At 41.3% G+C, this 72,089-nt stretch overlaps 3 protein-coding genes and 1 non-coding gene across 5 annotated transcripts; 2 read left to right on the forward strand and 2 right to left on the reverse strand.

Annotated features, from left to right (window-relative positions):
* The first annotated feature begins 16,198 nt into the window (after window positions 1–16,198).
* TRNAR-UCG (transfer RNA arginine (anticodon UCG)) lies at window positions 16,199–16,272 on the forward strand. Its single transcript has one exon. It is a non-coding gene; the product is annotated as a tRNA-Arg (tRNA).
* A 515-nt stretch (window positions 16,273–16,787) lies between these two features.
* LOC133884584 (uncharacterized) lies at window positions 16,788–26,960 on the reverse strand. The gene is made up of 18 exons (XM_062324045.1): window positions 26,649–26,960; window positions 25,794–26,000; window positions 25,538–25,633; window positions 25,391–25,443; window positions 24,180–24,276; window positions 23,302–23,375; window positions 22,841–22,958; window positions 21,698–21,808; window positions 20,839–20,915; window positions 20,189–20,255; window positions 19,385–19,450; window positions 18,699–18,806; window positions 18,387–18,517; window positions 18,175–18,241; window positions 18,011–18,078; window positions 17,836–17,929; window positions 17,503–17,573; window positions 16,788–17,413 (listed from the first exon to the last, which is right to left on the reverse strand). The coding sequence occupies exons 1-18, from the start codon at window positions 26,790–26,792 to the stop codon at window positions 17,071–17,073; spliced, it is 1,992 nt and encodes a 663-aa protein (XP_062180029.1). The 5' UTR covers window positions 26,793–26,960; the 3' UTR covers window positions 16,788–17,070.
* Window positions 26,961–45,556: 18,596 nt separating this feature from the next.
* On the forward strand, window positions 45,557–49,046 carry LOC133884753 (receptor-like protein kinase HERK 1). 2 transcript variants are annotated; one of them, XM_062324297.1, is made up of 2 exons: window positions 45,557–45,808; window positions 45,931–49,046. In XM_062324297.1, exon 2 carries the CDS (start codon window positions 46,314–46,316, stop codon window positions 48,819–48,821), a length of 2,508 nt encoding a protein of 835 aa, XP_062180281.1. In that variant the 5' UTR covers window positions 45,557–45,808; window positions 45,931–46,313; the 3' UTR covers window positions 48,822–49,046. The 2 variants fall into 2 exon arrangements, with proteins under 2 accessions (XP_062180281.1, XP_062180280.1); XM_062324296.1 differs by having other exon boundaries at window positions 45,983–49,046.
* A 140-nt stretch (window positions 49,047–49,186) lies between these two features.
* LOC133885282 (serine/arginine-rich splicing factor RS2Z33-like) lies at window positions 49,187–53,729 on the reverse strand. The gene is made up of 7 exons (XM_062324974.1): window positions 53,645–53,729; window positions 52,431–52,582; window positions 51,229–51,268; window positions 50,941–51,036; window positions 50,530–50,714; window positions 50,325–50,447; window positions 49,187–49,861 (listed from the first exon to the last, which is right to left on the reverse strand). The coding sequence occupies exons 2-7, from the start codon at window positions 52,574–52,576 to the stop codon at window positions 49,678–49,680; spliced, it is 774 nt and encodes a 257-aa protein (XP_062180958.1). The 5' UTR covers window positions 52,577–52,582; window positions 53,645–53,729; the 3' UTR covers window positions 49,187–49,677.
* Window positions 53,730–72,089: the final 18,360 nt, after the last annotated feature.

Below are 72,089 nucleotides of genomic sequence, written 5' to 3' on the forward strand. Positions count from 1 at the left end.
AATCTGATCTCATTCTCTCATCGAAGTATAGGTGTAAAAGAATTAACCTTCCCGGATAAGTTTGATATGAACCTTCTCAAGTAATAAACCTTACCCAAAAAAATTTGTATATCTCTTTTGCATGTAGGGGGCTAAACTTTTTTGTATAGCTTCTATTTTATTAGGATCTATCTCTGTGCCATTCTCATGTATTATAAAGCCTAAAAACTTCCCAGTTGACACGCCAAAAGCACATTGAGTGGATTCATTTTTAGACCATACCGACATATTTTTTTCAAAGGCTAAATGTAAATCGGCTAAATGAGAATCATCACCATCCGATTTAACAACTATGTCATCAATATATACTTCTAATATGACACCAAGTAGATCATGAAAAATTAAATTCATAGCCATTTGATAAGTAGCACCAGCATTTTTCAAACCAAATATCATCACCACCCACTCAAATAGACCAACGAAATCAGGACAACGAAAAGCCATTTTAGACATATCTTCCTCGGCCATAAAAATTTGATTATAACCAGCATTATCATCAAGAAAATTAATTATTCTATGTCCTGAAGTATCATTAATTAACATATCGACTATAGGCATAGGATATTCCTCTTTAGAAATAGCTTTATTCAAATCTCTAAAATCAATGCAAACTCGTAACTTACCGCTACTCTTCTTCTCTACCGGGACGATATCAGAAATCCAATCAGCATACCTGCATGGCCTAATAAATCATGCTTTCAACAATGGACCTATTTGTTCTTTGATCCGATCATACATATTAGGATTAAACATTCTAGATGGCTGTTTATAAGGCCTAAATCCCATTTTAACAACCAATGTTCTACTAATCCTCAGTCAAGTCACAACATATCATGATATTCCCAAGCAAAACAATCAATATACTCTCTAAGCAACCCGATTAATTTAGCCTTGTAGGCATTCATCACCTATATCAACTTCTTCTAATGGATCAGCCGATGAAAAACCTTGACCTACCTTATCTAACTCATCTAAATCTTCAATGACCTCACAAATGCCATTCTTATCTGACTGATATTGCTTCATACGCTTGTGCAACCATTCTAAATTCTATCTCTACTCATTGATACATCATATCATTGAGCCGATTATCACAAGTCGGCTTTACAACCACATGTACAAATCTGTCCTTGGAGACACTAAGAAAATCATAATATGAAAAAATAAGGCTCAACAAGCACTCAGCATTGCCCTATCTCCAATCGGCTGAAGCATTAGCCAAAGAAACATAAGCCGAAGTATCCACATGAATTATTTCTACCTCATCATCCACCCATTGAATTAAAAATTGATGCAAGGTGGAAGGCAAACAACCATTCGCATGAATAGAATCACGCCCAAGAATAACACTATAGTTACCTTGCACCTCGACAACGAAGAAGGCGGTGGATAATGTCTTGCTTCCAATAGTGTGCTCCATAGAGATAACCCCTTTGGCCTCATTAGAGTCACCCTTAAATCTATTGAGCACCAAATTAGTTTTCAATAACTCGTTGTCATATCTACCAAGATTCTTGAAAGTTGAGTATGACATCAAATTTACAGTAGCTCCACCATCAACAAGCATCCTAGAGATCGGCTTTCCATTAATATGATCCTTCACATATAATATCTTCAAATACCGATATGTCTCCTTTGGCTTCTCAAAAATAGCCTCCTTTGGCCCCAAGCTACTTCACCTTCCTTGTCACGTCCCAAATTCAGTAATCGCGTGATTAAGCTTAATCATGTGTCATTAGCATCATAATTAAATTTGAGAGAAATTAATTGGCACATTAGAACAATTTGTTTAGAATCATTTGGATAAGAGAAAGAAAATTGGAGGAGAAAAGAATAGAAATTGCATTGAAAATACCCATTTCTCTAACATGTGGGCCCCACAAATAGCCCCACTATCCCACCCACCAAATGGGGCAGCCCCACCTGCTCTCTCTCTCCTCCCTCACTCCCCACGTCTTCACTCTGCAGCTCGGCTGCAGCAGCTCTCCCTCTCTCCCTCTCCCACTTAAGCACCCTCTCTTTTCTTCCAAAATCTGAGCTCAAGTGGAGGATTCAAGATGTGCATGTGGTACCATTGCATTCTCTAGCTCATGAGCTACTCATCTATCCAATACTTTTTTAGTTTCATGGAGGAATCAAGTAGTTCTTGAAGTTCTTGGCGTTCTTGAGCTTTTTGAGCAAAAATGGGGTTTTGGTCGAAAATGAGCTCTAGAGTCGTGTTGATAGTGATGAGTAAGTTCCATGACCCTTAGACTACCCCTAACATGTTCCCTTTAGACTTGAAAAAGATCGCAACTCGAATCAACCAAAAATCCACTCAGAACAGCTTTTCTGGGCTGGCCCGGATATTCCGGACTCACCCGGAGACTTCGGGTTCAGCAGAAATAGTCTGTTGAATTGTGTTCAAGTTTGGTTAGGGTTTAGGGTGCGAGTTTAGTTTAGGATCTCTTGGATAAGGCATATTCACATTTGTGTAGCACAGATTTGTAAAATGAGTCAAATCACCCGAAGGAAAAGTCGTGAACAACACAAGTCTGTATCACTCGGATAATCCGATCAAACCCGGAGACTCCGGGTAGTCATGTGATCGTGTAGCCAAGAGCTTCGTTCGAAACCTCACTCGGAGTGTTCGGTACATCTCAGATAGTCCGGACCAACCCGAAGGCTCTCGGTTAAGTTAGAATAGTGGCTAACCGAGAGCCTTCATTGTAGGATGGTCCGGATACTCCGGAACCCGGATATTCTGGATTCACCCGGATACTCCAGGCCAGTCAAATAAAAAGCAGTAACCGAGCGCCTCTTCCAGAGGTTCACCGGAGGGTCCGAGCCCGGATACTCCGAACCAATCCAAATACTCTGAATGGCTGTTATTTTCTAGTTTTCATTTAGATCATTTAGTATTGCATTGATTCGCATATCTTATGATTCTAGCATGTTGTTAAGCTTTGTGGCATACCTTTTTGCACTTCATTCTTACTCATTTGCATTGTACGCGTTGATTCTTTTTAGAGATCGCCGATCCGTTGATCTCGGAGGCCGAGGGCGATCCCGAGGCACCCCACCTATTTGAGCCAGTGCATCCAAGCAAGCAACTAAGCATATTGATTCCTCTTGTGAAATTGGATAAGTCTAAAATTGATGAAATATGCTTATGTATGTATGCGTGTTTAGTGAGTCAGTGTCGGGTACCAATGGGTAGAACCTATGCCAATTGCTTTATTCTACTTTGAATACTTGTGTATTTACATTCCTTGTAGCCTTGAGATGTTTTCAATGTCTAGGTATGAGTTCGACTTATATGCTTAGCCATGCTTAGGTCATTCGGTAGAAGTCGAATGATGATGCATCTCGTTGTTCGCAAGCATAGGACCTTCTTATGATTACATACACTTGTTGAGGTTGAGATGGTTGTATGAGTGGCGAGGTGTGGGTGGTGCTAGGAGGTGTGTTGTCTTGCTCGGATGTGGAGTTCCCCTGGGTAGGTCGGTAAAGGAAACCGGACACCGTAGACCGCTTTGCGCCGGTTAAGTACCGATCATCGGTGTTGTTGGCTTTAGCACTTACCTTACTCACCACATACCGATCTAATGGTAAGACGAGCCCAATACCTTCACAGCTGTGGCTTTTTGGGTGTGGACATCGACGGTGTGAGCGGGCGGACTTGTAGCGGTACTAGTTTGCTCCGGAAGTAGTTCTAGTACCGCTACGCTGAGCGATACATGATCCAAACGGTTGGGGTTGGTTGGGAAAGGTTGTCACGAGTACCCCCCTTGTGTGCACTTTGGCCGGTGGCACAAGCCGAATGGTCCTCGTGTCGTGTGGGTCCAGAGTATCTCCTGCAGGGTGTATAAATAGTTTGAACTGTCGCGCTCTCGTTCATGAGTATACTTTTGTCCATCTGCATCGGTTGTAGAGTTTCGAGTATGGTTGGTGGTTCGGTATGTGGGAGATGGTGATATTGGTACTTGTTACTTATTAATATATATGTTGTTTACAGTTACTTTTGTTCAGTTGTTAGTTGCAGGGTAGTTTTCATATGTTTTGGTAAAGTTTCAGTCGCTCACACATATGTCTAGAATGCTTAGTGCATATGTTTTACCTAACCTGTGGCTCATCCTTGCTAATGATCAATGCATAATCCTTAGAGTCGAGCTATGTATATGTGCTCTATATGGTTTAAGTCTTGCGAGTACCTTCGTACTCATGCCTGCGCTTTCAGGTGCTCCTGCTGCTGGAGAAAAGGCTATTTTTGGCTACTTCGTGCCTGCTGATCAGGGTGGCGGGCAAGAGTAGTGCATCCTACTCTGAAGGTTGTGTGTTGAGACGGTGCCTAAGGGTATGTGGCATTGTTCTCTTTTGTTGTTTATAAGTTTAACTTTTCGTTGCGTAGTTCTTTTGTGGTTAGGAGTTGAGGGGTTTTGTCTCCTCCTAGCTCGCTTTTGTTGTAAATTGTTGAAACCAATTGCATGCTTAATACTTGTAATATAAATGTTTATTACTCATTCTTTATTAAGCTATGTTGTGATGTATATGTTGGAAGGCATGTGTTCCGATCCTTAGGCACAAAACACGTGCCGGGACTACCGGAATGATATTCTGGTTAATCATCAAGGTTACGATTATGAATAATGATCCTCCTGGTGATTAATTAAAATATTATTTGGACGGTTCCCCACATTCATCCATAGCATGAAATTTCGAAGGTAACATAAAAACCATATTTATATACATACCTTCAATCAGTGAAGCATAATTAGTATGCACCGGCGAATCATCATAATCAATCAAATTCTTATCTTCCTTGTCTTCTTGCATAAGCACCGGTGTTGTTGCTGACAAAGAGAGTGTTGTAGGAGCTATCATTGCATTTACCTTTGGTCTCTACACTTGCTTCGCGGGTTGCATTAGCTTAACTTCATTGAAAGTATCATCCCACAACTTTTCAGCTTGCTGCTCCATTAATTCTTGCTTGCATAGCCGCTGCAATCTTCTCTTTTTCGTGTGAGATAAGTCGGAGGGACATCACCTCACCTTAGATACTTAGAAAGCGGCTTGCTGCTACTTGCCTCATGATTATCGTCCTTTGGAATAGCATAAACAACAGTAGATATATTTTCATATTTGACTAATTTATTGGTAATAACAATCGGTCCCTAGCCAAGCTCTTCGGCAACCACTCTCATCGAACCAATTTTAATAATATCAATAGCAGTGGTCCTTGTTTCAGCAACATTAAAATCTGAAATTTGAGTAGAAACTCCACTCTCCTTGACCCGGTATATTTTCTTTACACTCTTAGCTTGTCTAACATCACTAAACCAATTTGTATGCCCTAATCGGTCGTGGATAGGATGTGATATCTATCAAAAACTGGCCTATGTGGTGCCGTCCAACCCGGATAAAAATAATTTAATTGCGTAGGAGGAGGATGCATCCACATACCATTGTAACCCCACGTTGGGCAAGGAGGAAAACACATCGGAGGAGACATCCATGGTCATGGCGTCGGCCCAAGTGGTGGGTGAGTAGCAGCAACACAATCCTCCTTTGGTTGATGATGATCATGCACTTCTTGCTTCAAAGGCGATCATGGTTGCTTGAGATTATTTGACCGATTCACATGAGTTTGGACGGCCTTATCCTTTTCATACTTGGATAGAAGTTGCTTGAAAGTGGGTTTGAATTTCACAACCTTATCATGTCTCTTCGCTTTATTTATCTTCCACCTACCAACCTCTGGATTTTTGGGTTTGATCATCCTAGCACTGCCATGCCCCCCGGGGGTCAAAGTGTTCAACACAACTTTGATCAATTCCTTTCCTTCAGGAGTCTTCTGAAGTAGTACTTCTCTTAGCAAATTATTATTCTCTCCCAAAGGTTTTGGCCTATCTTCACCAACGATTACATTTTTACATTTAGCTGTTTTGGCTTGAGTTGGCCGAATTAGAACACTCCTGTCTAGGATATCAATAACATTAACCGGGAACGGTTGCTTGTCAACTTACATCTCCGAGAATTTTAATCGTTCTTCCCTAATGGCCGATTGAATCTTTCGACAAAAAATATTGCAATCATTAGTTGCATGAAAATAAGAGTTATGACATTTACAATAAGCTCGTTTCCTCAATACTTATAATGGTGGAATCACATGACCATGAGGAAGCCGAATATGTCCTTGTAGCAAATAATCAATAATTCTTTCACACTTTGCTACATCACAAGTAAGCTTAATTTACTCTCACCGATTCTTGGGAGGAATCGACTTAAGAGCGTAGCAAACAAATGGTTTAGACTTAGAAGACCAAGCCCATTCGGCTACATACTTATCAACATCATCATCATTCGAATTTTCAGACTCATACTCAAGCATATGAACATTAGGACGATCAACTCTAAATTTATCATTTGATTTCTAAAAATTTCTAGACTCTTTAGTCTGGCTTTCTAATGACAGAGCTCTTTGCTTTTCCTTAAGATGAGACAACAAACCCGAATAAGCTAATTCGGCTAAGTCTTTTTCGGAAAGTGTCAAGTTAAAACATCGGTTCTTTGTATCTCTAAACCTCCTGATATTATCAGCAACAGATTCATTATATTTTTGCTTAACTGATGTCAAATGTGAGAGTCTCAAATCGGTATCAGCACTATAAAAATATTTATAGAATTTCTCTTCTAATTGAGACCACACATATATGGAATTAGGAGCAAGAGATGTAAACTAAGTAAAAGGGGTTCCAGGCAATGATAAAGGAAATAATCTAATTTTTAGCACATCATTAGAACTAGCTTCACCTAATTGTGCAAGAAATTAGCCTACATGCTCCCTAGTTGTCCTATTATCTTCCATGGTAAACTTCACAAAATCAGGAACTTTAAAACCACGAGGATATGAGATTGTGTCATAGTGCTCAAGATATGACTTTTGATATGCATGAGCTTTTCTCCTAACATCTAAGCCAAATTATTCTCTCAAAACAGTAGCTACTTGCTCTCACATGATTTCGGTATAATCGGCCACAAGTCAATCAAGATTAGCTATTGGTTCAAGCGGTGGTGTAGGTACGTTTGGCGCATAAGAAGTGATAGGAGGTGGTATGGTGAAGTTTTGTTCAAATACCAATCCTTGTAGTGATATAGGTGGAACACTATATGCTACGGTCTGGTAATAGGGTGTTTGCACATTGGAATAACTTTCGGCTCTATGAGTTTGAGCCGAAGATGAAGCATAAAGCTTAGCATATGGTATTTGATATGGGTTTTGTGTCACATCAGTTTTAATTGCATAGAATGAATATGATTAGGTGCAACGCTACCCGGGTTAGTTCAGCCATCATGAGGATTATTTAAATGCGCATAAGAAACACTAGTTAATGCATCAACAACAATAGGTAAAATTGGAGCACTAACATTACTAGTGGCAGGTTTTTTAAGATTGTGTTCCTCGTGAATTTGCAAAACTGAAGGCCTAATTTTCTCAATCAATGTATCATCAACCATCCTTTTGACACTATTATCATGGTTGCACCAACACATTGATTGATCATAATAGCAACCTCTTGATGAGAAGGAGAGGGCAGAACTCACATTGGCTTGTACCTTACAGCTTTGGTCGGCAGGTAGTGGAGAATCTTCTTTCTTGAATACGCCTTGTTGAGTCTTTACATAGCGCGAGAGCAACTGTTGCCGACGTTGCTCAAAACCGGCTTCGATTGCCAAACACGCCTCTTCCGGCAACTCATCGTACGACGCCAAAATGATGTTTTCTTTATCAATCTCCAAAGTAGACATGGCTAGGGATTTAGAATTCGGCTAGGAGAAAGCCGAACAACTCGGTCCCCAGTGGAGTTGCCAAAAACTGTGTTGACGTGAGAAGATGTACGCCAAACACTGAGCATCTCGTGTGCACAATCCGGCAAGCAGCACCCAGGATACCCCGGTCGTGATACTGCGTTGTCGAACCTTCATTGTCACCCATGCTCAGGAGGGACCCCGTTGGAGCGTGGATGGCTGGCTGCTTGCCCTTGGTCGTTGAGATTAAGAACAGATAGCAATGTAGATTGGAAGAAAGAACATGACTACAGAAGCTAGGCAAAAAGAGATAAAAAACGAAAGATAATTGTGTTTTGATCGATTGTTTCATTTTTTTCATTCGGCCATTGCCCTCTCGTATTTAAAGGGTGGTAGGTCTTAGCCGTAAGAGATCAGGACTCCTAATTAAAACTAAACAAGACTTACAGATATGATTCGACTATAACACATGAGTCCAAACTTTCTATAACTAACATATCTTTCCTATTCAACCACGTAAATTCTTATATATCTACCCGAGTATCATTTATTGAAGTTTAGCCTTCTTCGATTTGACTACGTTTTTGACTCAAACATCTATCCGTAGCACCTGGTTGTGGTCGCGGCTACTGTTCACTGGTCGAGGGTTATTGTTCACTGGTCGGGGGAGGGGGTGCTATTGATCTGGTCGGAGGTACTGCTTATCTGGTAGGAGGCACTGTCCATATGATCAAGTACTGTTTATTGTGGTTGGAGTACTGTTCACATTGGTCAGAACACTGTTCATTATAGTTAAAGCACTATTCATACTGGTTGGAGCACTGTTCATCGGTGGATGCAGTGATCGCTAGTGGCCCATTAAGCCCGTCATTGTTGCAATGACCACTATAAATACCAAATCTTGTCATCAACACGAGCTACAGTCAAATTTTTAAACCGTATTTCAATTATGTTCGTGTATGCTTACACTACGTGAAAAATAGACAAAGAAGACACGATTTAGTGACAGGCCCTTCTATGACTCGTAATTCATATAGCTTCGGATCGGGACTGGATCATGAACCGTCACTGATGATATTAGTGATAGACCTCTCTACACTAGTTATAAGTGACGAGTCATGTTACGACCCATCACTTATCACGTAGTGATGGGTTTCCCTAGGCTAATCATCAGTGACTAGTCGTAACATCACCCGCCACTTATGCTAGAGCATTAGTGATGGGTGATGTTATGACCAGTCACTGATTACTCAGCTTTGTTATTAGAGCTGTCTAGCTACTACGGGCTTATTACAAAGCTAGGTCTTGGTGCCAACTTCTAGTGATTTCTTCGGTTCCGCTAGAGACTCTCTAATATCGTGTTGAATTGAAGTTTAAATTGTTGATAGGTCTTTGAAGGTTTGCATCTCCATATTTCCTCCTCATCTAACCCCTATTTGGTAGATTTTTGCGCTTTGAGTTGAATTCAACTATTTTGCATTTTTATTCAAAATCTTAGTACAAGTGAGTTATATTTATGTTAAATTTGAAACTAGGTTTACCCGATCTACAACGAGATGCCATAGATCTAGTATAATTGTATGGAATTTTTTATCACATAATTAAGGTAATTGTTAATTAAGAATGAATGTTTTTACATTGTAGATGATGGACAGAAGTTGGATGTACCTTAAGACCCGTACTTGTCCAGAGTACTTGAGTGGGGTGAAGTATTTCATGAGTGCTGCATTGACGGATATGAAAAATTAGGGTAAAACGGTAATGTATTGTCCATATCACGATTGCAGGAATGATAAGAAGTTCCCAAAATAAAACAATGTCCAAGCATACTTGGTCATGTGTGGATTTAAAGAGAATTATACATGTTGGAACAAACATGGCGAGGAAGGCCTTAATGAAGGAAAGATGGATTCGGGACTTCATACCGACAGTGTGGATCAAGGACTTACACCTGGTGATATGGATTATGATCTGAGGGATGAGAACATATTAGGTTTCAAAGATAATGGTATCGTGGATTTTGTGGAGAATGTGGACAAATGGTGGGGGATGTCGAGTGGCACGGCGAGTATAATAATGGTGAATTTGCTAAATTCCAAGAATTTGTACGATATTCTAAGACAACACTTTATCCTAACTGTAAAAAGAAGTACACATGGCTATTTAGGGACCTAAAGCCTCTATAGCTGAAGGCAACTCATGGTTGGACTGACAAGAGTTTCGAAGCATTGATGGATCTGCTAAGGGACATACTACCGGAGGAGAACTTGGTGCTCGAGGGCATCTATGACGCGAATAAGATAATTTATCCTTTAGGACTAGAAATAGAAAAAATGCATGCATATAAGTAGGATTGTATCTTGTTTCATGGAGAGTATGCAGAGCTGGATCAATGCTCAGTTTGTGGAACCCATCGATATAAGCTTAGAAACGATGATTGTGACGAGGATGGAGGCAAGAAAAGTAATAGGCATCCTAGAAAGGTGGTGTGATATTTTCCTGTAATTCCCCGTCTAAAGTGATTATTTGCTAACAGAAAGGAGACCTAATTGGTGTGTTCACATAAGGAGGGTCATAAGAACGATGCAATGATATGGCACCCGACGGATTCCACTTAGTGGTGAACCATTGATTCCACATTTGGTTAGTTCATTGAAGAATTGAGAAATAATAGGTTTGCTATGAGCACAGATGACATGAATCCATTCCATAACATGAGCACCTCACATAACACCTAGCATGTTGTATTATCGATCTACAACCTTCTACCTTGGCTTTAAAACGGAAATACATTATGTTATCAATCTTGATATCAGGACTGAAACAACTTGGCAATGATATCGATGTGTACCTCAGGCCTTTAGTCGATGATTTTAAAAAACTCTGGTCGGAAGGCGTCAAGGTTTAAGATCAGTACAAGAAAGAGTACTTTACCTTGCACACCATGTTGTTCGTCACCATCAATGATCTGTCAGCACTTCGTAACTTGTCAAAGCAAAAGAAAAGGTGAAGCTTGACCCCATTGCTTAGATGACACATGCAGTTTGAGGTTGAGCAACTCAAATAAAATAGTGTACATACGGCATCAATGTTTCCTTCCTAAGAAGCACCTATACTAAAACATGAACCAGCAGTTCGATGGCACAAGGGAGAAAGTATTACCTGTAAGGCATTTCAGCGGGGAAGATGTTCACAATTAGGTTAAGAATATCAATGTTGTTCTTAGCAAGCAAAAATGATCCTCCAACGATGATGAATAAAAAAGAATGTGGAACAAGAAATCAATACTATTCGAGCTAGAGTATTAGGAAAAATGAGATGTTCACCACTCTATCGACATCATGCATATAAAGAAGAATATTTACGAGAGTCTGATCAGTACATTGCTCCAAATGAAGTGAAAAGGAAAGGATCATGAGAACGCACAAGCTAACCTTGAAAAAATGGGCTTAAGGCTGGAGCTTCATACACATGATGCGGATAAAGGAAAACACCTACCCCTAGTATCTAGCACTCTCTCCAAGGAGGAGAAAGAATAATTCTATGAGTTATTGCATAGTGTGAAAATTCCCTCTGGTTACTCGTCCAACATCGCAAGACTTGTTTCGGTGAAAGAGATGAAAATGAATTTCTCCATAATGAAGTCACATGATTTCCATGTGATAACGACGTCACAACTTTTGGTAGCTATTAGGAACATTCTCCCAATTATGGTTCGCGAGGCTATCCTGGTCCTGTGCTTTTTGTTCAATGCAATTGAATAAAAGGTGCTCGATCCAGACTCATGGAGGAGCTAGAAAAAGACACTTTGAGACTATGTATTCTTAAGGTGTATTTCTCACCATCCTTTTTCGATATCATGGTCCATCTCACTATTCACCTTGTGAAGGAGATACACTACCTTGGTCCCGTGTTCCTGCATCACATGCTTTTATTTGAGAGATTTATGGGTGTTCTCAAGTCGTACGTAAGGAATCGAGCCTTTCCTGAGGGATGCATCGTGCAGGGTTACGCGATGGAGGAAGCATTATAGTGGTCTGTTGATTACATTGACCAAAATAACCCAATTGGTATGCCTAAGTCTCACCATGAGGGGAGACTCGTAGTTGTAAGGGTTCCAGGGAAGATGGTAATAACTTCTGATCTGAAGTCATGTGACCAAGCTTATTTCCTCTTACTGCAACAAATGAGTGAAGTGTGCCCATATGTCGATGACCACAAGCAAATGATACTTGAAGAGAATCCAGTGCAAACTGAAGCTTGGGTTACGAGGCAATGTATGCAAAGGTTCGGCACTTGGTTCTGAGATCGAATCAAACAATCGAGTACTCCTACAAGTGCTCTGATAAAAAAAAAACCTGGCATCAAGCCCTATATACACAATTGTGACATATCAAGGGTACGATATAAACAAATACATATTTTACATGGTTGTCCAAGATGAGAAGAGCATAGAAAAACAATGGTGTCTGTATAGATTCTTATGACAACAATATGCAGAGGGGCACATACTAGGGTCAAAAAGAGGTGATCTAGGAGCTAAACTACTTGGTATTCAATGTAGCTCTGTTTCGGTGCCGTTGGGTACAGGGACGAAGGGTGTCACTAATGACAAGTATAGATTCACTAGCGCTGATCTCAAACATGTCAGATACAAGTCTGAACCCTTCGTACTCGCTATAGATGTTCGCCAAGTCTTTTATTTGACTGACACAACAAAGAAGAAATGGCATATGATTCTCGCTGGGAAAAGACGCATCATCAGAGTTGCAAGCGTCATTGATGAGGAGGAGTTCAATCAATTCGATGAAATCCTCCCTTTTGCTACTACAATCACGCCACACCTTTCGCCGATTGAGAAAACTCCATACATGCGCTCCGACCATAATGAAGGGATCCATGTCAAGAAAGCATGAAAACAACTAATTTGAATTTGAGTGTCAAATTATAGTATTAATGTCAAATTTGAATTTTAAGTTTCAAGTTATTTGAATTTGTAATATTAATGTCAATTTTGTAATATTAATGTCAAATTTGTAATATTAATGTCAAATTTGTTATATCAATGTCAAATTTGAATTTTAGGTTTCAAAGTTATTTGAATTTGTAATATTAATGTTAAATTTGTAATATTAATGTCAAATTTGAATTTGTATATATTAAACTTGTAATATTAATGTCTAATTTGTAATATTAATGTCAAATTTGAATTTAGGTTTTAGGTTATTTGAATTTGTAATATTACAAATTTGAATTTGTATATATTAAATTTGTAATATTAATGTCAAATTTGAATTTAAAATTCCAATTTATTTGAATTTTAGTTCACCAAAATCTTTTTCTCTTCATCGGATGGTTTGGCACTCTCTTTTTCCTCCTCGGCGGATCATACGGTGTGCTGTCATAGGTGACGGGTGATACTCTTCACCCGTCACCTTTTGCTATCTTCACCTATCATCTATTACAAGTCCGGCGAGTTCAATTTTGTCATCACCAGATTTTTCGACGTTTAGAATTATGTGGTATGTGCAAACTTTCCATCCTCCTAGACTTATGTCCAGCATGATCTCTAACGCTCAATCGTGTTTGCAGCGGATCATCTGTCATTCAGTCATATGTGATGGGTGATACTTTTCACCCATCACCTTTTACTATCTTCACTCGTTATTTATTACAAGTCATAGGTGACTGGTGATACTCTTCACACGTCACCTATAACTTATTATAAGTGACGGATGGTGATTACAGGTGACGAGTGACAGTCTTCACCTGTCACCTATGACCATATAACTGTATATATAGGTTGAGTCCCCGTCCTCCTCTGTGTCATTTTGCATAGCCCTAACTAGCGCCACCAGGCTACACCTCCTCCCCCCCCCCATGCTGCCACCCTCCGTCATCCATCACGTCAAGCCATGCCTCCTCCCGCGTTGCTGCCACACTGAGGAGGAAGACAACCTCTGCCAGCCTCCTCATCCCCAAGCCGCCTCCAAGCACCAGGCCACCGGCCTCCACCCTCCGCCCTCCACCGTGTCAAGCTGCGCCTCCTCCCGCATTACCGCCGCACCAAGGAGGAAGATGACCGCTACCAACCTCCTCATCCCCGAGCCACCTTCGAGCACCGTGCCACCAGCCTCCTCCCCCCACGCCGTCGTAGATTGGAGCCACAAGAGGACGTCGCCACCAAGAGCTCCACCAACCACCATCCACGTCGTCCACCGAGGCGAAGACTATCATCATCGACCACCTCCATGGCATCACCTTTGTCATCGAGGACCACATCCATAGCAGCAACTTCGTCACCAATGACCACTCCGCCTCCACGCATCAGTTCATCCCTACCTTCAATCTCAAGGTCAGTAAGTCCTTGACCCAAAGCTGTTTTTAAAAACATCGCCGATGACCACCCACCCACCGAGTCCTACACCAAACTATATGCATGTGATAGGGATCACACAATTCAAGAGATCAGTCGGGACCTCGCAGGAGGACAAAGTATCTAGCGTGGTTGTTTCTACCATGCTGTCTTAATTGATATAACTAAAATTTGAAATATCATACCAATTGCTAGAGTAAATTTCACAAAACCACACTATAACTATCGTAAGAGAACCAAATTTCTATTTGTGTAACTTGTCGGTCTCACAATTTAACACATTTCTATTTTTATTTGCCAATACAAAGTAATACTTGCACGTAATCATGAACATGCATGATTAGGTGGGTGGTGGGTCCAGATGGGAATGATTATTAGTACACTTAAGTTTCTACCCATGTATTTTGTGATGAATTAATTGGAACTTTGTAGCATTTGCGATTCTGTGATGAAGTGAATTCTTATATAAGTGTGTTTGTCGATATGGATATGGATACATTGTTGTTGTTTGCATGAAGAAGACGGCTGCCAAATTCTGACTATGCACCAGGATGCAGACAAGAAACAGGAGAAACCTACAGAGGTAAGGTCAATAGTAACAGGTGAAGAACATTACCCGTCACTTATGACCTACACATAAGTGACAAGTAACCTCGTCATCTGTCACTGATGTGTTTCTCCCTAACATATGGGAAGTGCACATCTATGATGGGTGAAAACTATTAATCATCACTTATAACCTATACATAAGTGATGGGTGAAGATCATTAACAGTTAATGATGTGTTTTTTTCATGTTGTGTTAGTTGGTAGTTGGTACACCATTGACATGGTGAGATTTTGCCTAACAAGTGATTGGGTCTTTATTTTCTTGTGCTTCTAGTGAGACCTTAATTTATCACCAACAATCCAGAACGAAAAGAAATTGTATGAAAATGATATCATGGTGTTGAAGAAAGATCAGCAAACAGAGCACAAGAGAAGAGAACATTCGGATGCGATACAATCATCATGCATTATTAAGAGCTGCCCTCTTATATGCGATTGGTGCATACACACAAACAGTCAACCCATTGGAAATTTGACAAGAAAACCTTATCGCGATACACGCCACACAATTGATTATCTTTCTCGGTCATTTCATCATGAGATATGTGACCAATTTCCTACCCAGCTACTCTGGGTGACAAGGTTAGCCATATGGGCTTAACTAGAATTCCCTGAGGTGGAAACAGGATAAAATGGGTCGGCTGTTGGAACGATTCTTTAGTACTTCTTGGATTATGACTAATGAATTATTTGTGCAGCGTATAACTATCCTGTATATTTGTTAGACCAAAGAAGTATAACTTTCAACTTACATACCAGTAGGGCGCCAATAATATATAGTCATTTTATAAAGGTAAATATCCGTATCGAGTCTAAGATTCAAACCCGGGTGGGCATGTTTTCCACTACTAGCCTGGTACATGCGATTTGCCTCATTTTATTAGGTAAAAGGCAAGGTGTTGCAATGTCAATTCAAAGCTCACGTAAGGCAGGGAAGGTATCTGGAGGCAATATTAATTCAGCATTTGGTTTCACATGGGAAGGAGCCTGGGAATGGAGGTCAGCTTGGTGTGATAGCTTGGCTGGCTGCTCCTTTTTCTTCTCTATGATTACAGTTATTTGTACATACAAGTGATGGAGTCATGGTAATCTACACAAGGTGCAGTGACCAGAGGTGCCAAAGGCAATGGCTTGCTTATCAATCAAAGGGTCCAAAACATCTAGTTGTAATGGAGTTATACAAATGAGTTATACGTGAAGTATTTCCCAAAATATGTATTTTGTTGTCTGAATTGGTGTTTACAATAAGGTGCATGCAGATTTATCCCGGTTTTGTACGCAATAACCTCACATGAAACAATATAAGTCGTGCAGAAACACATGTGAGAAGCTTTTGTTTCCCAGTTTTACCTTTTTATGAAAATAATCAAAAGCGTTGTACAACAAAGACCGCATAGCGCAGTGGATTAGCGCGTCTGACTTCGGATCAGAAGGTCGTGGGTTCGACTCCCACTGTGGTCGATGTTTTTGTTCTCACTTTTTCTTTTTTTTCTTTACAATCACGTGGCCGGACCTACACAAGGTAAACGCTACAAGTACGTCGGTACAGTAAGATGCAGATCTCTGGCCATCGCACTCCGATAACCAATACCACGTTTAAAAAAACTGGAGTTCAAAAGTTTACCGGATCCTCTCGGATATCTTCGAAATAACCTAGAATTTTTTTTCATTATAGAACAGATAAAAGAGTGCACTAGCTAGCTCAAAACCTCTCTCCACGTACGAACAAGTTATGGGCAGTGTTAACTGAATACCCATATCCAAAAAAAGAAATCTGAATTGGATAACCCGAATCTGACTTGGATTCCGACACGTTGAAACTCAATTTGGATTCGAGTGTCTGGTTCGGCAATAAAAATTTAAACACATGGAATGTAACACTGGTCATGGCAAAGGGAATTTTATCCCTACAGAATTGAAATGTAAATCTCGAACCCAACGAATGCAAAGTTCCAAAGAAAGCAATATTTGTCAAATGTTGGAATTTTCGTTTTCTGCATTTACAACTCTTACAGCAGTATTCAGTATACAAGTAAAATGCAACAAGTTCACGGCAAGAACAAACAAATAGCAAATGCCTTACCCAGGTTACAGTTCAGTATGCATCTCCTAAAACAAACTGATGAAGTGACAATACAATCGAACAGCATTATATACACATCAACCAGGCACATTTCTCGTGTGCGCCAAGACTCGGACTAATACATGTCAGTGAAGGCAAACTAAATTAAATTGTTTTTTGTTGCTCGATTTGGAATGTCAGCCCTTCAGCTCCTCTTCAAGCTCATCAAACTCCCACCCGCTGATCTCCTCACCTGAGTACTCTTTGTCCTCTTTCCCAAGCTCTGATCCCATGGTTGCAAGCTCCGCATCAGAATCGAAATGCTGCTCGGGTTTCATAGGAGATTTTGGTGAGTCAACATGTGCAGCTTTAGGGGTAGCAGGTGCCTGAAGAGGTGAAGGACTCAGTTCAGATCCCGCCAAAGGTAGTGACTTCACTTTCTGGGATTCTATGCTTAGCGTCGGCCTTTCTATAGATTCAAATGATTCCCTCAGTTTTTCAATCTCCTCAATTAAGTTCTTGACCTCCGGGTCATCTCTCCTGAAGAAATATGTGAAGCCTCAAGGAGTTAGATTATGATGATTCAAATTTAAAAAACAATACATCAAAGAGAGAACAGCAGATAGTACCTCGAATAAGCCCCTTGCTCAGAATAAAACAACTTCTTTATGTGGTCGGCAATGCTGAAAGCAATTATAATCTGAAAGATATTGTTAACATCATCAGCAAGTTTGATCTATTTTTCTTAGGAAAAGCTGAATGATGTTCAGTAGATGTAAACTAAAGAATAATATTGAATTATTTCTTTGACAAGAAATCCGTCTCACTTTGGAGCTTACATCATGTTATGTCGAAGTAGTGAGAACTGATTAGTGTGCAATAAATCAACTGTTAAAAGAAATGTAGCATTCGAACTGTAAAACTAAGCTTAAGTTGCTGGCGACTCCGTGGCCCGTGGGTACCTTCTTTTCTGTTTCCAAATATTCCTCTTCAAGGGATTTACGTTGGTTTGTCCTCTCAGATGCTTCATCATCTTCATGTTCTCTTAGCTCTTCCCTACAAGACAAGTAAAAACCATCAATATCAAGCCAATAGGGCATATCAAGTACATGAGAGAATAGAAAGAAATTGAAGTACTTTGAGTTCAAGACTGCCAAGTTATCCACGTATGTTTTGATACTCTCAATCAATGGGCTTAGGACTTCCTGAAAAATACAAAAACACAGATGTGACAACACAAAATGGTACATATCCTACTGCGCAAGTGCCTCTGGCAGAGAGGAATAACTAGTTTCACTTGCCTTGAATGACGAAAGGTGATGTTTTGTCAACTTCAGAAAATTGTTCACACATTTCTCCAGCTCATCACTGAGAAGGCCATAACATTATACAGAGGGTAAAACAAAGTAAGCACATAAATTCATCCACAGTAGTTTTAACAGTGGACAGTTAACTTTAATAAGAGAACTGGTATATAAAACCAACAAGACTGCACAGCTATAACTGCACGTACCATGTTTTCTTTTCCTTCTGTTCATTGTATGAGGACTTGAGCTGCCACGACTCCTCAAGGAAATTGATCCAGGTCTTGACTACATTGGTTTCCACAGTACACAAGGCAATGGACTTCGAGAGGTCATCCTCCTAAGTTGATTGGGACAGAAAATGAGACAAGCACCATCTTGGGTGAAAAAATATGATGGAAAAGAATCAACAGACCACAAGTTGATTAAAAGTATGATTGGGAAAAAGACAGCAATGCACAGTTCTTTAGAATATAATTCAAATAGGACTGGATCGGCTGCAAACAGGTAAACACTGGCACCTTTGTTTTTAAACTAACTATGATTTGATTGTTTGCTTCATCAAATTGGTCCCTCTCTTCCCTAGTTTTCTTGAGCCGGCCAGCAGCAGCATTTAGTGAGATATTGACCTGCAAATGAAGAATATCTTTACAAAGGAACATAATTCAATGGAATTATGGGAGAATAGCATGGAACACTAATTTGTCAAATTTTGCAGAGCATGTTAAAGAGAAACAACAAATTACTCTGGTGTGAAGTTTTTGCAACCTCTTCAGCAAGTGTAATATAATAAAATTAGCATGGGCTAATGCATAAAGCTGGATACTACAAACTGAACTATCATTAGTGTATTCCTGTTTCAAATTTCATGGCTCTTCTGGTCAGACGAGAACAACAAGAAAAGAACTGCCACCAATCAATTATCCCTTGGTACCATAACTCTATTGCAGCTTGCGTATCAGGACAGGAACTTGTCCTAGGGGCCTCATTAGCCACAGTAAAGATTAACGACAAATCATCATAATCACACAAATAGATGGGTGTGTTGTTCAAACAACTTGCTTTTATAGCAAAATATATATCTAATATTCTCAAAGTGGTATTACATACCACAGATGGCAAGGCATGTGAATATAGAACCTATAATGAGACTACACGAAAATATACCATTAATGAATCTTACAATTACAACAAGGAAAAAAGGTACCTTTTTCAACTGCGCCTCAAGCTCATCTCTTTGCTTCTCCAATTCAGTAATCTCAGCAAGCAATTCCTTTATCAGGCCATAAAAAGGAAAGATAAGAATATCTTATTTAATTACACAATATAAGCAGGTTGGGAGAAAGAAATCACTTAAACACATGCATATTTGTTTGTAGCATATATGTGCAATGCATTATACCCCCTCATGTCAAAAATACATGACGTTTTTTACTTTTCATGATCTTCTATGTGCAACTTTGACCACTATTTTTCTATTAGAATATAGTTATAATATCTAGTAAAAATATAATATTATGAAAGTATTTTTCAAGACAAATCTACACGTATGATTTTTACGTTTCCAAACTAAATATTTTGGAAGCTATTGATGGTCGAAGTTTTAAAAGTTTAACCAGATCTTAGTCAAAGCGTCGAGTATTTATGACTAGAGGGAGTACATGACAAGGTATGCAATGCAAAGCTTAAGTAATACGTGTAAAACTTATGTTCTGAGAACCCCAAAGCATAACCGTATTCCTATTACCCTATAGCATACAAATGATGACAAGAAGCTACAGATATAAGTGGACATAAGCACGGCATTCACTATCGATATATCGGTAACTTTACAACTTGGCCATGTTTGGATGGTAAAAATCCATTATCAGTTAATGCGTGGTTTCCTATGAAATTCCTTTGAGAATCCTATGTTCCAAATGGGGCTGTTGTTGATTTCTACCCATTTTTTATGTCCTAGAAGTGCATCAATGCCATCCACACCTATATGTAAGCTGGGTAGCAGTCTTACCTTCTCAACAGCAATGACTTCATTCTCTTTTTTCACACGGAAGTTGAGAGCATCTTCTTTCTGATGCCTGGTACAATAGCAAAATAGCAAATCACACCTAAGTTGCTGGTGCTACGATTTTATTATTTCAGACGTACCACGAAAAATTGGACTGGAAAATTTCAGCGAAGGAAAATGGAACCACACATAGATATATTTCATAACAACGAAATAAAAATGGCGAAGAAATGAGGTACAACAGCGAACTAGCGTAGTGACAACTAATGTTTTCAAGTGCTAGGACCAAGTGTCGAAAAGTCAACTGTTTGGTGCTACCACATGCCAATGAAAAAAGAACATGCCGGTTCTGTGCATCAGGACAGAGCATGCGACATATTACAATGTCACAGAAATTAGAATATGGTAATTTTTTAATCATGCTGGTTGGACTAACATAAAATAATTAACAGAAATTTTCAACTGAATCCTCAATGAGAAAAGGAAATTATATACAAAAGCATGTAATATATGATAATATAGCAAGAATCTCAATAAAACAATAAAACCGCAGCAAGCATCCAAGAATGAACATATATTTTTTCCATACGAGAATGTATAAGTGCCAGAAAAAAACATTTCATACAGCAAACAAATAGTTTCAGAAGCAAAACCTGTGCTCCAAAATACGCTGTTCAGCCTTGGAGGATGAACATACAAGGGAATCTGCCAAGACCTTTAGCTTATCGACCTGATGATTTATAAATGTTGTAAGCGTTGTAGGCCACGGATTTGTTTGTCTAAACAGAGTATATGATATGAAAATACTAGAATAATTACTTTAAGGAAGACCTGAAAGAAATCAACACAATCACCAAAAGAATAGCTAGACACCATTATGAGCCACATAAGTCCTACTTATGTGAAGCTTCCTCAGAGCAGGACTTTTGCCAATCTCTTTTAAGTCTACCGACTATGTCATGAAAGTAGGAGTGCCCACATCACTAATAAAGTATCAGCAAGAAAAGGCATGTTCACATGATTATCAGTTCTAATATGGAGATCTGAAGTCACAATTCTTAACAAGAAAAAAATCGACCACAGGGAGAAGATGTCCCCCTAGATTTGTCTTAAGAGAGGGGAGTACTGAACCCTTTACAGAGCCACGGAGGTACTCACACGACCTGTGAGCACCCAGGTTCGAGCCCGGGTGGGCGGCCTCTCAACTGTAGGCTCTACCAACCGAGCTATTGCTTGGTTAGCTTAACAAGTAAGAATCTAAGAAGATAAGTGAAAATCTATGCAAGAAACTAACAATTCAGAGTCTTGCCACTGAAGGAAGGGGTGCTCTTACACTCTCGGCAACTGCAAATATAGGATAAGCTGAGGAAAGTTTTAAAGATGTACTTTATGTACTCTCTAACCCCCAATTCTAACCAGGATCAATAGCCTGCATTACTCATTACATAATCCAATGATTCAAGGCAGCGCGACTCAAGATTGAAAGCTTATAAAGATAAAATACAAACATGCCTTCTGAGAATAGATCTCCAGGGTGTCCCCAGGAGTAATTGATTTCTTCTTCAGTAGAAGTTCTTCAACTCTAGAGCACAAACGGACTTCACTAAGTGCTTCTTTGAAAGCCTGGAGAAAACAGAGATCATATCTATTTGTTTTTAAGCTTTAAAAATTTAAAACATCACTAGAACAGTAGAACAAGATAAAATAGATTAATAAGCACTTTAATCTCTAATCCAGAATTCCAGATATCAGGCAGTAAGTAGGTGTATTGTACATGCACCGTAAGGAGGGAATATTCAAAATTTTGAGTTAGTGGCTTAGCGCTACTAATTTATAGGTAGGACCTTTCTAGTAAGTAGTAGATGCACGTTACCACAAGAATATATATCTGGTCAGTACAGAAATTACTCCCAATACATGATAATTTAGAACGCATTCAGTCAAACTTTCCTAACTTGTGGTTGACCACTATCATACACAGAACTATTTAGATCAATCATGTGAAAAGGGTACAATTAGATCTTTCACGAAAAATATTCATAATTCAACTTTTTTGCTAACATGTAGCTGTAACAATCGATGGTCAAAGTTGCATACGGATTACATGTCAAAGAAACAAAATATATTTTGCAACAGAGGAAGTAGCCCAAAGCCACATGTAGTCAGATATAAATTTTTATGAAGTATTTCCTTCAAAATATCAACCATGGAACCACTAATGCAACTGATGCAAAATGAATTCCCAGGTAATATAAACAGATGAAAATCCATAGAGCTTTTTCACATATCTGGTAACCGTGCACTGGAGTAGCCAATCAAATATGATAAAAAAGGTAAAATTTATAGTAAATATGACTAGGTATCACTCCCTTCGATGTCCGATCACAAACACTTGTTGTGTTGGACATAGACACAGTTTCTAAAAGGCAACTTTGACCACTAATTTATACTGTAATGCATTTATAAAACCCAATAAAATTATAATATTATGAACGTACTTTTTTAGACAAATTTACACATGAACTTTCATGTTTCCAACTTAAACGTTTAAGAAGATATTTTCCAACCTAAATGTTTAAGAAGATATTGATAATCAAAGTTTAGATGCATGTATGTCCAAAACAAGTATTTGTGACCGGAGGAAGTAGGTAATACCTCAAGATTTGCAGCAGCAATCTTCTCTGATGTTTTATCTCGATCTTCAGTTGACTGAGCTCGTGAATTCTGATTCTCATCTAGTTTCCTCTGCAGCTCTAGGGTTTCAGCATCTATCCTGAAATTAAATACAAGCTGCAAAATAAGCTAAAGTAGACTGAAACCATAGATGAAAGCACTAGATGTCTCTTCAAAAGTATTTTGGAACTTTTAGTCTTGCAGGAAAGCACAAATATTTCTAGTATTGATCCACAATATTCGATATATTAGAGGTTTGGTAGAGGCCTTCAGGTGTAGTTGCTGGTTAGTTTGTACTCTTCGTACTTTAGGTGTGATAAGTTGCCAAAGAAAATAGACATAGTATGACTAAACAAAGTATTAGTAATTATGCTACAAGAAAGAAACTCAAAACAACTACTCGTTATAACATATTGACAGCTAATTAGCAGATTAAATATCACCTCATAATGTCAGCATTTCTCTTTAGTCCTGAAATAACGCTTTGGGCATACTCAAGAAGTTCTTCACGCTTCACCTGTTCACACAGATACAATGAACCATTGGACATATTACAAAATCAGATTTTTAGACTCATCACTATATGTGAATTCGCATCTTAGGAAACATTTCGCAAACAAGAACCACTAGAAAATAGGTACATATTTTAGTGTTAATGTTTTACAAACAGTTTCCCAAATTTCTTCAGTTTTCTTCAGGAATGCTGAAACACATAGGCCCTGCATCTGCTTCCCCACTATCAAAGCCAGGAGTCCACACATGAGGGTGTGAAGCCCAATTATAAGGGTTGAGCAAGGCCAGTTGAAAATCATATTTCCAATCAATTTGGAGGATCCAGAAGAATCTTTTTATGTTAGAAAGTAGAGGCTCGATTGTGTAGGCCAAGGACCAAATATATAGAGTAATTGAGTAAATGAGGGCTCCAAGTCTAGACCAAAACAACCATGGTACTAAATCTAAACTGATAACTAATACCCCTACAACGTGGATGATTTCCACAAAATAAAATTAGGAAGCTGTCTGGAAGAAAAATAAATACCACTAGCTGTGCACTCCCTTAAAATTATCACCATTTCGACAGTCAAAAAGTAGTTGACGGAAATAGACCCCCAAAAAAACACAGGTCTGAGGAGAAAAGCTCCCTATATTGATCATATCCAACTACAGTAAAGTTTGGTGTCAACTGCATAAGTAACAGAAAATTCAAGAATTATCAGTACCATATATATCAAGGACTCCACAACAAATTTAGCCTAAAATTAGTGTCGCAATTTTTCCTCTAAAGAAAACAAATAATGCTGAAAGACAACTGAAAGTGTACCAGGACTTCATCTTTGTAGTCTGAAAACGCCTTGGCCAAGTCTTGCACATTGCTCATGATTGCCTTGTTGACTTCTTTCCCTCCAGTAAGACATAGGCTACAGAAAATAACAGCCATTGCAGTTTCCAATATAAAAAAAAAAATCACTGATCAGAGAAGATCCAACAGAGATGCAAGGGGTGTGAAGTTGCTGCGGTTGTACAAAATGCTCAGAAAGACTATGCATAACAAATGTCATTGAATGTTTTTACTAAACAATTGTTGAGTGCATGTAAGTTTCAGCAGAAACTAAGAGTAGAAGATAAGAAGCGTCATGTAAGCTTATATTTGAATGGTGAACCAATGTTATGATCCTAGATCATAACGGGGGTAAACATCCGTTGAGAGGATAGCCGGATGGCGTCAGCTGCTAGGGATGAGAGATTAGACTATAGATGAGAGACTTAGAATATTAGAGGAGACTAGATTAATTCTTCTTGCTTGATTGATTCCTTGAGGGAGCGGCTGCTCTTTATATAGAGAGCTTGGCCGAATCTAAACCTACTAGGAATAGAGTCATAAACAGACTCCATCTCGAGTCCTCCCTGATTACAACTTATCTCTTTCCATCTATTAACTCTACTTCTCCTAGCCGAATTTAACCATGCTAACATATCTAACCCGACTTCTAACTTTATCTCAATCTTACCTAAACCGAATCCAACTTGCCTATTCAACTTTCCTTTCCTAATACCGCACATAACAACCAAGTTGCTAACTTGGAACAAGAGAATGGAATAACAAATTCAACCACATATCGTGATCCTATCAAACAAGAAGCATGTACTGTTGGTTCCCAGCATTGGCATAGTGCATATCCATATAAAGTAAAGAGCAAAAAAACACATTGACATAGACTTAATATTTTCATCGAGGAAACGCTATTAATCAGGATATGTGAGTTGCTAGCATGGTGCAAATGTAAAGTTTTTACCTTTTCTAATATCATCAAAAGATTAAATTAGTAATAACCAGTTTACCATGTTAATCAGAAAAAAAAATGTGTGAGATATCATAGAATCCAAAATCAGTGAAGCATAGTAACAGTTTCGAATCTTTTATTCAGAAATTCAATTAGTACTGTTGAACAAAGCACTATGTGAATTTTCTCTATTTTGAGAAAAGAAACAACATAAGAACATATATTAGCAGGTGAATCATAAGCAACTCACCCAAATATTTCCAAAAGCAGTGAAACTTCCTCCTCATTGGGAGCTTCAAGAATCTTAGTATGGAAAAGACAATTAATGCTTAGCATCAATCCAAAAAAGAACAAACAATATCAATCTAGCCGGGAGAGCATGGTTCAACTAACTCACCACGGACAGTGTAATACCTTCAAGTGCTTGGCTGTACAAGAATACATCTCGGAAGTTCATAGGTGGTCCATCAATGTCAGCATCATAGAACAAAACCTGCACCAAAAGTTCAGTTTAAGAAGGATATATGTACTTGTGGAAGTCTATAGGAAAACTAAGATATGCCCCCAAAGACTTAACTAAATCACTGTCTTAAAATAACTGGAAGAAATAAACAAACAAACATGAATGTTAAGTTGTGTGAAAGCAAACTCGCCAATGGTGCTTTTGAAGTATCCATTTCACTAGAAGGATCGTGATCTTCAGAAGCCTTTAAATCAGAACCTCCGAGTTCAGCACCAATATCTTGTAATGCTCTCAACCAACGTTTTAACAGTTCAACTCTTTCGCCCCCACGACATGAAACTGCTGCCTCTTCCAATCGTGCTACTGTTTTCTTGAAACTTTTGTAGTTCTGACTGACCTGCAGATCACACAGTAACAAACCCACCATAGAAAACTCAAAGGAGGCAGTAGGATTCAGCAATGGTAATCCATCTATATTACACTAGGACTAGAAGTCTTAACTTTTACTTTCCCTACCTTTGCACGGCAACAATTCAGTGCCTCAGAACAGAAGAACAGGATATTACAGCTGAACCATAAAATCGTCTCATCCTTAACATCTGATCGACCACCCATTTCATGAAACCATAGGCCGGGCTCGGTGTATATAATGGAACTGACTGGAACGTTCGGATGATGGTCATTTTGATGTGAGAGGATTCAAACAGCCACCTCAGCAGCACAAGCAAGAAGAGGCACTCCAGACTAATACCGAAGCAGTCGGCATTCAGTTCGAAGCAAAGCAAACTAGGGAGACTGACCGCAGTAGCCGCATGCGGCACAAATTAAGCATCGATTCGTGGCTGATTTACTCAGCAAATCGCATTTGCGCGCATACGCTACGAATTCATCCCTCGAAAGGTATATCACATGCTCGAATCGCGCCCCACCCCATTGCTCCGGACCTCAGAGTAAGCCGCATCCGGATTTGGGAAAGCCGAAGGGGACGCCTGGGAGGAGCGCTAAGGGAGAAGGGAGGGGTGACCCGAGAGGCTGTTGAGCTCACCACGCGTTCGTGGAGGATGTCGGCGACGGCCTGGCCGGCGTGGTGCGCGACGGCGTCGGCGTAGCCCTTGACCGCGCGGGCGACGCCGCTGCGGCCGCCGGCCTCCACCGCCCGGCTCACCGCGCTGCGCAGCCACGAAGACATCTCCGGCGACCGGGCGGGAGGTTACGGCTAGAGCTAGTGTTTTGGATTTGGACGGCGCCGACCACCACGAGGACGACGGAGGCGAAGACCACTGGAGTGCAGAATGCGGCGAGAGGAGGGAGGTGGAGACCTGCTCGGCTGCTCCTCGGATTTCGATGACGCGTGGGACCCCCCAGCGGTTGGCTGCTGTACCTTTATTTTGAACTAGCTAAATACTTTATAACACATACATAAACATAAATATTAGATACGGTAATATCAATTATATTGTTACAAAGATATAGATATATTACGGGAGCGCAGCCGAATAAATATATCAAGAGTGATACTGTAATTTGATTTCAAATAAAATTCAAAAAAAAGTTTATTTTCATTAGTAAAATGATCTTATATTTGTAGCGGGTAAAGTAGATAAATTATTCGAATTATAAATTTTTTATTAGAGTAAAATACACTAGAAGTTTTTAAACTTACCAAATTATGTCATTTAGGTCCACATGTTCTCAAACTGCAAATTTGAACTATTAATATTATTAAGTATGCATATTCGGTCCCTAACCCTTCACGCATTCCACTGGTGCAGATGTGACGGGTCACCTAGGCGGTGGCGTGTCAAAAATTTTAAAATCAGAAATAATAGAAAAATCAAAATATTTTTAAAAAGGAAAATCAGGAAAAAAAAATATCTATAAAATTAGGGAAAATAGAAAAAAATAGATTTAAAAATAAAAAAAATAGACAAATCAAAATTTAAAAAAAAATAGAAAAAATTAAGACGCATGAATATGTCACATGCTAGAAAGAATAAAAATTTAAACAGTATGTAGGACGTGCCGTATGTGGTTCAGTGACATATTACGCTATACTGCCAATTAGTATTAGACATGCTAAAATTTTCTAATTTTTTAAAAAATAGTATGTACAACACTAAATAATGCAGATATACGTACTAGAAAGAATAAATATTTAAAGAGTATGTAGGACATGCTTTAGTGACATATTACACTATATTGCCAGTTAGTAATAGATTCACTCATTAGTTACTTCCTAAAATAAAATGAGTTATAGAATATGAAGTTTTGCATTATTTAATGTTATATATACTATTTAAAAAATCAAGAATTTCTAGCATGTATATTACTAACTGGCAGTATAGCGTAATATGTCATTAGACCACATTCAACATGTCCTATATAATCTTAAAATTTTTATACTTTGTAGCATATGATATATTCATGCATCTTGGTTTTTTCTATTATTTCTAATTTTTTCTATTGTTTCTTATTTTTAAAACAAATACGATTTTTCTTGATTTTTTAATTTTTCTGATTTTTCTATTATTTCTGTTTTTCTATTTTTCATGATTTTTCTGATTTTTTATTTGTCCTTTTTCCTGATTTTTTCTATTTTCTAGTTTTTTCTATTATTTCTTATTTTAAATTTTTTAGCACCCTACGCATGCACTCAGGTGGCACGCCACGTCTGCACGAGAGGGGACGCGAAGGATAAAAATAAACTTAGGATGCACTACTCAGCAATATTAATGGCCTAAATCTACAGTTTAACAGTGTGGACCTAAATGATATAATTTGGCAAATTTGAGGACATCACATGAGAGGTAAGTAGAGAAATAGATGACATGAAAATTAACTTATGTTTATATAGTAGTGATTATTTTTTAACAAAGGTATACTTGCCTCATTGCCTAGGGGTTTCCTCCTGCTTAAGGTATCAACTTTCAAGTGATTGGGTAGATTAGTGGTGGTGTGGTTGACTCAGGGTGTGTTTGGTTGCCCGAACGTCCTCAGTCTGGCTCGTATGGCTTATGCAGGCTGAGTTGAGACAGACTGAGGAGATGCAGTAGGATCTGTTTGGTTGGCTGCATGTGTTCAGTCTGGCTGAGAAGAGATTGTGTTTGGTTGCCCGCATGAGTATATGTTACATTAGATTGAAATAAAAAACAAGTATTAATATGATGTTTATTTAACATAAATACACTCTATAATAATTAATTTATCATATTAAACTTTAATCTAATTTAAAAAATATGAATATGAGCTAATATTCACTAATTATTCGTCATTAGTGCTAATCTGCTGCATCCCGCCAGCCAGGCCCGGGAGAAACGGCCGAATCCGGTGTTTCCCGCCGGCCTGGCTGGGCGGATGCATTTGCACCGGCGGGTGCAGCTTTTCCCACCAGTGTAGGCATCCAAACGTCAGTCTCTCTCCGTCTGGCTGCATGCCCACGTCCTGCATGAGTGGAGCAGCCGAACCAAACACGTCCTAATGTAGTTGAGTGCATCCAAATAAATTTGAACTTTCAGGCTCAGATTGGAATGTGAGATTCTATGAAGAATTTAATTGTTTTCTCGTGAAAGTTAACGTTTCGTGTTGGTGTGTGCGTGTGCGGGACTTTGTAATCGAAAAAAAAAGTTTGTGTCGGTTTAACTTCTTATTGCTTCACCTCGCGAAGTACAAGAGTGCGAGCAAGAGTTAGCCGGCGTAAAAGCGATTTTAGCATTAGAACTAAATTTGATTCGATGAAATCGTCACTTTCTAACCAGGTACCTAGTCTTAAGAAGTTGTGGTCCTACTAATGAATCCGTCCCTCGCATCAACTTTTTATATAATAACCCAAGCTAGCATGAAATAGCACAGATGAATAGCGTACGTGTACGTGGTAGCAAAAGTCATGCAATCGCATCAATTTTATTATTTTAAGCATATTTATATGAAATAGAAAATACTGCAAAGCAAAAAAGAAAAGCAACGCATTCTAGTGTTTGACCACTACTTTGATGCAAAATTTGAGCTTTACGGATTTCACACAAGGGGGGAAGAAACCATGCAGGTCGTTGTTTTTTCCACGAGCCTGACAATTTGGTCCCACGAGCCCAGAAATCGGCCTATACTATTTCTTTTTTTCAGTTCAGAAACCCGCCCGGCCCATATTAAGTGGGCCCAGTCCGGTCCATTGCAAGCAAAACCACCACCAAAACCGGGGTCATATTAAAAAAAAACTATTCGGGCCGTACATGGCTGGTTGCTGGATCCGCGAGCACTAGGCCCTTCGTTCTAAACTTCCATGTAATACGAGGTTTGATTTTTATGTTGGGTTAAGTCTATCATAAATAATCTCATTTATTCGGGTTTGAGATCGACTATGTTAAAGAAAATAGTTGTTTCTTTTAGATTTCATCTGTTAGATCGCTTAGCCGAACAGAGCCCGTCTCTCTACCGGCTTGAAACCGGCTATGTTAAAGAAAATGATCGCCTCTTTTGAATTTCATAAACATAAGATTGGTTTAACTTTTACGTTGAGCTGCTAAGCCTACCATAACACTTCTTCCTTACCCCAACATCGCCGAAGTTCCAGCTAGTTGAAACAACATAGGCAGAGTTACAAGACAGTGACCATAAAAAAGAAAGAAAAAGAAAAGGAAATGACCTTACCGCTTTGATATTTGCGGACTTTCTCTAGAAGAAACGCCGTTTTTATAATAAAAATAGGACCACCAATAAACCTGCAGGTATTCTACTAGTACTTTAACGAGCTTCTGGAGACAAGTGTGGTAGTTGATCAGTACCAGTCATTTCTCTGTCATTTTTTACTTTCCTGAAAGTGAAAAGGAAAGTACTAAAGTGAAGTTGATATATGGTTTAGCAAATAGAAAGAAAAAGAGAAACAAAGTAGAAAGCAAGAGAGCATCTTGATGGTTCCCGCCTTGGCATCTTTTTACAGTTTTTTTCTTAGGAAACTACGGTGGGGGTTTCCCACCACTGAATTTTCTTGTAGCTTGAAAAGAAGAGTGTACAAAGATCGTCGTTGAGAGACGAAGAAGGAAAAGAAAATAGGGGATGGAGAAAAGGAAAGCTATCTAGTTACATCAACTAGTTGAGTACATGTGAGAAACTATTTAAATTGTATTTTAATTAATCATTAGAGTGATCATTTACACAATTATAACTATGATGATTAACAAGAATTCAATTATAGTCCCAGTATTTGTTTTATGTCTAAGATCGAAATACATATCTTTACAACATGATTCATCATATTAAGATATAATAAAGAGCGAGTAATAAAATTAGATTACGGGTTTTTAAGTGATTACAATTTCACAATAATTTACATAACGAATACTAGGAGGATAAAAGACAGTTTCATCTTCTAGTGGGTTAGAGTCACTACGCAGCGAAAAAACACATGAACGACAAAAGATAGGTAGTGCTATATGCCCATAAGCACCACCTAAAAGACATCCCCCGAGTAGGTAGCACTACTTTTGCCCGTCGCCAACATCAGTGGACGTGAAGTAACCGAACACTAACTCTTTCTCATCTGAAAAAGCAAAGCAGCGTGAGAATGAATGTATTCGCAAGACTTAATTCATAATAGGTACTTAATAATAACCCAACTTCAAGTAGAATGCATTTGAGTATGCGTAGCAAGGAATTAGCCATAAAGATTAAATGAATTTCGTATTCAAATCAGAATTTGACTCAAGGTATGAGTATCTACACCTAACAATAAAAACCTTCTATCATGAGATCATTGACCTAACACATCTATCATTGGAACCATCTCAACTTGTCATCAACATCACCATCCATTTCCAACATACCATGACAATGTTCCAATATCAAAACTCTACGATTGATCAAATAGACAGAAACATGCTCATAACCGAGAGCGTGGTAATTCGAATTGATCTTACACCCTACAAGGGTACTCCTTTTTCCACACGACACAAGGACCATTCGGCTTGTGCGACTTGCTAAAGTCCTCACAAGGGGTACCTGTGACAACATTTTCCAAATAAGTCCCAACCGTTTAAACATGTGTCTCGGCGTGCGAAGGTTATCTAGAACTACTCCCCGAGAAAACTAGATATTCCTTATAAGCCTATTATGCTGACAACATCCGACACTCGCACGCTAAAAGATCATAGTTATATAAGGTATTCGGCTTGTCTTACCATTACATCGATATATGGTTCAAAATTTCAAATGTTCTATTAATTGGTGATGTGCATTGTCTGGTGCTCACTCTTGTCGTCACCGGACTATCTGGTACTCATATTTTCGACGGGACCCACCTGTCATATATCTCTTGTTCGTTCGGCCGGTTATTTTTCGATCTGCCGTCATGCTCCTTGCCTCCGTTGTTATCGCCGCTTCTGCACCAGCCGCGCTGCGCCCTGAGCTCCACGCCTTCGGCTCCGCCTCTCTAGCTCACCGCCAGCTGCCTCATCTGCAGTGCCGCCGTCCACCATAGCCTGCACCGTCGCCCTGCTCACACCGAGCCGCCGCCGTCGCAAATCAAATTCCTCAGTGTCGCCGCCATTCTAGCTCGCCGCCGGCCATAGGAGGACCACCAAGCTCTAGATCATCATCTCTTCGTGGTGAGCTAAAAATCCATCCACTTTCCCCAAATCTTCAAACCCTAGCTCGAATTTCTTCGAATTCATTCAAATTTGTGCAAAATTCAAGTAAAATTGAGTCAAATTGCTTCAATTAAGATCATACCCTATGCAATTGGACTTCAAATAGTGTCGCAATATTGAATCCCTAACATGTTCATCTAAATTCTTCTCAAATTAGGGCTTAGGATTCAAATTTGGGCAAATTTCATTCAAATTCCAAACACCCGAAGCTCTCGCTCATCCATATTGCATCTTTTGATCTTCTAGATGGGTCGTGAGCGCCGTGACAAGGGCAAGGCCATCGAGTAGCCTAAGAAAAAGAAAACAAAAGAGCAGAAGGAGTGGGATCGGGCGATTGCAGCTACCAATGCCCAGTTTCTCAGCGAGGTTTGCAGATCAGAGGCACAGATGTGACACCGCCGCGTTGATCCACCCGCACTCGTTAGGCCGCTGGGTTGGGATTGACTCCGTCCGGCCAGGAGTGCCGAAAGAGGGCTCTTTAGGAGCCTTTGGGAGAGTCTGAGTCAGAGCAGACAGAGGAGCCACAGCCTCAGGGGGAGATCAGATTATTGGACTTGACATCTTACAAGTCCCCTAGGATAAAGAAGCTCATATTTGTGCCGATCGACGAATGGTTTACCCCATAGAGGGATGAGGGGGTCAGCCCCAGGTTCTGGACTATCCTCCAGGAGAGCTTTCACACTTCTTATCTCAGGAGGAGAGTCAGTCTAAGTGTGCACAAGAAGATTAATTGGCATTATCTTGAGTTGGCAGCTGGTGGAGTTGATATGAGAGCTCACTTTGAGTCTGTTCCTGGTCTCGCTGAGTTAGTATCTGGAGTAAGCCGATATGTTGAGGATTGGGTGCAAGTGTTCTATGCCACGGTCTGGATAGCACCCGAGAAAAACTTCATTCAGTTTATGTTCCAGGGTGAGAGCTACAGACTTTACCGGAACAACATTCTAGAGGTGTTTGGTCTTCAGGCAAGCTCCCGGTCACTACACGAGGTTGTTCATCCTCACGCTCAGCCACCCCGTCGTCCTCTCGTTGGTGGAGTCTTCCCGACAAACGACGAGATCTGACCGATCTTCGGGCCGCCGTTTGCTCCAGGATCACCGAGAGTGCCAGATATGTTGATTCCTGAGGCGAAGGCGTTACATCTAGCATTGAGATGCAGCCTTCTCCCGAGGATAGGATATGGAGAGGCGATCACCAGTTTGCAGCAGTGGTTGATACTTTCCATCCTCACTCACTAGAGATTTGATGTGGTTGATTTGCTCCTTTGTGAGATTGATGATGTGATTGCTGAGGGGATGACCATGGCTAGACAGCAGCCGTATGCACATTTCATATCCCACTTGATTGCATATTCGGTCAGATTCTCCGAGTTTGTCCAGGCCTACGAGCAGTCGCCTATACACTATAATGTGTATGCTCCCACAGTACCTTCAGACAAGCGACGAGGTCAGCGTGCGATGTTTCATGCTCAGGAGCAGAAGCCAGTTGATGTGAGAGAGAGAGAGCAGCAGCAACAGAGGATCAGACCCTTGCAGCTGCCGAGGCAGCACTCCCGCATGCGTTTCACTTGAGTGACAGCGACTTGGATTCGTCAGATCTTGAGTACTTCCCACCAGTAGCTAGGTCACATGATGCTGAGGCTGGAGAGTCTTCTCAGGTTGTTCCCACTTCTACAGTTGCTTCAGCACCTGAGACAGCAACCTCTGTGCCCCCTGTTGCACCACCGTCTGAGTTTATTCTCATTCTTCAGCAGATGCAGCAGCAGCAGGCAGCCCAGGCAGAGCAGCAGGCCAAGCTACAGGCAGATATGCTTCGACAACAGGAGCAGCAGCTCATGATGATGCAGTCACTTCATCAGCAGCAGCAGGCCACCTTAGCAGCTCTTCAGGCTGATCGAGAGAACAAGGACTGCATGTTCACTTTCATCTCTGGATGTCTTGGGTCTCTCTTTCAGGCTTCAGGTCTACAGCTGCCAGTTGCTCCTCGGACTCTAGCCCCAGCACCTAGTCCTCTCCCGGGCAGTGTCAGTGGTCTCTTGGGAACACCAGTGTCAGCATTCCTGTTGTCACTTCTCTTTAACACTGGTGTGTTCTCTCAGCCTGCGGGGACTTCGACGAGGCCAGTACTACCTTCGTTGTCTACTCCTTTGACTGGCTCTCTTCGCTTTGAGGACTCTCCACAGTTGACAGTGCCTTCTTCGTAGCCATTCGCTCAGACTCCTCCAGTTGCTCAGTCTGCCTTCGAGGAGCTCGATGCAGCACTACAGGAGATGGCTACTCAGGGCACTACTACTACTACTACCAGCTCGGCTTTAGCTACAGTCTCAGAGGCACCGCCAGAGTCAGTTCTGCCTCCTCAGCCAGTTGTTGGCCCTACAACTGTTAAGCTATCGGATTCAGATATAGACTCAGGCTCATAGTTCGAGGTGCGACCGTCGCCAGCAGTGCCGACTTCCTCCTCTCCTCCGGCTCCGAATGTTTAGAAGTGTGCTCATTTTGATACTTAGATGCCAAAGGGGGAGGGAGTCTAGGTGATAGGGGGAGTCTTTTGGTAGATGAGTAACTAGTGAGCTTTCTAGTTCATAGACTTAGGGAGAGCTTGGGTAGTATAGGGTCGGAATGTTGGATCTTCGTGGATTTTGATGTAATGACAAGCTATTTGTCTCTTAATCGATGTGTTTCGCTTGTCATCGTATTGTGTTTCCTTTCGTGCTCTGTTTTAATTCTTATTCTCTAGCATGATAGGTTGTTCTAGTGCTAGGCTTTTTCTTGCTTAATTGATATATGCCGTTCTCCTAGCATGATAGGGTGTTCTTCATTTTCATTTCTTAATTCCTATATGTGTTGTCATCAATCACCAAAAAGGAGGGGATTGTAGCATCTAGACCCCTAGGTAAGTGATAAGTGTTTCGGTGATTAATGACAACCGTATCATTATGACTAATACGTATGTTTTGAAGGGAATTAAATTTTTTAGTTTACAATGATTGAATGGGTTTTCTTGGTCCCTCATGGAATTCTATTGGTCGATCAAAATGATATTTGCGTCAAGATTAAGGATCTTCTAGTTCTAAGTGTCACAAGGTGATGAAGGACACTTTGAGTAGACATAGGTCTCTTTTTGTCTTGTTGACCGTACTATAAAGGGGGGTTAAGTGTTATAGCTTGATCTAGTTGAGTCTAGACATAGTTGAATGCACATTTATGAAAATTTAGCACTAGGTAGCTCATAGAAGCCCATGGGTGAAAAGTTGAGAAGTGAAAACTCAAAGTCGATTAAATCATACGAGTTCCAGAAAATTTGTTCTCACCGGATTGTCCGGTATGAGAAGGTTTAAACTCACCGGACTATTTTTCCCTCTCTGTGAAGGTTTCAAATGACATCACCTGATTGTCCGGTGATTGGAGGAATTTTACACCGGAACATTTAACAGAAGAGTCATTTTTCAGAGAAAATCCGAGTTGAACTGATCGGATTGTCCGGTGATCAGAAGGACGCATACACCGGACTATTTAACAGAAGCACTATTTTTCTGAAGAAAATTCAAGTTGAATTGACCGGATTGTACGGTGACATAAAGGAAGTTATCACCAGACTATTTAACAGTGACTCAGTATTTTTGGAGGAAATGATTTATAAGTCACCGGATTGTCCGGTGATACTATGTGAAGGAACACCAGACCATTTGCAATGGCTACTGACATATAGCAAACAACACGTGAAGAAAAGTAGTCTCACCGAATTGTCCAGTGAAATGTGATTGGTTGGATAACGGCTAGATTTGGACCTCTAACCTATATATACCCCCTTATTTGACTTCATACGTCTCTCTTGCAACCCAGAAGTATTCATACACAGTTGGTGTCATTTAGAAGCAAGGGAGAGCACTTGAGGTGATTTGCAAGTTCTTAATTGAAGATTAAGGACTTCATTAGTGCTTCAAGAGTAGCGAGTGTGCATCTACCTGTTGTTTAGGCTTGATAGGGATCAAGTGAACCAGTTAGCTTGTTACTCTTGGTGGTTGGCAACACCTAGACGGTCGTGGAGATTGGAGGTGTTCTCGGTGAGCTCTTTGAGGTCTTGTGGGAGCCTCGGGAAGCTCGTGTACTTGGTTTGATGACCGCTAATCCGGAGATGGAGAAGTGGCAATCACTAGTGAGCACTTGAGTCTTGGTGACTCAAGGGGGAGCGACATCCTTGTGTGGATGCTCCAACGAGAATTAGTGGAGAGTGCCAACTCTTTGATACCTCGAGAAAGCTCGGTATCCCCTTTCCCTACTCTTGTTACATTCTGCATTTTCTTCATGCAAGATTCAATTCCACACTTAACTTATGTTCTATATGCTTGCATGTTTTTATTTATCATTGTAGCTTGCTAGGTTGTCTAGTTGCTTTTATTCATTCTAGGCTATGGTTACTCTTTGTTCTAGGATTCGGTAGTTGGTTTAAGTTTTTATTAGTGCCCTATTCACCCCCTCTAGGGTCTTTAGATCCTTTCAAACCTCACATGATCTAAAGTATTACGTAGAGTATGCTTAGATGCTTGTCTTGCTGTTCAGCTTCACAACGATCAATCATAAAGTCTTGATCAGCCCCGATCAGCCTGCGCCATACTCCAATCCTACGTTCACTAAAGAAGAACGTATGCAATATGGTGAGCATGAATAAGATGCAAAGATGTATGCTACAAGATGCATAGAAATGGAGGATGTAGCACAACAACAAGTTGAAAGTACAAGACACGTGAAAGAACAATGAAGTTTACGATTTGGGTAACATCGAAACTTTCGATTCAAGGTCAGAACTTTCGATCGATCGGACCTTCCGAACCTTTGAAAATATGGGCTATCGGTTAGCAATTTTTATTTAATCGGAACTTCCGGTGTCAGTCAGATACTCTGGACTTATACAAAAATGAGGCTCTCGGTTGGGTTAACTCGAGTTTAACCGAAAGTTCCGATACAAAAATCAGAACTTTCGACCCTTCTAGATTGCCTAACTTCGTGAAGGAACCAAGGCCGATTTAATTTGCATATCTTGATCCAACCACACATAAGCATGTAAAGGCACAAATACATGGATTATAGACCTAGTTTATCCACTCCACAAGCTTGATTCACTAGATCTACCTCATCTAAACCTTTCCTCTTAGTTCCATTTCCTTATGAACACCAAGGCTTCGCTATTCCTCGATCGCAGCTCACAAATCACATCCAAACGCCAACTAATTAGTGCATTCTCACATGGAAAACCTAGGAGACTTACCTCCACTGCCCTTGTTGACATTGGTGACCGTCGGTGAAGGGGGAAAACGGCGGAAAATCTTGGAGAAGAGGACCAAGTGCTGCTAAAAAATGCAGTGAAGCAAAGGTGATGAAAATGGTTTGCAAAATCTCATAATCTTCATGCATGCACGCAAATCTTGGATGGATGGAGATCTAGATAGGTGGTGGATGCGGTGGTGTGATATACATACCTCAATTCCAAATGCTTTAGGGAGATTTGGGGGAAGAAAGAGAGTTTGAGGGAGAGGGAGAGAGTGTTGTTCCTGCTACCCTTGGGTGCTCAGTTGGAGAGTGAGGGAGAGTGGGAACCCGTGAGAGAGAGGTGGGGGTGCTGGTGGGTTTGTGCAGCCGAGTGGGAGAGGGAGAGTGAGGTGTGTGGCAAAACAAGTGGGTCCCACAAGCTAGAGAGAGACAAGCCTAAATTCAGCTAAAAATAATAACAAACACTCATAATATGCTTAACAAATAAACATGATACTCATGATGTATGATTATATTTAATGACATGATTACGGAATTGGAACATGACCGTGCATCAGTCAAGCGTTTGTCCTATTGATGTAGAGCGTGGTGCATGAACAACCTATAGACACAGATGTTCACTAAGCATGGTTGATGTCGCTGCTGGGGACATCACAATGTCATCGAAGATCTTCCGGTTCCGCCTTTCCCAAACTATCCATAGAAGGAGCAGGAGCGTGTTGTGCAACTTCGATGACCAGTGTCCAAAAGCAGTGACAACCGTGGGAGCAAGGTCATCAACAGAGCTCGAGATGGCGGTGTTAGGAAGAAGGCGAGCCCACCAGTCCTAGATATGGGGGCAGTTGACAAAGAGTTGGTCTATCATCTCCGGAGCCAATGCACAGAAAGGGTAGTTAGGACTCTGGATTATTCCAAGACCATGCAAGAAAACTCGCGTGTGGGTATTGCCGTGTTTTAGATCCTGTTCTTTTTTCCATTTTTGGTTCTGTTTCTGCTACTATCAGAAGTCAGAATAAACGGAATTCTAGAGAAAACAGAAGCTTGCTTCTAAAGAAAATGAACTAAGAAGCTCGCTGAGAGACGTTTTTCTGAGAAGCTATATGCTAAAAAGTCAAAAATTTATTATAGAAAATAACAACCTATTTCAAAAACAGTTTTTTAGACAAGTTAAAAGCACAATTTTTCAAAAAAAAAAATCCAAAAATAGAAACACAAACAAACAGACCTTAGGCCATCTCTAGCAGATATTTAAAAATCATCCCCTATAATACTATTACAGCATCCTCTAACTCTATTACAGCATCCTCTATTTTTTCTATCTCCAGCAGTTATACTATTTCTTACCTTTCATTATTCTCCTTCTTCCCTAAAACCCACACACATACTCTGTGAACAGTAATACGAGCTCTTCTTTCCCACCGCAAATTTGCCGCTGCTTTGTCTGCAAATTCGGCATCCCACATCACTGTAGACTCTGATGCCGCAGCTGCTGGAGCACCGATGCCGCACCTGCTCGATTGGTAAATGCACTATAGTGCTGGATAGAGGATCCGCTGAACTTTGCCTTAGAATCCAGAAGAAAACTTGGACATTCTTCGGCGCGAAGTTGTCCCAACTGTAGACCTGCAGTCGCACCTCCTACCCAGGTGGACAGATCTTTTTGTACACGGCAGTGGAGCTGAATCCAGGCGAGGCCGCGCCCCGCAGTCACCACACGTCTGCGCGATCCTTGAGCATCGCCGAGGACATGTTGTCGTGCAGTAGTGTTAGCTCCTCCACGGTAGCAGCCGAGAGGCGGAGGTCGGAGCTGCAAGTTTAACTGGCCATTGGCGAAGACGTCGCCAACCGAGACGTTCCTATCAATGCAGTGCAAGAAGGCCGCAGGCAAAGCCTGACGCAGAGTGCCACTTTTTCCTCTCTTTTTTTTTTTGCTATAATCAGAAATTGAAAAACGTCAACTTTTCTCTAGTAAAAGTCCCACATCGATCGATTAAAGGCGTGTGCACTCCATATTTTGCACCCCTTTTTCTCCTTGCTAGTTCCTACAAAATAGGAAGTAATCCAACTAATCTTCTCTTTTAAGTTCTCACATTGGGAAGAGGTTAATTTGTTAAAAGAGAGGATCAGTAAGGTTTCACGTAAATCGTGACTCAAACAGCTGTAGGCTTTGTGTAAGCCGCATAAAATACCGACAGCTAAGCCACCGACAAGCGGTTTTCTGAAGGGTGAGATCATTTGGAATGTGAATTTTTTCTCAAAATCTTACGAAAACAAACATGTTTTCTGCGAAATTCCTAGGTTCCAAGGTGAGACGCGGTGAATCCAAACGAGGCTTTCGTTTATAAATTATATAAGGGCAAATTAAGAAAAATAAAAAGAAAGGATCCAATAGAAGCGGCTGTCATCTACAACACAGTCAGCAACTAACCCAGCATCTCTTACGGTCTTATCTATCAGCACGTCGCTTTTACTCGATCAAAACGGGGAAAAAAGGAAGAAGCTGATGCTGATCCAGTCCATCGAGATACACGCGTACCACCACAGCATATCAACTTCCATTCGTATTCCTTGTGCGCGCGCGCCATCTGAATTTCGGTTAAACTGATGGGTGTTTGTGTGTGAGCAAAAATTTCCTCAAAAGAAGAATCTTGCAAAAATCTTATAGAAATTTCTTCAAAAGAAGAATCTTGGAAAAAAAAATCACAGCTCGTCCGTATCCCTTTTCAAAATCTTCCGAACCTACAAGGCCAAAGGGTGTTCAGATGAGGGGGGATTATTTGGAGGGAATTTTTGTGAATTAGGTTGGAATTCAAAGGATTCGAATCCAAACACGAACATGCCCAGCCTAAGCATGTGTGTTCATGCATTAGACCAATTCAACCTATGATATCGACACTTTTTCTTTCTTTCACTACTTTATGTGGTTGAAGGTTAAATCGAGGGTGTGCGACACCCGAGAATTGAATCCGGGTGGGCACGATCACACTCTGGCTTTGCTGCAACACTCCGTGTGCGTTTACACGTTAGACCAATTCGACACGATCTCGTCTTCCCCGGGTCGGTGAGCACTCAGACACTTACCTTTTTCTTTCACTAGTTAATCTAGCATCCTCTGGTTTGCTAAAATGAGAAATTATATCCTCGTGGTCTTTCACGTCACTTGAGACCAGTTCATGTTTCCCTCTCTTCAGACTTATTATTTTCTTCATCTCCTCCACGAAGACTTATTCAGTTATTCATTCTTTTATTCGTTTTAGACGGCGACAAGCTCATTTTCTTCGATTTCCTCTCTGTGTTCCAACGGCGCCCTGAGGTGTGTGAAAGTGAAACTGTGTCTTTATTCTTAACCAACGCGAAAACCAGTTAGATATTGAATTTTTTTAATGAAAGAAGTGCAACTTCGATGTCTGTAACAACGGCACATCAAGATGTCAAAGTATACATATAATTATTACACCGCCACCATCTAGATAAACAGGAAAAAAATCGGCTTAAGAGGATAAGGAAAAAAAAATCCTCCGTCCTTCGGCTCGAAACCACCAAACGCTCCATGGCTTTTAGTTCTAAACACTCGCTTGCTGTCATCATCTTCGATTAGAGATTAATATATCTAGTCGGATATTGATCGAAGCTTCTTCGTCACGACCAAGACGAAAAGGAAAAAGAAACGGAAACGTATGGCGTGCATGTGCTTTAGCTTAGGCTCATCGGCGGGAGACTCGTTCCGTTTCACCGGTCATGCAACTGACAGGCAAGACTAAAGGTGGCTAACTCGGCCGGGTTTAATGGGCCAGCGGGCACAGAGGAGTAAACGAATCGGGTTGACATGGTACAGCTAGGTAGGTCGTGTCGGGGTCCGAGCTGTGGCACCAGAGCCAGTATGACACGGTCTGTAATTTTCTTCTATATAATTTATTTATCTTTAATATATAGAAAGATGTCTATCATAGTGGTAGAATGCTTGTCTCTCATGTACGAGACCGTGAGTTTAATTCTCACATTCGTCATTTTTTTATATTTTTTTATTTTTATGTATTACTAGGTTGACGAGCAAAAAAAAACAATATTAAACCTATCGTACCGTAGATCGGCATGACATGACCCAATCCGAAGTGGGTTATACCTAGGCACGGTGGCACATGGATTGATATGGCACGATACGACTCGTTTAGCTAACAGGCCGTGTCTAAATGGGTCTATGTCGTGCTGAGCTGAGCTATCTATTTGGCCACCTCTAGGCAGTATGTTTTTGGATAGGTTAAGCTTGGCTGTACCTGCACTACGGTTATATTTGATACAATTTGTGTTTCTACATAATTTACTTTATGAAGAATATTGTGAAAAACAAAATATGCTTCTTTAATTATACAATTTATTCTCAGAATCCGCTTATTAATAATAATTTACTGTAAAATCCTACCAATAGAAACCATACCAAATAGAAACACCCATCACATCGCTACATGGCTGTGGAAGAAGAGAGAAAAGGAAACCCATCCGATCCAATCCAAAGCTGAGCTGCCGTTCGTTGTCACCTTGGGCAGCTTCGCAGCACACCCACCACCCTATCTGATTTCACTCCTTAAAATCACTCACTTCACTCTAAATCGAAAAACGGCAGCGGAGCTGAATCCAGGCGAGGGCGCGCCCCGACGTCTTGCGCGATCCTCGAGCATCGCCGAGGACATGTTGTCGTGCCGTAGTGTTAGCTCCTCCACGGAGCAGCCGAGAGGCGAGGTCGGAGCTGCAAGTTTATCTGGCCATCGGCTAAGACGTCGCCAACTGAGACGTTCCTGTCAATGCAGTGCGAAGAGGCCGCAGGCAGAGCCTGATGCGAGTGCCACTTTTTACTGTTTTTTTGCTGTAATCAGAGCCTGATGCATTAAATTAAAGATGGAGTGCACCCGCCTACAAAATAAGAAGTAATCCAACTAATCTTCTCTTTTAAGTTCCCACGTTAGGAAGAGTATAATTTGTTAAAAGAGAGGATCAATAAACTTTTATGTAAATAGTGGCTCAAACAGCTGTAAGCCGCATAAAATATCGACAGCTAAGCTACCGATAAGTGGTTTTCTGAAGGATGAGGCCCATTTGGAACGTGAAAATTTTCTCAAAATCTTATGAAAACAAACATGTTTTCTACGAATTCCTAGGCTCCAAGGTGAGATGCCGTGAATCCAAACGAGGCTTTCGTTTATAAGTTAAGGGTAAATTAATAAAAAAGAAAGGGTCCAATAGAAGCAGCTGTCATCTACAACACAGTCCGCAACCAACCCAGCATCTCTGACGGTCTTATCTATCAGCACGTCGCTTTTACTCGATCAAAACGGAAAAGGAGACAGGAAGATGCTGATGCAGATCCAGTCCATCGAGAGATAGATGCGTACCACAGCATATCAACTTCCATTCGTATTCCTTGTGCGCGCCATCTGAATTTCAGTTAAACGGATGGGCGTGTGTGCGCGTGCAAAAATTTCCACAAAAGAAGATTCTTGCAAAAAAAAATTATAGAAATTTCTTCAAAAGAAGAATCTTGCAAAAAAATTCACAGCTCGTCGGTATCCCTTCTTAAAATCTTCCGAACCTGCAAGGCCACAAGGGTGTTCAGACGAGGGGGATTATTTCGAGGGAATTTTTATGAATTAGGCGTGTTTACTCACTGAGCATGAAAACATTCGATGAATGTGTTTCTATTCAACACACCGAAAAATACTATTTGCAAGAATTGATTTGGTGTGAAACTCTGATGCTTACTTTACTGTAACCGGATCATCTGGTGCCTTTATCTTCTCCTTCTGCAACATTTCTATAAAAATTAGTCTGATGTATTATTCGGTGTTCACAAACACCCACATCGGACTATCCAATGATTTATTCAGATTTGGTGTAAAACTCAAATTTTAAATTTTTTCACGCACTAGAAAATACTCTGACGCTACCAGCATTGCATCACCAGATCATTCGATGAGATCTTCCACTTTTCACCAATTTTTTTTCTCTACAGGAAATGTTCTGATGCTCTCTAAGCCTATCGCCGAATAATCCGTTGTCTTCTTCTTCATTTTTGCTTCGGTATAGAATTACTTTGTCATCCGCTTTAGCACCACACCAGATCATTCGGTGAACTAGATATACTCCTTTATCACTATGAGTATACTTATATACTTATTCAAGATACTCCAATATAAACTGCATGAAAAAATTGAAAAGAAGTCCATCAATTTTAATAAATTTTTATAATACTTTTATATTTGTACATAAAATATAATATACTCAAAAAAATATGTACAAACCACTAAAAAATATACATACTATTTCGATGATCTTATATACTCACATGCTCTATGTACATATTATTTATCATATGAGATACTCCCTATATTATAAAATATGTATATGGAAGTACATACTCCCGGAAGTATCAAACATGCTTCATATATATATATATATATATATATATATATATATATATACGGATATATATATATATCCGTATATATATATATATATATATATATATATATATATATATATATCCGTATGTGTACGCACACATAATTTTTTATGTAATAGAAAAATAGCGAAAGGAATAATAATTATAAATTGGCTAAAGTAATCTAAAATGCATAGAAAAATATCTAAACCCCCCCAAAAAAATATCAAATAAATTTAGGTAGGTTCGTTACTATCGTCTATATATTAAACTTATGTGCATATATGAAAGTACCACTATTTTTCTATAATTAAATAAATATATTAAATATTGATAAATTCACAAATAAATATTGAGATATTTAAAATTGATGAATCCAATTTTTTAGTTTTCTATCGTGCTCTGTGCTAAAAAAAGAAGTAGCGTAGGCGCGCTAATCCACCTAGTTTTCATGGATTTCCTCTCTGTGTTCTACGGCGCCGTGAGGTGTGTGAAAGTGAAACCGTTTCTTTATTCTTGTCCAATGCGAAAACCAGTTAGATATTGAATTTATTTTAATGAAAGAAGTATAACTCCGATGCTGGTACCAACGGAACATCAAGATATCAAAATATACATATAATCGTTACACTGCCATTATATAGATATAAACCAAAAAAATCGGCTTAAGAGGAAAAGGAAAAAATAACAAGAAAAAAAATCCTCCGTCCTTCGGCTCGAAACCACCAAACGATCCTCGACTTCTAGTTCTAAACGCTTGCTTGCTGTCATCATCTTCCATTAGAGATTAATAATATATCCAGTCGGATATTGATCGAAGCTTCTTTGTCACGACCAAGAAGAAAAGGAAAAAGAAACGGAAACGTACGGCGTGCATGTGCTTTGGCTTAGGCTCATCTGCTGGAGACTCGTTCCGTTTCACCGATCACGCGACTGAGAGGCAGGACGCTTACGGACAGGCCAAGTTTGGCTGTAACTGTATGTTTCTGTATAATCTGTTTTTTAAAGAATCATGTGAAAAATAGAGTTTGTTTCTTCGGATGGTGCAATTTATTTTTAAAATCAATTTACTGATAATCTATTATAGAATTTCACCGTTTGGCACCTTCGCAGCACACCCACCACCCTACGGACCATGAACATCTGATTTTACTCTCTGAAGTTAGGTCACTTCACTCTAAATCTAAAATTGTTATATAACTAATTAAAAATATTACATAATTAATTAGAAAATGTTAAACTAGTTATTATGTAACTAAAAAACGTTAGACTCTAGTGAAATTAAGATTTAATTTTGAATATTAATCGTATATTAGACGGATCCTGCTAGGAAGAGAGGAAGACCTCGTCAATTCTTATCCACCACCACCATTGTCATCGCAAAACCTCTTCTCCAGACTCAAGACATGCATGCGCGGTTGTAGCTTTCTAAGCACATGCTAATCCGTAGGGATGGACGTGAAACGATATATAAATCCATTTTAATTCAACTGAATCAACTAAATAGATCAAAATAACTAATTAATTAATTAAATTATACTGACATTAATCCATATTATCCGTTGGTGCTCCACGCCCTCTACTAATCCGTTGTCTGGTTCCAGTTTGTCTTGTTGTGTTCAAAAGCGGTGCCTTTTGGCTGCGTCGTTCCACCTGTGGAGTGCCCTCGGCTTCAAGAAAACGCCTCCCTCTGCCTGCGTGCGTAGGCCTGCAGAGGCGGCTCGGCTCTTTGTCTTTCCTTTCCGCTCTCTTCTCCGGCCCGGTTGTTTCCTGGGGCGGGTTTGGATTTCGGGGCTGAAGTTTCAGTTCCCTGTGCCACGAGCTGAGATTTTCTTCGGAGGGAAGAAGCAATGCCTGGGAGCAGCAAGAGGTAAACAAACTGCTCCTTTCAGTTTCCCCCAAGACCTCTTTTTTCCCCTTTTTCGTTTCGATTTACCCTCGCCTCGGGTGGGAAATCGCGTTGATTACTCGAGTGTTCTGTTCAATTTTCAGTTCCTGCGTGCTAGACAAGATACTGACAGTTTTGTACCGAACTGTTGCGCAGATCGAGTTATCGGTGGATGCTGTGAGTGTTCTTGATGGGGTGCTTGCCTGATGAGGAAGGTTTCGTCTAGCTCCGTCTTGCTGCGATTCCAATTTTCTCCACCCGCCCCTGAAAAGTTTGAGCTTCTTCACACCTTTTTCTCCCCGGATTCTGCTTGTCCTCGGCCTCGGGTTGGTTCAACAGTGTGCCTGCAGCTCTGAAAGAAATTAAGCATGTGTACTCTCTTCAGTAGTTCTAGCTTCCTCTGTCCCTGTACTTCCTAGATCTTTGTGCAATTCATGACCCTTTCATCATTCTAGCCCCAATCTGCAATTCTTCATCAGAAGTGGTCATGGATACTGGGACTATTAAGCTAAAACTAGTTCTAGGCCTCTTGGGGTTCATCTGGATCCTTGGCACCTGCAATGCTGATTTCACCCCTGCAGACAACTACCTAATCAACTGCGGCTCCACGGCCGAGGCAACTATCGGCCAGAGGGTTTTCGAGGCTGACACTTCCAGCTCGACTATATTGACATCCCCTCAGAGCATTACCGCAATCACCACACCCAATTCAGTCTCAGGTTTCGACAACGCTGAGCTGTATCAGTCTGCCAGGATATTCGCCGCACCGTCGTCCTACGCCTTCAAGATCAAGAGCCGTGGCCGGCATTTTGTCCGCCTTCACTTCTTCCCTTTCAAATACCAGAGCTATGATCTTGCCACAGCGAACTTCAAGGTGTCGACGCAAGATGTTGTGCTCCTGAACAATTTCACTGTGCCGAGCAGTTCGTCACCGGTGTTCAAGGAGTATTCTCTGAACATTACCAGGGACATGCTCATTCTAACATTTGTGCCTCTTGGGAACACCACATCCTTCATCAATGCTATTGAGGTCATCTCGGTTCCTGATAATCTAATTACTGATTCGGCGCCAACTGTGAATCCTGTTGGACAGTATCTCGGCCTGTCGATGCAACCATTGCAGACATTCTACAGGGTCAATGTGGGGGGACCGAAGGTGATCCCTGAAAACGACACGCTCTGGCGAACATGGGCTATCGATCAGAGTTTCTTCCTAAATTCCACTGCCACTAAAGCTGTTAATTTCCCAGGAAAGCTGAATTACCAAAACAAAGGAGCGACACAGGAGGATGCACCAGACAGTGTCTACAACACTGCAAGGCAGCTGTTTGTGCAGACAAACACCAGCCTCATGTCCAGTATGACATGGCAATTCAGTGTTGACGGTCGTTCAAGCTATCTCATCCGGTTCCATTTCTGTGACATAGTGAGCAAAGCTGCATATGAGCTCTACTTTGATGCTTATGTGGATAGCTGGTTAGCGTCGAAAGATCTTGATCTCTCCATTAAAGGTTTTGGTAATTTGGCAGTGCCGTATTACTTGGATATAGTCTTGCCATCAAGTGATCCATCCGGTAAGCTCAGCGTCAGCATTGGAACTTCCAGCTTAAGGGACATGAAACCGAATGGCATCCTGAATGGCCTGGAGATCATGAAGATGAACATTAGTACCGGGACTGTTGACATCGTGGCACCACCGTCGGTGGCAAAGCGGCATCTCGCTGTCATATTGGGCTCCGTTCTTGGAGCTGTTGTTGCTGTCAGCATTGCTACTGTTTTCTGTATCTTCTTCAGAAGAAAGAAAAAGCCACAGCCACCACGGACAATGCGTCCCACAAGTTCTTGGACACCCCTAAATGGTTTTAGCTTCCTTAGCACAAGAAGCCGAACAACCAGCCGGACCACTATTACATCTGGAACTGCCAGTGACGCGAGCTACCGAATTCCTTTTGTTGTGCTGCAAGATGCAACTAATCACTTCGATGAGCAGATGGTCATTGGAATTGGAGGCTTTGGGAAGGTCTACAAAGCAGTAATGCAGGATGGCAGCAAAGTCGCTGTAAAGCGGTGCAACCAGAGGTCTCACCAAGGGTTGAGGGAATTCCAGACGGAGATCGAGCTGTTGTCAGGGCTGCGACACCGTCATCTTGTGTCGCTCATCGGTTACTGTGATGAACACAACGAGATGATCTTGGTGTACGAGTACATGGAGAAAGGCACTCTTAAGAGTCAGCTGTATGGTTGTGAGATGCCTCCTCTCAGCTGGAAGAAAAGGCTGGAAATCTGCATAGGGGCAGCAAGAGGGCTCCACTACCTTCACACTGGTTTTGCAAAATCAATCATCCACCGTGATGTCAAGTCAGCAAACATTCTCCTTGATGAAAATCTCTTGGCCAAGGTTTCAGATTTTGGCCTCTCAAAGGTCGGGCCTGAATTTGATCAGACACATGTTAGCACAGCAGTGAAAGGGAGTTTCGGGTATCTTGATCCTGAGTACTTCCGGAGACAGAAGCTGACTGACAAGTCAGATGTATACTCATTTGGTGTAGTGTTGCTCGAGGTGATCTGTGCAAGGCCAGTTATCGACCCAACTCTTCCAAGAGATATGATTAACCTTGCAGAGTGGGCTATTAAGTGGCAAAAGAGAGGAGAGCTTGGTCAGATTGTCGACCAACGGATCGCCGGGGCAATCAGGCCTGAAGCATTGAGGAAGTTTGGAGAGACGGTTGAGAAATGCCTTGCAGAGTATGGCGTCGAGCGTCCTACGATGGGCGATGTACTGTGGAACCTGGAGTTTGTGCTGCAGCTCCAGGAGGCAGGCCCAGACATCTCCAACATCGATAGCATGAATCAGATCTCTGAACTCCCTTCAAATGCTAAGAGGGTAAGCTTCCTAGAGCTCAGCACTGCAGATGAAAGCCGCACAGAAATCGACTATTCCGACATGTCGACGAGCAACGCCTTCTCACAGCTGATCAAGGCTGAGGGGAGGTGAACCGGGTTGAATTGTTCTAGCTACTGAAAAATGCTGAATTACAGCAACTAGAAAGAGATGCCTCTTCCTTGACTATATTGTCTATCCCCTCGCTCTGATAGAATACACCTAGTTTTGAATTGCATTGAAATTTTGCTTACCTCTTGTAAATTGTAATTACATGCGTTCAATATTGCTGGAATTTCATAGTGTGTTTGTCTAAAAATTTCGCTCAATATTGTTCTACCTGTTTGTTCACCAACCGTCCTTGATTCGCTGAGATAGTTCAGCAACATGCTCAACATATTCACCTGACGGATGAAATGTAGCACGCTCATTCATATATACACATCTGAGCATGCAGTCTATGCAACTTCATTCGCAACTCCAAGGCCATGTCACTGAAGTCGCAGTTTACAGTACACAGCAAAACCTGACGCCTATTATGTGTCATGTTCGTTCAGTGCTGAAGCTAGTTAATACATAAATCAGCATAAACGAATGCATTTTGCAGACGGCAGCTACTTCATAGAAACCAGTTAAGTGCAGGCAACATCACCAAGGTCACAGAAGCCTAGTTAATTGCAGGCAAGATTCTTCACAGAAGGTAACGATCAGACATGAAGTCTCCTGCCTCCTCTAAAAACGAAGTCTCATGCCTCGCCGTAGCAACTAACATTCAAGAGAGCTTAATTCGCAACCCAATCTTCGCAGATGGTACACGGTAACGATCAAAATTCTTCAGGCATGATGTCTCATGCGTCCGCATAGTCACTAACGTTCAGTAGAGCATTTTGAGAATTCACAAACCCAGAGTTTCAAATTCAGGGTGATTGGCGCTTCCCTTTGGTGAAGCGCGGCTTTTCTCATCATCACTTTAGTAATTGGGGCTATGGCTCCGATTGTCACCTCTCCTGGGGCTCCCACCATGATATGAACCATGGCGTTCAGCTTGCTCCGTTGGTGGAGGTTTCCTGGGTCTTCGACTGTAACCAGGGCATCTTGACGGCAATTCTTCATCACCAGCATTACGGTTATCCCTCCTTGGAGATGGCAGCCGACTGTTAATGAGAAACACAGTTAATTATTATTACGAAAGCAAACATCAACAGAAAGGAATAAAAAGCACAACTTTCACATGCTATACATTATACAGAATAATTCAGCAGTTCTGTTTTTTTTTTTTTTTTTTTTTTTTTTGCAGGATAGGTTTTTACTTGAAAACTTGTGTTTAGACCTAATGCGGCAGTTTTTTAATAGGTCGCATATATAATCAATTAATTTAGATAATACTTAAGAGCATCAATTACCAATTAGAATATTGAGAAGATTGGTCAGTGTACGCATTTTCTTATCACATCAACATATACAGCTCAAGTGGAAATTTCTCTTGCTAGGGCCTCATAGTAACATTAACTACTCCACTTAACTTCCATCCTCAACAAGCACAAGCAACTAAGCATGGCACAATTGCAAAATGTATTCACAAGATTATCATGTTGCAACCATAGTTTAATGCAATACCTGTAATTCCTACTGCGGCTCCTGCTTCGGCCCGTTCCATGACGAGGAGATGGGGACCTGGAGTAGTTTCTCCCTCGCCCCCTTCCACGAGGAGATGGAGACCTTGAGTAGCTTTTCCCTCGCCTGTATTTGTGAAACTTACAAATCAAATATGTGCTAAAAAAGAAAGGCACATTCAAGCTAGCTAGAGAACTCCAGGAAATACTTGAGATCCTTAGGACTGTTCTGGCAGTTTCTTCCTATATGGCCCTTTTCTCCACACCGGTAGCACCTATTTTTCCAGTTACCAGCTTTGCAATCACGAGCCCAGTGCCCATCTATCCCACAGTTATAGCAGATGCCAGCAACAGGACGAGGTCCGATGGGGATACCTCCTGGACCACGCTGGGCCTAGGGAAATCAATACAAATATGTCAATTAGACTAGGGAAGAAATCAACAAAGGGTAGCAAAGTATAAATCAATGGAGCTACCAACAAGTATGACCAATTAACACTATCGTCCTGGATAGTAATACAGCAAAGCTCTAGTATAGCTTCAAAACACACAACAAAGGAAGTGCACAGAATTTGGTAAATTGTCACATGTAGTAAAGAACAGTGATAGCAACAGCTTACCCCTCTTGAAAACTCAACAATGATGCGGCTCCCATCAAAATTTCGGCCGTCAAGGTCACACCTTGCATCATCTGCATCCCGGGGATCACAAAACTCCTGCAATATGATACATCAAACGAAAAACAGGGGTGGTTTTAAATGTGAACAGCATAATGAAGTACCTATTATTAACTAGAAAGATTACAGAAGCAGTTTTAAATGTGAACAGCATAATGAAGTACCTATTATTAACTAGAAAGATTACAGAAGCACATCTCGCAAATCAAAGAAGCGAGAAGTTCTACTTACAACAAAGCCAAAGTCCCCCTTCAGATTCACATGCCGCACTCTGGAGGAATGGTTGAAAGAAACAATAGCGCCATCAAGACTCAAGTAATGAAAATGTATCACCAGCCAATAGTCAAACTAAATACCACTTTGCCATAAGTGTTATTTTAATAAAAATAGATGACAGACTTTTTCAAAAGGATCGCCAAAATCTGCTAAAACTTTGGAGTAACAGACACCAGTTTCACCAATGGCACACACCAACCATGGACATCGACGTAGGGTGACAGGCTGACAGCCCCCAAAACCTTCAACAAGATTATCCAGTTAACACAAATAAGGAACTGTTGCATGTGATGGAAAATTGGCAATAGAAAAGGGAAACAAAAGGCCAAGCAGAAGCGCAATCTACTCGATCAGACAGCATAGAAATGCAGCAGCATTAGAAAAGAAATGCAACACCTAATAGCACTATGTAAAAAGTTTGAAATCAGCAGAATCATTTGAAAAAACAAAACATCGAATTGGTCCCCACTTGTTAGAAAAGAGAAACAAAGAAGAATCAACTCCGGTTATACGCTTTACATGATAATTTACATTCATGTCACAATTAAAACCTACTTGCAGGGAACATAAGGAGCAGTTGTCTACAATTAGACATGTCGAGTCACTAGCCACTGAGGCTCTTTACAATTACGAATTCAATAAAACAGAAATAACTTTTATTAAGAGGAACATGTCCAGAAGACCAGAAGGGGTCAAATTGTGAGGTACTAATATAGGTACAGGAAACCTCTTTTTTTCGTTCTAATAGAGTAATAGTGAGCTTAATAGAGCACGTCAATAGGACTAAAGTTAATATTACACTGTTAGTAATACTAACACAGTGGCTGTTTATAATTTTGGCTACACCGACGATGAAGAACCCCAAAAGGTCCATAATCAAGGATGAATACGTTGTGCTATAATTAATCTGCAGAGTGCAACACAGAAAAAATAGCTTGAGAAAATTGTTAAGAAGCTTGCAGTAGATTTAAATTTCTAATAACGTGCCTCACTTTTAGAGAACATTTAGAGAACCAATTACAGTTAGTGGGGGGTCACTTGTATAGATTAATACTAGATTTCCAGAAAACAAGTCAAACAAAGCAGCCCAATTTCCTTTCAGGAGCAACTCCCAACACAAATAAAAAAAAGGTTATGTTCAGACCCAATTTGCTCACCTCCCGTATCTGCTGAAAAGGGCCACAAGATCATGTGTCCTAGTATGCGGAGAAATCTTGCCCACGTACAACTTGGTGTTACCGTCATGTCGACCATAACGATCAGTCCAATTATAGCGATAACAGTGGTCGTCGTATCGAGGCATTTTGTGCTGCAAGCAAGGAAACATGCATTCAGGATACAAAAGCCTGCACAAAGAACATTATATAACAGAGACATGCAAATAAACTTGCATGGACCTGATGCAACTATGCAAGATCATCATATCAATGAATCGGTCAACCTATGAAAGTTCCATACACACAGCATGGATCAATTTCCATGGAAATGGAACTTTTCGATGAAAAAAATGTAAAGATTTGCAACAGCAAGTAATTCAAACGTCAAAGTTTTCTAACATCACAATAACTCTTCGACTTCCATCTTTTCAGATGATTCCTGAAACAACAAAAAGTTAAGTAAATGCAAGACGTGAACCAGAACTGGTGACATGCAAATAAACTTGCATGGACCTGATGCAACTATGCAAGATCATCCCATCAATGAATCGGTCAACCTATGAAAGTTCCATACACACAGCATGGATCAATTTCCATGGAAATGGAACTTTTCCATGAAAAAATTGTAAAGATTTGCGACAGCAAGTAATTCAAACGTCAAAGTTTTCTCACACAGCACAATAACTCTTCGACTTTCGTCTTTTCAGATGATTCCCGAAACAAAAAAAGTTACGCAAATGCAGGACGTGAACCAGAATTGGTGACTAGTGAGACAATGATCAGGCTCTTCCACTACTCAAACAGCCCAAAAACCCTAATAAAAGCCTATCAAACAATGCAATCAAAACCCTGATTACAACGATCCCCTGTTACGAATCCCTGGGTCCTTACCAGGAACAAATTTGCCTCTGTCCTACCATGATCTTTGCAAAGAACAAAGAAGAAAGAAAAGAAAATGCAGCATAAAGACCGCAAACAAATCAAGTCAGGAAATAACAGCGAATTCCAGCACGCCCAGGCACTACGAGCGCAAGAACCGCACGAACGAACGAACCAACAAGCGAACGAACAACACGCGGCAAATGGAAAAGCGCGCGCGAAGAACCCACGCGCGCGGCAACCGGGCTCCACGAAGAACCGAGCGGCGGGAGAAGCGAACGAGGAACCAACACAGGAGGGAGGTTCGGATCAGGGGTGTGCGTTCGGGCACCTACCTGCGAGGCGAGCGGCGGGGTCGCGACAACCCTAGCCGGCGGCGAGGCGGCGAGCGGGAGAGGGAGAGGAGACGACGCGGCGGACGCGCCCCGGGGTTTATACGACGGCCAGCTTGGTCCGGTGCGTTTTGGACGGTGCGGATCAGGGTGGAGAGATTGACGTCTGTGATGAGGCCACTTGGCGGTGGGAGCCTGGTAGGGCCGCTGGACTGCGGTCACTGTCAGATTTTTCTGGAAAATTACATTTCCCAAAATATTCCGTGCTCATAGATACTACCTCCATTCTAAAATAGATATTACATTAGAATACGTATAATCAAATTTTAAAAACTTTAATCACTAATATACACAAAACTATTAGAATTTTACACATGAAAATGATAATAATAAATTTGTCATGAAAAATACTTTAATATCATCTAATTTTTATCAACTTTTATCAAGAGGTAGTTGTCAAAAATAATAATTAAACGTGTTGATTGAAGATCGTGTCGATATTCTAAACGACAAGTAAAAAGAGAAGGGAGATAGTACTAAATAGGCATGGAAGGAGTATATTCTTTTGAAAACACTTGAAGTAAAGTCAGGGATTCGAAAATCAAAACACAGGAATTTCAAAGGAAACCGAGAACCATTTTCGTATCCGAAATGACACCTAGGGGGTTCTTTGGATTGAATGTTATGGTTGCCAAATTCTGAACTTCGATCAAAATTGATATTTATTCGTTAAAAAACTTGTTAAGGGTTTTTTCATTGTCTCTTTTTCTAAGGTTTATTTTTCATCACCTTTTTTTTTTGGGTGTTTATTCTTAGCAGATGAATGTCAAGCTTTGGCCTGCAGAATTTTAGTAACTTTGACAAGATTTGAACTCATATTTCAATTGATCGCATTCCATTAGCTCCCTAGTTCACTCTTGTCCCCGAATTGCCCTGGTTAGCGCAAGTAATTTCATGACAAAATTTTGATAATGCCAAACACACTCTTTAATTAGCTCATTTCCTGCCTAAATTTGGACAAATCTCGGTCGCAAATGTCAGAAATTTTGGCATGAACCAAAATCCCTCATCATACTCTAATTTTCAAGTTGTTCGATCTAACATGAAACATCACGCACTAATACACGTACGGCTAAAAATGGTGCCTAGATTGTTTGGTTCCTGCAACGAAATGAATTTCTTTGACACTAATACACATACAGCTAAAAAATGCACCGGCCGAGGCACGCCGGAGCCGAAGACGTCACCGACGAGCCTGTACACCTGAGCGAAATGCGGATCATCTGCCGCACGAAATACATCACACTGCCATGCATATCTTATGTTGCAGTTTACACAGCAAAACCTGACGCCTTTGATGTGCTATTTTTCACTAAGTACTGAAGCTAGTAAAGAATGCATAATCATAAACAGAGGCGCATCTTTGCTAGTTTAAGTCCAGGCAACATAATCAAGGTCACAGAAGCCTAGTTAATTGCAGAGATTCTTCACAGAAGGTACACAATAACATCAAAATCCTTCAGACGAGTTTGTTTGGCGATTCGCAACCCAGTTTCTGGAGAAGGCATACAGTAAAGCTCGAAATTCTTCAGACATGAAGTATCGTGCCTCGGCATAGTCACTAACGTTCAGAAGAGCACTTTTGAGAATTCACAACCCCAGAGTTTCAAATTAAGGGTGACCGGCGCTTCCCTTTGGCGAAGCGCGGCATTTCTTTTTTTTTTAAACACATCTGAGCACGTTGTTCATTAATAAGAGATAAACGAATACAAGCGACCGGATCGACGCCCTTAGTCGAGACCAGGGCCAACTTTAGACACCTCAGTAATTGTGGCTGTCACCTGAGAAGCGCGGTATTTCTCATCGTCACTTTAGTAATTGTGGCTGTCACCTCTCCCGGTGCTCCCACCATGATATGAACCATTGTGTTTAGGTTGCTCCTTGGGCTGCTACTGTAACTGGGTTTCTTGACAGCAACTCTTTTCTTTTTTTACAACCGGTTCCCTTCCTGTGACCTACATTGAAGATTTTAAATGGGGGTGCACATTCGGAGGTCGAATCCCAGACCGGCAAGATCGCACCCGTGCACCTTGACAACAATTCTTCACCATCCGCATTACGGTTATCCCTCCTTGGAGATAGCGACCGAGAGAAAAACACAGTTAATAATTATTAATGGTTACAAAACCAAACATCAACGGAAGGGAATGGAAAGCACAACTGTCACATGCTATGCATTGTACAAAATAATTCAGCAGTTTTTTGCAGCACAGGTTTTTACTTGGAAACTTTTGTTTAGACCTAATGCAGCATTTTAACAGGTCACATATATAATCCATTAATTTAGATAATACTTAAGAGCATCAATTACTAATTACAACATTGAGAAGATTGGTCAAACTAAGTAGTTTCTTACCACATCAACATACACAACACAAGTGGAACATAACAATTGGAATTTCCCTCTTGCTATGCCTCATAGTAACATTATATTACCGCACTTCGCTTTCATCCTCAACAAGCACACGCAAGTAAGGATGGCACAACCGTGAAACAACCGTGAAATATAATCACAAGATCATCATGCAACCAAGGTTTAATACAATACCTGTAATTCCTGCTATAACTCTGGCTTCAGCCCCTTCCACGATGAGGAGATGGGGACCTCGAGTAGCTTCTCCCTTGGCCCCTTCCATGACGAGGAGATGGGGACTTTGAGTAGCTTCTCCCTCGCCTGTAGTTGTGAAACTTACAAATCAAATGTGTACTTACAAAGAAGTGCACATGCAAGCTAGCTAGAGAATTCAAGGAATTACTTCAGATCCTTAAGACTGTTCTGGGTTCTTCAAGCCACCTCTCAGGTGGGCGATCTGGGTTCAATCCCCGACACCCACCCCGCAGGCGCAATTCAACACCTGTGTGGCTAAGGAGTGTGGGCCTTCTTAATGGAAAAAAAAGAAAAGGGAAGAGATCAACAAAGGGCAACGAAGTATAAATCAATAGAGCAACCAACAAGTTTAACCAATTAACACTGTCGTCCGGGACAGTAATTTAGCAAAGCTCTAGTGTAGCTCTAAAACACACAACAAAGGAAGTGTATAGAATTTGGTAAAATGTCACATGTACTAAAGAACACTGATAAACATCAACAGCTTACCCCTCTAGCAAACTCAACATGATGCGGCTCCCATCAAGTTTTCGGCCATCAAGGTCACACCTTGCATCATCTGCATCCCGAGGACCCCTAAGCTCCTGCGACATGATCCAGCAAACCAAAATACAGGGGTGGCCTTAAATGTGAACAACATAATGAAGTACCGATTGTTAACTAGAAAGATTAGAGGAGCACATCTTGCAAATGAAAGGAGTGCAAAGTTTTTTTTTTGGAAAAAGAAATCTTTATTAACTCTCATCGTTATATTAAAATAATATAAATGGACAACAGTCCACCTTCGGTTTCCGCATAACAAAGATGTACAAAGCCAAACAAAAAAAAACTAAGACAAAAAGGAGAAAAGTCGGATGAAATGCGAAAAGCACTCAAAAGGAGTGCAAAGTTATACTTACGACAAAGCCAAAGTCCCTCTTCAGATCCACATGCCACACTCTGCAAGAATGGTTGACAGAAACATTAACACCAACAAGACTATGACTACACCAATGCTGAAGAACCCCAAAAGGTCCATAATTAAGGACAAATATATTCATATTGTATTTTAATTCATCTGGAGACTGCAAGTCACAGAACAAATAGCTTGAGAAAATTGCTTAGAAGCTAGCAGTAGATTTAAATTTCTAGTTGGGATCACTTATTCACTTGTATAGACATAATAGATCTCCAGAAAACAAGTTAAACCAAGCAGCCCATTTTTCATTTCAGGAGCAACTCCCGACACAAATACAAAAGGCCTAAGTTTAGACCTATTTTTCTCACCTCCCATATTTGCTGAAAAGGTCCTCAAGATCATGTGTCTCGGTATGCCGAGAAATTTAACCCACGTGCAGCTTGGTGTTACCGCCATGTCGACCATAAGGGCATGTTTGTTTCCCTCCGGATTGTAAGAATTTTGATTGTAGATTGTGGATTGTAAAAGCTGAATTGTGGAAGAATCTGAATTGTAAAAGCTGATGTTGTTTGGCAAGCGAGATTCTGGGATGTTTGGTTTGCTGTATTTGGATATCAAAAGTTGGTAATACCCCTAGATGTTTAGGGTGGCATTTGTGTGCTATTGTTGCTACGTTTCACATTTATCCTACAACAGTTCCTGACCGGCAAACAAGCAAAGTGATTGACCGGTAAACAAACAAGGTTTAGCCAATCTTATTTATCCTACAATAGCTCTTGACCGGCAAACAAGCAAATGGACATCAAATTGGAATGGTGTTTACCTCAGAAATATGATTATGCATAAATAAAATAACAAAAGGTACATCATCTATATAAATTTGAAATTTTGTCCATACAAATAACCCGTCAGAAACAATCTACTCTCTCATAGCGAACAAAGCATTAGCAAAATTATCATGAAAGTCATTCATATCTTCTTCTTCATCTCCTAATGCATTGCCACCGCTCCCTTGAGATGAAGATGCTTGGGGTATTGGTATGTAGTTTTCATCTTGATCACACATATCAAATTCTTCATCCCTCAAAGCACTATCTCGAATGAAGTTATGAAGAGAGCATGCAAATATTATTTTTGTTTGCTTAAGTATATGGTAACTCGGCAAGTCCAATAATATTCTCCACTTCATTTTCAAAGCACCAAATGATCGCTCGATCACATTACGAAGAGATGAATGCAAGTGATTATATACCTCCTTTTTGCCACTAGGACATGGGCCTTGTCGAAACTCTGGTAAATGATACTTTGTTCTTTTGTATGGAGCTAGAAAACTGGCTCGATTAGGATAGCCCGAGTCAACAAGATAAATTTTTTCTGAAAAACAAAGTTCAACATGAGAAATAATATTGATATTGAAGCGAGTAAGATGACAATAAAACAATATGTGACTATACCATGTGGAGGATGTGGAAACTTATCCGCATATTTGCGCAAAGCATCATTGAACACCCTCATATCATGTACTGATCCGGGCCATCCGGTAACAATGAAAGTGAATCTCATGTCGAAGTCACATACAGCCAGCACATTTTGAGTGGAATATCCGTATCATCCGACATGAGCAACCAACAGTTTGGAAGGCACAATAACAGTTATATGTGTACCATCTATTGCACCAATGTAATTATTGAAATGTGGTGCAAAACGAGAACCTAGAAGTCTAGTATGCACTGTCTTAAACTCTGGATCTCTTGGTTCAACAATATCTACTGAGAGGAGATATATAATATCCAATACTTCATGGAATTTTCTACTTATTGTTTCGGTTGACCTCTCAAACCGGTTTGCCAAAAAAACTGACCCTCATCGCCCTTGGATCAGCTTTGGAGTTGCTGTTCCTTATCAGTCCTTGGCTTTGTTCTCGATCTTGGTCACTTCTGAAGTTGGCAATGGTCGCTCTACTAAATTTTGGACGGACCGTTGGTTTTTGGGTCGATCTCTCGTGGATTTGGCGCCGGATATGTTTGGACTGGTGCCTAAACGTATTGCGAAGGTGCTCTCGGTTCAACAAGCCATCTCTAACAATTCTTGGGTGCATGATCTCAGAGGAACCCTCACTGTCCAAGTCCTCGAGCAGTTCCTGCATATCTGGGACCTTGTGTCTGAGGTGCGGCTTCATGAGGAAGTGGAAGACACGCATATTTGGGCTGCTAACCCCTCTGGCATTTTCTCGACCAAATCAGCCTATCAATCCTTTCTCATTGGGCATACTGGTTTTCACCCTTGGAAAAGGCTGTGGAAATCTTGGGCACCACCTAGAGCTAAGTTCTTCATTTGGCTCACTTGTCATAACCGTTGTTGGACGGCAGATAGGCTGTCTCGGCGTGGTTTACCTCATCCATCTAGGTGCCCTCTCTGTGATCAGGAGGCTGAAACCATAACCCACCTCTTGATTGGTTGTGTGTTTGTTAGGCAAGTTTGGGTGGATGTCCTCCGGGCTGCTGGTTTGATGTTTGCAGCTCCGGCTCTCCCTATTTCAAACTCCTTCCAAGATTGGTGGCGTGAAGCTTCCTTGCTGGTGGACACAAACCAAAGAAAAGGATTCCATTCTCTGGTCATACTCATTGCTCGGTTAATTTGGAAACACCGCAATGAATGTGTCTTTGATAATGTGAGTCCTTGTGCCTCCTCGCTGGTCCAAAAGATCGTTGAGGAAGCCTCTTCCTGGTGTTCGGCGGGTGCTGCTGGGCTTTCTTTGCTCTTTGCTCAGCGCGTTGGCAGTGGTGGTTGATCAGTGTTTGATCAGTGAGCTTTTGTGTGCGCGCGTTCTGTTTTGATCTTTTTGTATAGTTGTGTCGCGGTGCATGCGTTTGTTTTGAGTTTGGTGTACCACCCCTTTTATTCCTTCTTAATATAACGACGGGCAGTTCTCTTGCCGGTTCGAGAAAAAAACTTGGCCAAATGACTGTGGAGCCCCAATAATCCATAAAAACATGGCTAAATATTCAATTGAAGTCATATTGCTAGTTATTTGCAAGCCATAACTTGATACCAACATAGCAGTAGATAGGTCCATTGAACAACAAATTAATATAAGTTGAAGCAAATATTATGTAACATCCTGAGTTCAAGCATGTTTATTTAGTTGCAAATTTAGCTTCAAATTAAAACTTTTTAGGGTTTGTTAAGCTAACTAAGGTTAAGAAGATAAGTATGTGGATGTATATATATACATTCATGTACATTAGATGTGCTAGGTTAAATAAGTGTTCCAAATAGCACTAGAGTCAATTTCAAGATAATCTCTGCATTAGGTTGGTTCATATGCTTTGGATTGAGATTCTTATGGTTCTTTGTGTGGTGGATTGAAATTGAATATCTCTCAATTTCAAAACCTACTATTAGATTCTGTTAAGCTCAAATCCAATTCGAATTCAAATTCTTGGATTCAAATCATCTTCCAAAAAGTCTTGAGATCCAAAAATCAGATATTCTAAATGAAGTTGATCTAAATTCAAAATCAAATCCAAATTCAAATACCTCAATTTAAATTTAAACTTTATTCTTATCCCAATTATTCATTTTCCTCTTCTCGGGCCGAATTCATCTCTCTTCTCTCTTTCGGCCCAGCTCCTTCTCTTTTCTTCCTCCCGCACGCAGCCCAGCTAGGCGGCCCGCCCAGCCATCCCCTTTCTTCCCCCCGCGGGCGCCGCGCTCGGCCCGTAGCAACGCCGACCGGCCTAGCTTGCTCGCTCGCCCCGCGCGCCGCTTAATAGTCCGCGAACCACGCGTCGTCAATCCACGCGTCGCGCCTTTCTCCTTTCGCTTCCCTCCAGCGCGTACTCATCGCCGGCCGCCGTCTCCCCTCTCCGGGAAATATCCCGCGCGCGCCCGACCAGCCTCCGCTTCTCCACTCTCTCTCTTCTTTCTCACGCGCACCCTCTCTCCTCCCACGCCCTGCATGCGTGACTTCCGCAACCCCCGCCCATGCTTGGCCGGCGCAGGCGGCCCATGCCCTGGAGAAAAAGGTGGGCACCGGCTGCCACCTCACCGCCAACGTCCTCGTGACGCTAGCCCACGCGCACCGCCTCTCTCCGCCTCTCCCTTCCCTCTAAAAATAGCATGCCCGGTCTCTATCTTGCCCCTTCCCCGTTTCGCCATCCATGCCACTACCGCCTTCGTCATTACCGCCGCCGCGACCTCGCCATCATCAATCCGCCAACCACGTGCTGCCGAGGAGCTATAGGACCTGGTCGCCGTCCTTGTGCCACCATCCAATCATTAGAAGCCCGACGGGAGCCCGCCCGAGCCAGTAGTCTAGCAGCGTCGCCACTGCCCCTTCGACAAATCGCCGATCGCCGTCCCGCCCGTTGCCGTTCCTGCACTCGGTGAGCCTCCGAGTTCCCTCTTGCGTCTGCGTAGGTACCGTGTAGGTGTCCCCGGGGCTCCCTCATAGCTTATCACCGTGCGCCACCATGTTTTGAATTCTGCCGCCATAGTTGTGCTCGCTGCCTGCGTATTTCTGCTCTGTGCTGAGGCCCGGCCATTGTGCCGTGATGACAAGAGGCGCTAGGCCTCTCTTCTGTGCAGGTTGGCCCCTCCCCGTGTAAGGGAGGTGCTGCCTAGTTCTGGCCGCACCGTTGCCTCCCTTCGGCCGCCGTCTAGTAGCGCTCTCGCTGCCGGCCACCATCGACGAGCGCCCAACTGAGTCCGCCGTATCGCGTAGTAGGTCGGCTTGCATTTGTCTTCGTGGAACCCCGGCCGGAACGCTTCTTCGACGAGCCTCCCAGTGCGCACCACCGTCGATTTCTCATCGTTGGCCGATTCTTCCCTCCCCTCTGTCGCTTGCCCAGCGCCAGCGCGCGTGCGCTTGAACTGGCCTCGGGCTGTGGCTCGACCTGGCCGATTGGGCCGTGGCTTGGCCCAGTGGCCGACCGGCCGGCCTGCCAAATGTCGTATGCCATGGGCTAGCCCAGTTTCCTTAACCCATTAGCCGCCAGCCCAATACCCGAGTGGGCTAGTACTGTGCGGCCCAGTACTATGTATCCAAGCCCGGCCCAGGCTCATCCAGGCCTGGATCCGGCCCATCCAAGCCCATTTGGCAATACTGTTCATGTGGGGGCCAGATTACTGTTCAGTGAGTTCCACCCGTGGGCCCCACCTATGAACATTGTTATTTCTTAATTTCTCAATTTAAATTCTGATTAAATCTTTCAGGAGCCGTAAATTCTCCGTTCTAGCTCCGATTTCGGCGATTTTTTCGCCGAAATTCATCTAAAATCGAGATCTACTCATCTGTCACAGTGTGGTATCCATTAGGGCTCATTTGGCTTTTTATTTGGTGTTAATTGATTCTTCTTTAGTATCACCGTTATTGATTGTAGTCGCGATTTCAGGGCAACCCGAGTTCTGCGAGTGCTGCGTCGGAAGCATCAGGAGTGAGGGGATTCCGATTACAATCAAGACTTGGAAGAAAATTCTGGAGAAGGCAAATCCTATCTCCTTGATCATATTGAGCCTATACTTTCAAATAATATACATGATCAACTAAAACTGGACTTATTATCGCATGTGCTATATATTACGTTTTCTTTCAAACTACTTGTAGTAGTTAATCCTATCAACACTGCCATGCCTCACATGTCATCATCCAGAATACATATCACCTTAGGAATACCTGTTGTTAAATATATTAACAATAGCCGACATTTTGATATCTAGCATGTTTAGGATTGAATACGTCTCCTCGGAGATGTGGCTTTTAAAACACTTCTCCTCGGAGACAAGATTTACTGTTATCAATGACAACTCATATACCATGAATCATTGATGGTTGTGAATTCTGTGATGGTTGTGAAATCCTTGATGTCATGTGGGATATGGAAGGTGATGTGTTAAAATGGGGTGAAAACTATTTTGGCGCGGACAGGTAGAGTGGTCCTCCGAGGAGGATGCTCTTCGGGACTTGAGTTACATGATGGTATTCATTGCCCATGAAGATGTCTAGCCTGGCCATTTAATTACCAAGTCATTTCGTCGCCATACCTTAGCGGCTCCGTGCAACCATACGTCTTGTATGGGCAGGACTTGACTTTACCTTCACCGAACTGAGTTGGGCATCATACCAGGAGGCTGAGAGCAACGAGCAGCCAAGGGTCCATCTGTCCCGCTGTTTGGAGGTTTCAGGGACCGACTTAGGCTTAAAAAGGGAGGCTGGCCTTCGGAACATGCAGCTCTAAGACTTGGCGTGTCTCGTGGAAAAGCTCGGCAGGAAAGGTGTTTGGAGAGTCTTGGTATGATTCGCTCCTCCGCTAGCTACGGTTGGAGGCTGAACATATCGCGTGGGTAAAGCTGTACAACCTCTGCAGAGTGTAAATCTATTCGAATAGCCGTGTCCACGGTCATGGACATGCGAAGGCGGAACCTTTTTGACTAGACTTCGGGAGTGTTTTTGCATACATTTGCTTGTTATAGATTTGTAGCTTTCTTAGCTAGGAGTTTGCGAAAACTGCATTTTTGAGTGATTTTCTCAAAATTATTTGGTTCTTTGATCTCTCGATCATGATTTGCAATTTGTGATCATAGTTATGTAATGATGCTTGTTGGCTGATCACATTTAGCAAATTAGTCCTTATGTCCAACGATTCTGTCCCGAAAAACTCCTCCCCAAATCTCAGCTTTCAATCTATTCTGTCACAGTTCCAGGTGCCGGAATGTCCGGTGTTCACCGGAGTATCCGGACCTGACACTGTTCACTGCTCAAGCTGATTCCTGTCCTAGTTCCAGTTATCGGATAGTCCGGTCTCCACCGGAGTCTCCGGTATAAGTATCAGGACCGGAGTCTCCGGTCTTCACCGGAGTCTTCGGTGTCTCCAGATTTCCTACATAATCCCCTGCCCGAACAGTTCCTATTTTTCATCTATTCCCAACTCCTCTCTCCCAAAAGCTCTCTCACCGGCGATTTTTGAGAAACTTGCTTGATGGCTAAGTCTAGCATGGGTTGGCTTTGGCATCGCTGACTTGCTCATGTTGGCATGAGAAATTTGTCTAAACTTCAAAAGGGCGAACACATCCTAGGACTAACAAATGTTTCTTTTGAGAAAAATAGAATTTGTAGTGCTTGTCAAGCGGGAAAACAAGTTGGAGCATCTCATCCCGTGAAAAATGTGATGACAACTACAAGACCATTGGAACTCCTCCACATGGACTTATTTGGGCCGATTGCCTACATAAGTATTGGAGGTAACAAATATGGTTTAGTTATTTTTGATGACTTTTCACGTTTGACTTGGGTATTCTTTTTGCATGATAAAAGCGAAACACAAGTTATTTTCAAGAAGTTTGTAAGAAGAGCCCAAAATGAGTTCGAAGTGAAAATCAAGAGAGTGAGAAGCGACAACGGAAGTGAGTTCAAGAATATACAAGTTGAAGAGTTTCTTGATGAAGAGGGAATCAAGCATGAATTCTCGGCTTCCTACCTCCCTCAACAAAATGGAGTGGTCGAGAGGAAGAATAGGACTCTAATTGAGTCCGCAAGAACAATGCTTGATGAATATAAGGTATCGGATCAATTTTGGGCGGAAGCAATCAACACCGCATGTCATGCCATCAACCGGTTGTATCTACACAAGATATTGAACAAGATCGCATATGAGCTTCTAACCGGTAACAAACCAAACGTTTCCTACTTTAAGGTTTTTGGTAGCAAATGCTTTATTTTAAACAAGAAAGCTAGAAGTTCAAAATTTGCTCCAAAAGTAGATAAATGTTTTATGCTTGGTTATGGATCAAATGCCTATGCCTACCGTATTTTCAACAAAACCACCGATTGCGTTGAAATTGCAAGAGACGTAACATTTGATGAATCTAATGGCTCCCAGGTGAAGCAAGTTGATCCTAATGTGCTAGGTGACGAAGAAATACCAAGCGAAGCAATCAAGAAGATGGCAATTGACGAAATCAAGCCTTTAGAACAATAAAAGGTTCAAGAGACTCAAAATGATCAAGATCAACCATCTTCATCAATGCAAGTGGAACCATCAACATCAACTCAAGATCAAGACGACAAACGACCACAAGACCAAAATCAAGACTATGAAGACCCAAATAACTTTTTGGATGATGAAGTGGAAGACATTCAACATCAATCTCAAGTGCCACACCCACGCGTTCATCAAAGCATCCAAAGAGATCACCCCGTGGACAACATACTTGGTGATATACAAAAGGGGGTAACTACTCATTCAAGAATTGCAAATCTTTGTGAATTTTACTCTTTTGTTTTCTCTTTGGAGCCTTTGAAGGTAGAAGAAGCTCTTGATGATCCGGATTGGGTGATGGCTATGCAAGAAGAATTGAACAACTTCAAAAGAAATAAAGTTTGGTTTTTGGTGGAAAGGCCAAAGCAAAATGTGATTGGGATGAAATGGGTCTTCCGCAACAAACAAGATGAAAATAGGATAGTAACAAGGAACAAAGCTCACTTGGTTGCTCAAGGGTTCACTCAAATCGAAGGTTTGAATTTTGGTGAGACTTATGCTCCCGTAGCTAGGCTTGAGTCAATTCGTATTTTATTAGCCTATGCTACTCACCATGATTTCAAGCTATATCAAATGGATGTGAAGAGTGCATTTCTCAATGGACTAATCTCCGAATTGGTATATGTGCAGCAACCGCCCGGCTTTGAAGATCCCAAGCATCCCGGACATGTTTACAAACTCCATAAGGCGCTATATGGGCTAAAGCAGGCTCCTAGAGCATGGTATGAATGTCTTAGGAATTTTCTTGTCAAAAAGGGCTTTGAAATAGGCAAAACCGATTCTACTCCTTTTATCAAGAATGTTCATAATGACTTATTTGTTTGCCAAATATATGTCGATGATATTATATTTGGTTCTACTAATCAACAATTTTGTGAAGATTGTAGTAGGATCATGACAAGAAGATTTGAGATGTCTATGATGGGGGAATTGAAGTTCTTTCTCGGATTTCAAATCAAACAACTCAAGGAAGGAAACTTCATTTGCCAAACCAAGTATATCAAAGATATGCTCAAAAAGTTTAACATGGAGAATGCCAAACCAATCAAGACACCCATGCAAACTAATGGACATCTTGATCTCAATGGAGAAGGCAAAAGTATGGATCAAAAGGTATATCGTTCCATTATAGATTCTTTGCTTTATTTATGTGCATCTAGGCCCGATATCATGCTTAGTGTGTACATGTGTGCAAGATTTCAAGCCGCTCCTAAAGAGTGTCATTTAATGGCCGTTAAGAGGATTCTTCGATATTTAGTTCATACACCATACCTTGGCTTATGGTATCCTAAAGGGTCATCCTTCGACCTTATCGGCTATTCGGACTCCGATTATGCCGGTTGCAAAGTAGATAGAAAAAGCACTTCAGGGACTTGCCAATTCTTGGATAGATCCTTAGTGTCATGGTCATCCAAGAAACAAAATTCCGTAGCTCTATCTACCGTCGGAGCCGAATATGTTGCCGCGGGAGCTTGTTGTGCTCAACTCCTATGGATGAGGCAAACTCTAAGAGACTATGGCCACAAAACATCCAAAATTACACTTTTGTGTGATAATGAGAGTGCCATTAAAATAGTCAACAATCCCGTACAACACTCAAGAACCAAGCACATAGACATTAGACATCATTTCTTAAGAGATCATGAAACAAAAGGGGATATCAATATTCGTCATGTGAGAACCGAAAGACAACTAGCCGATATCCTCACTAAGCCACTAGACGAGCAAAGGTTTTGCGAGTTGAGAGGTGAATTAAATATCCTAGATTCTCGAAATGTGGCTTGAATTGTTGCATACATTTGCTTGTCATAGATTTGTAGCTTTCTTAGCTAGGAGTTTGCGAAAACTGTATTTTTGAGTGATTTTCTCAAAATTATTTGGTTCTTTGAACTCTCAATCATGATTTGCAATTTGTGATCATAGTTATGTAATGATGCTTGTTGGCTGATCATATTTAGCAAATTAGTCCTTATGTCCAACGATTCTCTCCCAAAAAACTCCTCCCTAAATCTCAGCTTTCAATCTATTCTGTCACAGTTCCAGGTGCCGGAATGTCCGGTGTTCACCGGAGTATCCGGACCTGACACTGTTCACTGCTCAAGCTGATTCCTGTCCTGGTTCTAGTTACCGGATAGTCCGGTCTCCACCGGAGTCTCCAGTATAAGTATCAGGACCGGAGTCTCCGATTTTCACCGGAGTCTCCGGTGTCTCCAGATTTCGTACATAACCCCCTGCCCGAACAGTTCCTCTTTTTCATCTATTCTCAACTCCTTTCTCCCAAAAGCTCTCTCACCGGCGATTTTTGAGAAACACCAAGGAGCTTCAAGATTTGCATAGTTTCTCACTTGGATTCAAGGCCGGAATCTCCGAAAATCCCTATTCATCAAAATCCCCGAAGGATTTTTGCTCAAAACGTACTTTTTCTCCAAATCTTCCCGATCTATCAATGCCCTTGTCTAGGATCGTTTTTCCTTGGTAGAATAGCTCCATGAACTTCCTAGAATTCATCCCTAAACCAGTTTCAACTCTTGTCAGCCGAATCTTCCAAAACCCTAGGTTTTGGGAGATTTCTCGGGCTAACCGGATACTCCGGTATCTGCCTGATTTTTAGCAACATTCTTTTAATCAGTATCCCTCATATCCACAAATTCATTCTATATCTCTCAGGTTATTTGCAATGGCCGGAGATCGCTTTGTGAAGGGTCACACTTTCGAGAGGAAGAAGAAACAAAAAAGTGATCCTCGCGCTCAAGAGGCAAGAGCATCGGCACATTCTGAGGATAATGGAAGTGGGCACGCAAGTAGTGAAAGAGTTCATAAAGTGGCCTCAGGCAGAGGTATTCACATTGAAGAAGGGGGATCCACTGAACAGTATGAAAGAGATGTTGTGACTTTATGTCGGACCAAAAGTCAAGCTATGAGAGGCCGAGAAAGTGGTAGGGGAAAGGGCTTAGCTAAGGTGATGGCAGGAAGGGGAAGAGGAGGAATGCCTTCTAGAGAAGAGAGAGGCAAATGTATTGCTACAGAAAACTCTTCTGAGTCCGAGGATAATGAGGAAGAAGAGCAAGCTGATGAAGTAATTGGACCACTAAAGCTTCATAGACCTCTGAGAACTACTAGCATCTTCGACACTCCAAAACAAATGATGAACTACATGAAGCATGTATCCAGGGTTGTCAGTGAGAGGTTGAACAACCCATATGATTATGAGAAAAATGTCGCAGATCATCGGTTTTGGAATGATTTTCAGGCAGATTTCTATGAAACGGTGATCTTGGCCAAGAAGAAGCCAATTACTCCTATGCAGTGGATTGACTGGAACTATATGGCTCAGAAATATGATCCCGTGTTTAATGAGGTCATTGCCGCTTGTGAGAGCAAGAAAGTCAAAAATATAATGGCTTTCAAGTATGATTGGTGCGAGGAAGTTATCGCACAGTTTTATGCTACCGTGTGGTTCGAGGGATCTGAGAATCCCGTTATGCATTGGATGACAGAAGGAGTTAAGTACAGAATTAGCTCATCACTTTCATCTTGATACTCGAGATACATCCAAAGATCAAATCCATAATGAGGATCAGCTGACTTTGGAAGAAATTGGGTTCATGTATCTGAATCATGGACGAGTCGAGTTTGGAAAGCTTACAGGGATGAGACCATTATATCGTTGCTTAAACTCTCTATTTCGACTCACCTTGACACCTAAGAGTGGGGATGCAACAACTGTGCAGAGTATTTCCAGAAACCTCCTCACCGCCATGTCTAAGGACCATGCTCCCTTCAGTGTGGCGTACTTCCTTTGGGAAGAGATTGTGTTTACATCCAAGTCGCCCATCAAAAGCTGTGGATACGCCCCCTACATTATGTCTTTCATTGAGAGAGTGTCCAGGAAGACTTTTGTGAAGGAAGTAAAGCATGAACCCTATCAGATGAGACCCCTGAACATTCGAGCTCCTTCTCCATCGCCATCACCTCCTCGCGCTCCTCCCAGCTCAAGACAGTTTGCCTCGAGATGTGCTCCTCCTCGAGGGTCATCGTTCATCAAAAGTGCTCTCAAAGCAATTTTCAGAGTGTGCACTCACAATGCTACTCAAATCAAGGAGCAAGGTGTTCGTTTAAAGAAAATGGAGAAGCGTCAGAAAGAGATGTACACCTCCATGAACCTTCAGCCACCTTGTTCACCCATCGCTTCGGATGAAGCGGAGAGTGCACCGGTTGAGTTTGAAAACCCTTGGGCATGGTATGATGAAGCCCAAGCAGCTGCAGAGAGCTCTCAACATCAAGCGCAAGATGACTCCTCCGACGCCGCTCCTGGCAACGACTCTGAGGGAAGTGATGATGAAGAAGATGATGATGACGACGCTGATGACGATGAAGATGGCAGCAGCGATTAGGTTCTCTCTCTTTTTGGTGCTTGATGCCAAAGGGGGAGAGAGAGTTATCCATTTCCTTAGTTTTCTAGCTTTGGACTCTGTTTAATCCTTAATCGTCGTTGGACAATTGGACTATTGTTTGTGATGAACTTTGTGCTCATTTGAATTTGTAAGACTTTTATGTTAGTATGATGATTATCGTACTTTCTTAAGTTAAGTGTGATCCATATCTTGCCATAAGCATTTTTGTCTACTTAAGATTGTATCCCACAGATTCTAGGATATAGGGGGAGCTCTTGCGAATTTAAATCTTGAATATGTGCATTTGTGTATAACGCAAGCTTAAACCAATGCACACATTTAGGGGGAGCTCACCATATCTTCTAGAATTCAAAATCCTATTTCATGTATCTTTTTGTAAGCTTTAATCATGTTGTCATCAATCACCAAAAAGGGGGAGATTCAAAGTGCATCTAGGCCCCCTAAGTGAGTTTTGGCTTATTGATAACAAAACGATTAAGGAACTAATATATTTATCTAAGTTATGAATAGGTTTAAGTATTAGTTGAGAAGACATATGACGTTTGACGCCCGTCGAAACAAATGGAGAAGCAACTAAGAGTACTCAATAGGATTTAAATTCTTTTATTTTTGAAATTGAGTCTAGGATAGCCGCTCTATTAAGAGGGTTGCATTTGATTGCTTGGTTAGTGTCTCAATGCTCAAAATATCCCTTAGAACCAACTAGTTGAGAGACACACTCACCCACAGACACCGAGTTAGTTCTGCAAAAGTTCACTGAGTCCGGATACTCCGGTGTTCACCGGATACTCCGGTACTCAGTGTTTAGTCCGGAGTCTCCGAGGTAGACTCCGGCAGAGAGTCTCGGTTCCGATTTATTTTTATTGAAAAAGGACCGGAGTCTCTGGTGTTCACCGGATACTCTGGTAGTTTATGGATTTTGAGGCCGGAGTCTCCCTCGGAGACTCCGCCAGAGAGTCTCGGTTAAGTCTTTATTTTAATTGAAAAAAACTGGAGTCTCCGATGTTCACCGGATACTCCGGTAAGAGGATAAGTTTTAACCGGAGTTTCCGAGAGAGACTCCGGCAGGGGTGTCTCGGTTAGCTTTTAATCTTTTTGATAAAAAGATCGGAGTCTCCGGTATTCACCGGATACTCCGGTACCTGGAGAGGCCGGAGGGTCCGGCTAGTCTCCGGACTTAGTCTTTTTGAAAGCCCTGTCAGGACCGGAGACTCCGGTGTTCACCGGAGACTCCTGTAACTTAACAGAATTGTAACGGCTAGTTCTGACACGTTCTGTGACCGTTCTGACGCCGTTTTTGGATTTGGGGCCGGATACTCCGGTGTTCACCGGATACTCCGGTCAGTTCTGACAGAACAGTAACGGCTAGTTTTTGAGAGAGGGCTATAAATACTCCCACACCCCATGACATTTAAGGCTTGCTGTTGCTGGTGAACTTTAGACTCTTTGAGCACTTTAAGAGCATTCAAAGACCCTCCAACCACCTCTAGTGCAAAGTTTACAAAATTTATTGAGTTTGTGTTTGGAGAGGGTTTAAGCCACTTGAGCATTGAGTTTTTTCTCGAGCATTCGTTGTGATCATTTCTCTTGAAGCTTCGTGCTTCTAGATGGCAAGGCGTCGCCCATAGAGCACCCAAACTTTGTGGAGTGCCACGGGAAGTTTGTAATCATCTTCGAATTGAGTAAGAAATTCTAGCTTGATCTTTGTGGTCGCTAAAAGAGGATAGGGTTGGAAAAGACCTGGCTCTTTGTGAGCTCCTCAACGGAGACGTATGCACTTCTTTGTGAGGTGGCCGAACTCCGGGATAATCTCTCGTGTTCTTATTTGTGCAATTTGCTTAATCGTATGAATTTGTGTTTCTTCATACAAATTGCTCTAGTGATCATCTAGCTAGTGTTAATTGTTATTTTAGCTCTGTGATATCTAGTAGACCTAGCTTCAACTATAGATTCTAGCTACTTGATTTAATTCGTAGTTGTTCTAGATTTCCTGTATAGACCGGATACTCCGGACCAGACCAGACTATCTGACCTTCACCGGAGTATCCGGCAGATTTAATCTGCTGTTTTAATTTTAATTTTCAGAAAAGCCTATTCACCCCCCCCCCCTCTAGGCACTTTCAACCGTTCCTTTAGCACTATCCCATCCTAGGCATGTTCATTTATTAATGCTTATCCAGAAGCTATACAGACCCTTCTGTGCATCCCATCGGTTCTTAAGTTGTATTTTAGTGTGACACAACCCTATTCTTAATAAGTACTTCTCATCTATGTTCTTGTAGCCTCTAGTTGTTATAACACCAAGAGGCCTATTCCCAACTCTTATTTCCTCCACACATATTTCACAAAATGCCATATTATTTACGGTTCTCCAATCGGCTTTGTCTGGAACAAACTCGTCCTTCTATTGATAAAAAATTGCAGCAAG

The sequence above is a fragment of the Phragmites australis genome, chromosome 11 (assembly GCF_958298935.1).
Source record: "Phragmites australis chromosome 11, lpPhrAust1.1, whole genome shotgun sequence".
Taxonomy (NCBI): domain Eukaryota; kingdom Viridiplantae; phylum Streptophyta; class Magnoliopsida; order Poales; family Poaceae; genus Phragmites; species Phragmites australis.

What these genes read in the sequence shown, in the direction of transcription:
- LOC133884584 (XM_062324045.1), bottom strand. Translation starts at nt 26,792, where the DNA reads ATGTCTTCGTGGCTGCGCAGCGCGGTGAGCCGGGCGGTGGAGGCCGGC. An exon ending in ACATCCTCCACGAACGCGTG is followed by an intron (nt 26,001 to 26,648) that starts GTGAGCTCAACA and finishes TGTGATCTGCAG; the next exon opens with GTCAGTCAGAACTACAAAAG. An exon ending in AGAAATGCTGACATTATGAG is followed by an intron (nt 22,959 to 23,301) that starts GTGATATTTAAT and finishes ATTTAATTTCAG; the next exon opens with GATAGATGCTGAAACCCTAG.
- LOC133884753 (XM_062324297.1), top strand. Translation starts at nt 46,314, where the DNA reads ATGGATACTGGGACTATTAAGCTAAAACTAGTTCTAGGCCTCTTGGGG.
- LOC133885282 (XM_062324974.1), bottom strand. Translation starts at nt 52,576, where the DNA reads ATGCCTCGATACGACGACCACTGTTATCGCTATAATTGGACTGATCGT. An exon ending in CTTTTCAGCAGATACGGGAG is followed by an intron (nt 51,269 to 52,430) that starts GTGAGCAAATTG and finishes CCATTCCTCCAG; the next exon opens with AGTGCGGCATGTGAATCTGA. An exon ending in TTGTTGAGTTTTCAAGAGGG is followed by an intron (nt 50,715 to 50,940) that starts GTAAGCTGTTGC and finishes TGATTTCCCTAG; the next exon opens with GCCCAGCGTGGTCCAGGAGG.